A 72,089-nucleotide genomic window follows, 5' to 3' on the forward strand; every position below is an offset into this window, starting at 1 on the left:
TAAAATAATATCACACAAGTCTCTAGTTATAGGTTAAGCGAAATAAGTAACGGTTCTATTTCTATTAGTGGTCCTATAATTTAGTAATAAGTAATCTTGGAATAAAACAATATATATTTATCCAAAAAGGATCAAATTGGGTGTCATCGGAAAGCCGTCGGAAAACTCTACAACTTTGCAGAAGGAACTGAAAACTAATTCGGACCATAAAGGTTCCAAAAGTCCAAAATACGAATGCAGACCCTAAACCCAACCCGCAGTCTAATCCGTCCCGGTACACTAATCCTAACCCACGAACTGGTCTGACTCGTTACGAGTCAGACAGGCCATCTAAGTCAAACGTCTGACTCGGTCATCTTCTTCCCTAAACTTTGAAAAATATTCCAAGTATTGCACGACTGAAATCAGCTTCAGGGGTAAATTTCCTAGGTCTATAAATTACTCTATTTAACTCCAAAATGATCACTATCAGATTCTTTAGAATACAGGGGTCACGATCTACAGGTTTTTTGTACTGACTATTTACGAGTTTTGACTATAACCTATCTAGAATCACTCATACTTAATGAACCTTGCGACTGTTTACACAGAATTACAACTTCGTCGACTAGTTTTCGGTCATCGATATCTCACTCGTTACTCAACGGAATTGAAAAAACTTAATATGTACAGAATACCCACCCGGCGTACTACAATTTATATTTACAGATCTATGTCAAATTATGTCTTTAAGGTATTTAAACAAGTGTAAAGATATAAGGCAGAGAATACATACACTTCACATAAAATTATGATCTTCAAGTTACGAGAACTTATTTGATTTACACCTATTTCGATATATTTCGATTACCCATTTCAAACATAACATATTTAAACTAATTACAATTATTACCTTGATCCAATAATAACTCCATGATCACCAACATCCTCTAATTATCACCTTTGTTACCATTCACCATTAATCCTCCTTCACCAAGAACTTCTTCTCTACGGTTAATACTATGACCAAACAATTTCTTAGTCTCACCCTGTCTGATTTTTACTCACTTTCTATCTAATTCTACTTCTCTTATACTCCCTATTACCATCTCTTTGTTTTCCTCTCAATGAAACAGCACCACCTTACCATGCAGAGAAGATAAATATAAAGATATTTGATTTAATTAAATTAAAAGGCTTTTACTATACCAAATCATTGAATTTACTAAGGGACACCCATTTACTAAGTTCAGGTCCAGTCAAGGAAAGTCAATTCCACGGCAAAGAACAGGTCACGTTCGTCGGTAAACGGCAAGTCAACTCCGGTTGACTTTGTCAAACTTCAATATTCAATTTGCGAATGTGATATCTTCTTCGTACACTAACCGATTTGCGCGTTCTTGTAGTCTATTTCGCGTAACTTTTCGAGACCTATTCAATGATATTAATTTCGTATCTAGATTATTGTTAGATTAATTTCTATTTAGTTCATCTCAAATTAATCAAGTCATTAGCGGCTTCGTTGCATCTTGGCTGGTCTAATAGCGTTGACGAGCTTGCGTATCCTTACATTCTACCTACCTTACAAGAATTTTCTTCCACGAAAATTAAATCGATCTATCTCTCAATGCAAGCAGAACTCATACTTACAAACACGCGAAGATTAACTCATTTTCAATGAGTTCGAAAATAAAATGAAACAAAACACAAATCTATATGTCTTTCTACCACCAATATATAAAAAATTTAATTCTAGGTTTGGTAGTCTAGATTTTTTTTAATAGACTATTGGTTCTTAGTACATTGGAAGATACTATATTATAAAGGTTCTTAGGAATCTGTAATCCATCAATCAAAATTATCAACCTCAGGTATAGCGATTTAAAGACTAATAGATAAGTAAGTCTAAATTATTCACACTAATTTTTTATCTCAATAAATTGATAGCTCTATGTATAAGTCAAGGTACTCAATAAATTGCTATTTGACTTTTGTGATATATCCAATATACTAATGTCACTAATTTTGTTTACTAGTATTGGATTGTCTATATGCTAGTACTTTTTTAACTAATTATTTTCTAATCTCTATTTGCTTTGCAAAACATAAGATAATTGGTTTACCCTACAATTTTTTTTACACTACAAAATGTACACATCACCAAACAAACAACTTAGTCAACCAAATAAATCTTTTAGTTATTTATAGCTTTTAGTGATTAAGATTTATCTCACAACCCAATTCCAATCTAACTAATCCAGTTCACTAACTCGCACTGGCTATTCCTATCGTTGCCCATGTAAGATCTAATAGTGATCTCTGATACCAAGTTGTGACGACCCAAATCATAAACCTGCTTAGATTATAGGATTACAACCTAATAGAAGAATCAATTAGATATTGACGATTTTAAGAATCATAATAATGTGAACTAAAATCAACTTGAACCCAACACTCTGATATTTATAAGTGAAGAACTCTCAAATGATATTAATAAGTTAGTATGTTGTTTGATATACAATAAATAAAGATTACACATACCCTAAGGATACATAATTGTAACACAGTTCGGTAACGCTTTAAACTACGAAAACAAATATCTTCTCGTGCACCATTTCTTCTGGTAACTCAAACTGAAGTGGGAAAGACTGAGCACATCATCCCAAAAGGCTTCTCAATGAAAAGATATAACTCTCAAGTAATCACTAACATGCTTCACAGTTCTAAAAGAATATAAAATGAAGAAACAAGTTGTTTATGCATCATGAAGTAAGTGTCACTCTAACCTCGCCAAACTCATTGGAGAAAACGACGCGAGAGCAACCCTAATCAATAATAATAACATCGTCCACACAGAGTGCCCATACAAACGATGATTCAGAATATTACCATCAAGATCAGAAAGTTAGAAAAACAAGCATAATATGCACACGAGTGATTTCCCCAAAATAAAAAATAGTATATATAATAACGAAACAGGGAAGAAGCCGCCCTACTAGATAATATTAAAACGGGGAAGAAGCCGCCCTACTATTCTTAACTATATACTATCGAAACGGAGGAGAAGCCGCCCTACTAGATAATATTAAAACGGGGAAGAAGCCGCCCTACTATTTAAATTAGTTAATACTATGGAAACGGGGAAGAAGCCGCCCTAGTTGATTATATTTGGCAAGTATAAATTGTATATTAGCTAATTTTAGTTGTCATACTAGTAGGATTTCTCATATATGAGTTGGAAATATGTTCTAAGATTCTATGACAACATTGTGTGTTTATAATATCTAAAGAATATAAGAATATTCTTTTCTTTCGAAATTAAAATTGGAAACAATACTTTTTGAGAATTTTGAAATTACGGTTTCCTGTTTCCCAAACAAACCTTGGTCAAAACCCTGTAAATAACGATTTTTGTATTCTTACCAACTCATCTCTTGGTACACTGCCTAACCGTTTGTGTGAGAAACTAACTCATTGATAGAGGATAGTAATCTGATTATAAGAAATCTCTTGCATTATCTTCTTTTAATGTCTTCTTGGCATTGCCGCTCAAGAACTTTGAAGATTTGATTATTACAGATTTAAGTGATTTTAGATCTATATGATAAATCTATTGATTTTTCGTTGTTAACAAACTCCGTTCCACGTGATAGATCAATAATTGAATCAAGTTGTTTGAAGGTTGTTATTTTGAAGATTAATTGAAGATCGAAGACTTTGTTCTTTTGTTTTGATCTTGGTATGACTTTCTGCGACTTGATTTTCTGGGATTGAAAATCAATTTATTTCCATAAACATAAGTCATGAAAATAGAAAAACGAAGAAAAGAAAATAACAAAACTCCTAACCAAGGCAATAACATACGAAGAAGCAAAAGAGAAAGACTGAAAAAACTATGGCTTATCGTCAGTGATGTTCTACATCAACGCCTCCTTCTTGAAAATAACTCTCCCTCGAGTTGCAACACAAAACAAAAGATCATTGTCTCCACGTAAAATATACATTTCATGCACATGGGAAACGTTGGATATGTTCCAGTTGGAAGGAAGCTCAATCACACAAGCATTATCACCAATTTTCTTTAAAATCGTAAAAGATTCATAGTTCTTCATCTTTCTTTTTGTAAGTGCCAACAGAAAAACATTCCTTGCGAAAATGTACTATGACTAGATTCTTTTACCGCTTTAAATTTGAGTCTCAAGAGAAATCATGCTCTATCTTCTGGTTGATTAATTCTATTTATAAAAGACAAATGATATATCTTGTGGTTGATTAATTTTATTTATAAAAGACAAATGCTATCCAGCACGACTTTGCGAAATGATTTCCCGCTCAAACGGCTTCTAAAACGCTGGATCATCGAATAAACGATTGAATTAGACTTTCTATATCTTTCTCACTGGTTATTTGCGTTCAGTCGAGAACTCACCACAGATCCAAAGGGTTCAAAGCCCGGATTTATGATGTCACCAGAAAAGTCCTCTGCCAGCCTAAAGCATAATTTGTTCAGTAAAACGTGGCAGAGTAGTTCAGAATCCGATTCTTAGCTCAAAACAACCCTACTCCTAAATCCTAACACACCCAAGTATCTATTCAAAACGTGTCATCTTTACAAGTAAATAAACCGGGAGTCGGGTTTCAATTACACTGGGCGTCATATATCCGTAAGATCTCAAATCCATCCCTTTCATTTCCTTCGACAAAACTTAGGGCTTTCATTTCCCTACTCGAAATTCCCCACATTTTCCTAAATTTAAGATTAGGGTTTCCAAATCATCATCATCGTAGAAGAATGAGAGGTCAAGATTTGGTAAATACAGTATTACCAGAAGAATTACTCTTAGAGATATTTAGTCATATCGAAGGATCAAAATCTGATTGTGATTCATGTTCCTTAGTTTGTAAAAGATGGATGAAATTAGAAAGGGTCAGTAGGCGTACACTTAGAATTGCTGGTTCTTCTGGTAATCCACCTGATGTTTTGATTAAATTATTAGTTGAGAAATTTGTTAATGTTAGAAATGTTTTTATTGATGAGAGATTACCGGCTTCAATACCGCCTAATCATTCCACGTACTCGTATGGGGCGCATTCGTATTCCCGGAGGAAACCAATTGTAAGTTGCTTAACTTTGAAATTCTTGTTTTAAAGTTTTGGATTTTTTTTTATTTTTTTTGGATTAGGGCATCATCCTATTTGGATTAGTTTAGGGTTTTACTCAGTTTGTTTGGGAATCTGTGTGCTAGTGTGGAAATGTTTTGAAATTGAGTAAATTTTTTATTACTTGGAGAATCAACAAGTGAGTGAATAGTTTTTAGGATTCCTGATATATCAGTTCACTTGTAATTGGACTGTAATAGGTTAATATATAGCTGGCCTGAGATGAATGAGAGACATTAATTTAGACTGTGGGAGTGTTCAAACAAGAGTCTGTGGGAGGCTACATGTAGACCTAGTTTACTTTCATACCCGATCTTGAAGAGCTTTAGGCTGAGAGTTTGTTGTCCAAGTAGCATACATTTGGAATAGCATTCTGGATTTAGGTTGCTTGTAGTGTGAGTATAAGAGTTGAAGTTGGGTTTTGAAGTATGCGTACTCCAGTATCGGACATGAGATGGATTAGAGGCTTATAATTTGGTTGAGACTGCCATTAAATTCGGCTTTAGAAGGTGATTGAATAAAGTGGCTGTGGGATGCTCTATTTAGACTTGCTCACTTGCATGCTTGATCTCAAAGGGATTTAGATCAACAGTTGGTTGTCCAACTAGAAAGCCTCTGAGTTGTAAGTAGCTGTTTCCATTTTTGATCACCTAATGCATCACGACATCTGCTTTTTATATCTTTAAATAAAATATTTCCATTTCTGATGCTAAAACTTCCACAAAGTATGTCTTTTGCCGGAACTGTTGATGCCCTTAGGGGACCATCTTTATCTTTGGCATACAGGAATCACTTTCCTTGTGGAGAAACATACAGGTGTTGATAAACTGTTAATTTATCTTAGATGATTTGACCACCCATTTTATACTATGATATTATCTCTTAATTGAACAATGCTATTATACTTCGACAAGACTTTCATATATTTTTTACTATGGGATGTTAATGGAGATTTAAAATCTGTTTTCAATTCATGCTTCAAATTCTGAGTAGATGCTGATGTAATTCAAATGATTGTCACGCAGAAAGGAAAAGGTCGTGGTAGAAAAGCGGCTAGCTCATCTTCAAAAGCTGGTATTAATGGGGCTGAGAATAGTGGGTCTGAAGAACTTGACGTAGAACCATTTACCTTATCAGATGCTGGTTTGACTTCTCTTGCTCAGATTGCTAGATTAGAAAAGTTGAGCTTAATCTGGTGCTCTAACGTGAGAAGTGAAGGACTAACATCTCTTGCTGAGAAATGTCGGAATCTGAAATCCTTGGATTTACAGGTAATTGTGCTTCACTTGTATAATTGCAGTTTGCTTTATTTCCCACAAGTATAAAACGAGAGCCATGACCTCCATTACATTTACAATCCTGAGAGCTATTAGCAACCAAGTGTTGATTAAGGAACGATATGGTATACGTCAGCTCCTAACCAAACTCTGCTGTAACCCCAGCATCTAATTAGGCTTTGTTGGGGAGGTACTTTGTCTTACTTTTGTCTTTCTTAGTAGGCAATACATTTTTAGTTTTGTTTCATGAAGCAATAATTTAATGCTTATGATCGAGAATGCTATCATCTGGAATATGAGTTCTTCTGAATTTGTTTTTAACTACATGTGTTATCCAAATTTACCCTACTCTTTTCCTCTATAACTTAGACGAGTATTCCCTTTCTTTCTGTTTTTTACTGCGGACACAAGAAATGCTTCTCGTCAGGTTTGAATATCTGAATCAGAAAAGAAGCAAGGTATAGGTTGTATTAAATACTCCCTCCGTTTCTAAAAAAGAGTTACTTTCGCCTTTTCAATTTGGCCTATTTTTAGGCTAAAATGAAAAAGTGAGTACCTCTTTTTTAGGAACGGGGGTAGTATATGCTAATTTAAGCTCTTCAGGATTTTTCCGTAAAAGGTTTTGGTGGAACTATCTTAGTTGATCAGTAGAATGCTTATCTTCAGCAGTTTGCAGAAATGTTTAGTAATATGAAATGTTAGTAACTTATTTTGCATGTAGGGTTGTTATGTTGGAGATCAAGGTATAGCAGCTGTGGGTCAGTGGTGTAAGCAACTTGAAGATTTAAACTTGCGTTTTTGTGAAGGCTTGACCGATGCAGGTTTAGTTGAATTAGCTCCTGGCTGTGGGAAATCGCTAAAAACTCTTGGAATAGCAACTTGTGCAAGAATAACTGATACTTCATTAGAAGCTATTGGATTGTATTGCACCTCTCTTCAGACATTGTCACTGGATTCTGATGTGATCAAGAACCAAGGGGTGCTTTCCATAGCTAAAGGATGCCCATCTTTGAAAGTTCTAAAGTTGCATTGTGTAAATGCCACAGATGATGCTTTACTAGCTGTTGGTGCCTACTGTGTGTCATTGGAGTTGCTGGCTTTAAACAGTTTTCAGAGGTTTACTGACAAGTGCGTATTTGTTCAATATATTTTGCTAGGGTATCTATCAGATAATCCATGTTCATCCATAGCCAATGAGAAACATATGATAACCTTATGTTTTGCTGTTTAAAAATGTGGTTGATCATGAAGTGCCTCGATGCCCACATCTTCCATATTTGCATTGTGTTATTTCCTCTTACCAATTGTTCTGCATGTTGTTATTTCTTTTATTGGTAGTCTTGCCACTGGCCTATTTTCTTATTTGAATCAAGTCACTTTGCTGTACATAATGTTGACTTCCTTTTGTTTCAAATGTTCATTGCGTTTACATCTGTAGGAGTCTCCTTTGCATTGGGCAGGGTTGCAAGAAGCTCAAAAATCTTATGATAAGTGATTGTTATTTCTTAACCGACATGAGCCTCCAAGCAATTGGGTCTGGTTGTTCAGGGCTGACACATCTTGAAGTTAATGGATGCCACAATATTGGAACACTCGGATTGGAGTATATTGGAAAATCTTGCCCGTGCGTTTTCTCTCTCCCTCTCTCCCCCAGTGTTTTAAATATTTATGAAAATGTTCTTTTAGAAATGAATTAGTAATTACTATCTTAATCTTGATAATAGTTGTTGCTCAGATTTTTCTGTAGAGAACTTAAGGTTTCATCTTGCTTGTGCACTCTGACGTGCTACTGTGTCTTTCATTGTCAGAAAACTCCTCCTTCAATAATAATTATCTTATTGACCTAATACGTAAATTTATGTTCGAACGATGCAGGCAGCTTTCTGAACTAGCGTTACTCTACTGCCAGAGAATAGGCAATGATGCTCTTCTTGAAATTGGCAGAGGCTGTAAATTGTTACAAGCTCTTCACTTGGTGGATTGTTCAAATATAGGAGATGATGCCATATGCCATGTAGCTCGGGGTTGTAAGAAGTTGAAGAAGCTTCATATTCGTCGATGTTATGAGGTAGTTCATGTTCCCCATTTTTTCAACAATAAAATTACAAAATTACAAAAAAGCAAATAAATGAAAAACAAAAATTTTAATCATTATAATGATGTTTCTTGATGACGCATATCGGCTAATACAGTTTAAATTACATGTTAAGAGTTTTCTGTGGTTATCCCATTAGGTACTTATTGGATTTCATTTTCCTTTAATAGATTGGAGACAAGGGAATCATAGCTGTTGGTGAGAACTGTCACTATCTAACAGATTTGAGCCTTCGATTTTGTGATAGGTGCGTATACATATTTTATTTTATTTTCCTTTTACTTGCGTGAATTTTAGTGGAACTGTGAAAGTTGCCTTTTACGGGTTTGGTTTATGCTCAATTTATGCCAGTGTTTATGGGTTTGATTTGTCTTATTGGGGTCACGGTTAGTATGGCAATTGCTGATGATATGATTGATGCTTCTATTGCAGTAAATATCTGGATTTACTAGCATTATCGGTAGCATTAGTGTTATTGTTTTTTATTACTTTTTTCCTATGTTTCTGGGTTGTGACTTCGATATGGGTTCCATTTATAGCCTACCCCCGCTTGTTTGGCACTAAAGACTTGGTTGTTGTTGTGAAAGCTGCCTTTTCTCATCTCTGAAAGAACAGAAACGTACCTGTTATGAATAAGATTTAGCATTTGTTCGGTTTTTGGTTTTTAACATTCTTGGACTTGAATCTTATAAAATTTTATGCTTGGATTGTTAGGGTTGGAGATGATGCCCTTATTGCTATTGGTCAGGGCTGTCCTCTACTAGAGCAGTTGAATGTTAGTGGGTGCCATCAAATTGGTGATGATGGACTTGTAGCCATTGCGAGGGGATGCCCTAAGCTTGTTCACTTGGACGTAAGCGTTCTTCAGGTATGATCTTTTTAACTCAAGCTTCACTATTATTAGATTATGTATTTATCTGTTAGTATTCGAAATGAAAGATTATGCTAAATCTTAGAGAACGTCCGTGACCCCTTTCTTTTTTTATGAAGTCAATAGGTATATCAGATATTACTGGCATAGTCAGGCAATAGATCCTGGTGTCGGATTTTCTGATTTTCCTTTTGCAATATTCTATTTTCTTTCTGAAGACTGGATAGGCATAATAGATTTGGGAAAGCTCTTTGGTTTAGCCAATTCTCACAACCCCTTAAAGATGAGTGATCCCTTTTTTCTTTTTTTCTGGGGCAGCATTTGGGGGATCTGTCATTGGCGGAGATAGGGGAAGGTTGCCCGTTAATAAAGGATGTAATACTATCTCACTGTCGGCAAATAACCGACTTTGGTTTAGCACATCTTGTAAAGAACTGTACCCTACTTGAGACCTGCCACATGGTTTATTGTCCATTAGTGACTTCAGTTGGAGTTGCCACCGTGGTTTCAACTTGTGTCAACTTAAAGAAGCTTCTGGTTGAAAGGTGGAAGGTCAGTCAAAGGACACGACGAAGGGCTGGTTATGTCTTATCTTATCTTTGTGTTGACCTTTAGTTCTGGGTCTCCTCCCTGTTTGTACATGAGTGTATAAATAAACTTTGCTTCTATATCCAGCCAATGTGGTATCAAAATGATATCAAATTAGTGCCGTCATAAAGGGCAAAGCATGTTAAGGTTATACTTTTCGTGTTTATTTAATCTTGTATTTCTTTTCTAAGTCCTCGGTGATGTGTTAATATACCACTGTGTACAACAACTAACAATAAAACGTTCTCAGAGACATTTGATTGTACTTTTTTTTTGTGGTAAAGTATGTGTATACTTGGTTGGTTTATATATAAATGTTCTGTTTCATAATATATACATCTTTATACAAGTACTGTAGTACGCATTTGTCAGTTAAGTCATTCTCAGAACTATCTTGTCAGAACTAGCATTTCGAAATTTAACCACTACTATACTGAAATAATTCTGTGCAGGAGATTCCCACTTGTTTCATTGAGAAATCTAGTGGCATGTTTTTCCCTGTTTTGAATGTTATGCAAGCCAGCGTAACTTAGACATAGCAACTATCTGCTGCTGAACGATATTTGGTGACCCAAGGCATTTATATTTGTATGCACATGCTAAGGGGAATATGTCCACTTGACCAAGAAAGGTGAAAGAATACCTTCAAACAATTAGTAACATGGTACCAATCTGGAAATCGTATTTCATTTGATTTTTTGGAACCTCTGTTTTACAACAAAAGTAAAGTTTTAGTCACTTTTTAGGTGTTAAAAAGATGAAAAGAATGTGATTTTTGAATTCCTTGTTATCTCCCCAAGTAAAGAACCAAAATGGGCTCCCTAAAAGAAAAGAATCTCATTCTTTCTTACAAAGCTTGAACCATGTCATCTCTTGTAGTCTTTGTTGTGAACATCTCTATCTCGGTTAGTAATAATGGAGAGAGGCCGTAACCATAGCAGAGTCTCTATGTTTTATCACAAGTTCTTGAATTATGTGATAGACAATCCTGTTGTGCGAGGTATCAAACGTATCAAAGCAGGATGTAGTCATCATATGAGTGATAGTGGATGTAATCATCATCTGGATAATAGTTTGAGCAGAAGAAATAGCAAGACCAGTACCGATGCTAGCGTGGTTGATGTCGTTTATATGCCGGGTGAAGAGTTTGATCAAAATCCAACCGATGCTGTCCCTGAAGATAAAATTGCTTCGTCTTCACCACAACTTGCATTGAAGAAAGGTAGTGCTGTTCTAGGTGGTAGGCGAACCCAAGTTCAGAAGCCTCTTGCTATGCCTCACAGTTCAAGTACAGCTCTTGCTCCATCAAAAAGTGTCAGACAAAAATGATTTGCAGCCTACAGGTTACTAGGATTAGTTCGTGATAATACTGACAACTTCTACCGGTCAAAGCACAAATAAATGAATAAACAGTTTTGTGCTCCTCAGAAGCTTGAAGATTAAATTTTGGTGATCGGCCTGCATCACTGCCGGTCGGTCTTCCGGTGAAGTTCTTATGGTAAACCTTTTTTCAAGTATAAAGTGTGTGCAACTAAAGAATGTTGTGAACTCTGTTTTCTTCAAGAAATAGTGATATGTGTGTTTGTATACTCTTTTTTTTTTCTCTCTTAAAATATTAGAGCTGCAATTAACCTTGATGAACTTTTTATGAAGGTAATCAAAAAATTTACTGCAAAATTTTCTGATTGTGTTTGCATCCTCCGTGCCAAATAACACATGCCCGGCCCGGGCACATATCTAGTATCCCTTAAAATAATATATGGGCATGCTTCATTTTCAACCTTAAACAAAGAAATGCATGTTCCATACATACATATTTTATTTACGAATTGGATAACGGTTATTATAGCCGTTCATTTTCACACTTCAGCTAAGTACTAGCAGGAAAATGGATTCCATCCTGAAACACGCATTTCCAAGTTCCACCCCATCAGAATTCTGTCGTTTCCAGATTCTCGACTCATATATATATACATAGACTAATCCCATATACCAGAGACAAGTAGCCTACAAAACCTCAGAATTTCACTTACTTGAGTCTAATCCCCTTATCCGAAAAAATTCCAAGCTTTTTTCCATAATGGCCAGAATTTCAGAGAAAGATATGAAAAATGTAGAAAGGAGGATTGGGTCTGTAGCTAATCACATTATTCCTTCCACGAACGATTCGAATTCAGCGTCGTCGTCGTCATCGATTCAGATGAATAGTACTTCAATGAATGATAGTTATCATAGAGTTCATGGAGAAGTTCCTACTCATGATGTTGTGTGGAGAACTACTTGTGATGATTTAGGAATTCAATTTACTGACATTATTTATGAGAAATCTGTTGGGGAAGGGATTGCAAAGGTAAAAAAACATTCTTAATTCTGAATTTATTTGAAAATTTGAAAATAGTTTATACTTAATTTTGCTTATGACTGATTGTTGAAGATTACGATAAATCGACCGGAGAGGAGGAATGCTTTCCGACCGCAGACGGTGAAGGAGCTAATCCGTGCATTTAACGATGCCAGAGATGATTCTACTATTGGAGTTATTATCTTTACCGGGAAGGTGCGTACCACATTGTTTAGATATCTTTTCAATTCTGAATTTATTCTGCTCAAAGTTAGCCGGAGATACTACAATGTAAATACTGTTTTACGGTACCGGCAGAAATGCATTATTAAGAACTTAGAGTAGTGGATTATTGAATGCTATGGGATCTGTTGTGCAGGGTACCCAAGCATTTTGTAGTGGTGGAGATCAGGCATTAAGAGGTAAAGACGGATATGCCGATTACGACGATTTTGGACGCCTTAATGTTTTGGATCTTCAGGTATGAATTTTCATATCATGTCAATACAGACTGTTCGTCTTCAAAAGCACCTTCTAGATTCATTTCTCTTATCTTCTGTTTTTGTCCTTGTTATACAGGTACAAATACGGCGCCTCCCCAAACCTGTAATTGCAATGGTAAACTATCCTTTTTTTTCCTTCCATGCATAAGTCTTTTTAATTTTGTAGTTTGGATTTGAAAGTACAACTGTATTCAATTATCCGCCTCGTTGCCAGGTTGCAGGTTACGCGGTTGGAGGAGGACATGTATTGCATATGGTTTGTGATTTAACAATAGCTGCTGACAACGCCGTTTTTGGCCAGACAGGTCCAAAGGTACTCATATTATGCTTGTCTTACGAGCATTCTTTGGAATGTTAATTCTTAATGCATATCCACAAATTGCACATTAAAGTTATTTTTGTGATCTTACGGTGGATTTGTGCAGGTTGGAAGTTTCGACGCAGGTTATGGAAGTTCCATCATGTCTCGTTTGGTAAGTGTTGAAACTGAATTCTCTGGTGCAGTGAGGGAATCATAGTCTTAACATGTTATTTCTCTTCTGGTGGTGGTTTACCAGGTCGGGCCGAAAAAAGCACGTGAAATGTGGTTTTTAGCTCGATTTTACAATGCTTCTGAAGCAGAGAAGATGGGACTAGTGAACGTCGTAGTACCCGTGAGTTCACAATCAACTACTCAAGGGGGCTACTGTATTGTTTTCAGTATCTTTATCTAGTTTTATTTCTTGTTTGTTAAACAGCTAGCGAAGTTGGAACAAGAAACAATCAAATGGTGCCGGGAAATAATGAGAAACAGCCCGACAGCAATTCGTGTGACCAAATCTGCTCTCAATGCAGTGGATGATGGTCATGCCGGTCTTCAGGTAATTTCTTGTGATTCTGCACTAACAATTCTGTCAGCATATTAACAAAAAATTTGCTTCATTTTTTTTTTCTTCAAATGTTGTATTGCAGGAGCTAGCTGGAGATGCCACATTACTCTTTTACGGTACTGAGGAAGGGAATGAGGGAAAGACAGCTTATATGCAGCAGCGACCCCCAAATTTCGCCAAGTTCCCTCGCCGACCTTAGATGTTTACTGCCATGCAGTTATGTGTTTGTAATTTCAATAATCTTACTACATATCAAAAGGAATAACCTCATGATATTACCCAGAGTGTTACAATAAATGTTTGCCGCCATTCGAATTTGAAATCTGAGAGATTCAGTTCTGTTTTTGTACTTTCTTTTTGATAATAAAAGTTCTGCCCTTTACTTTCAAACCATCTACTACCATTTTACAGGAATTTGTGACCTATCATTAATATAGCGAAATATATCAAAGTCCATCCGGTTCATCATTCAGAATTCCAGATCTTCTCATTCTTCTTCATTATGTGTATATCATGTGTGTGATTCCTCCCCGTCTTGACAAAATTAGAGTACCAGAGAGCTGATGATTTTGGTGTTCTCTTCAACTCTTTGTCATCGAAACCGACGTGAACAAGTCCATATCGGGACTCATACCCGGATAATACCTCAAAAACGTCTAGGAATGACCACACAAAGTATCCTTTTGCATTTGCTCCGTTTCTGTAACAAGAATTATATTTATATTAATTCTTCTGAATCAGGTACCTTAGTTGTTGATGATCACAGATGATAAGTTAATCTGTACCTGATTGCCTTTAATATGTTTTCAATGAACCCGCTTACATAGTTGATCCTTGCAGTGTCATTGAGAGACTCATTACGTGGCCCTCCGAAACCTAATCATACGAACATGCAAAAGACTTATCACTTAAATCTGCATTACATCAAGGAAAATGCACAATTTTAGGCCAATTACCATTTTCTTGAACGTAGACAGGAGGATTTCCATAAGAGTCCTTCAAGTAGTTTAGCAAACTCAGTAAACCTGAAGGATTGGATGGCAAGGAACCAGGAACGAATTGACTAGTTGGTGTATCGTCTTTGGTACCTGTACATTTAATTGACAACATTGCTGAACTGAGCCATGTTAATTTCATGCACAAATCTGACCCATTAATTTTAATGGCATGACGTGAATATACCTGCAATTTGAACCCCCATATCACCGTTGTAATCTCGAGGACTTGTTTCCCAACTGCTCGAGTCATCTTTCACATAAACCGTGAAATAATGGTTTAACCCGATGAAATCCCATGATTTCTTTATGAGGTCGGATTCTTGTTTCGTGAAAAATGGGAGTCGAGAACCGGCTTTTTCTCTCATTATCGCAGGATAATCTCCATAAACAAGAGGATTCATTACCCTATTTGAATGAAAACAATTGAGATGTTGTAATTAAATTTACCATTACTGAGATGATGAGAATTTTCTTACCATCCTATATAGAAGTCATTGGCTCTTTGAGACGCTATAATATCAGAACTAGAATTCGTGAAAGCAGTGCACCAAAAACAATACACGTTCATCCCTATGGTACCCTCTTGTTTGCCCTGCATTTCACATGGACTCAAATTCAATGTTCTGGAAATGAATATCTTCGTTAACTAAGAATCTAACTGAGGAATAAGGATTTATAGCATGTGCAGGTACTCGGTATTTTTCTTTGTAGATTGCTGCAGCTGATGCATGTGTTAGTAAGATATTATGCATTGCAATGTACGGTTCAACGGAGGAGTTCCCCGCCGTACAATTGAAGACACCACCTGGGTACGAGCAGCGCTGTGGAGGCCATATACCGCTGTCGTAAGATGCAATACTCATTATATTTGCTTCATTAATGGTAGTCCAATATGAAACCCTGTCACCAAATTCTCTAAAGCAAACATCTGCATAGGCTGTGAAATCCTCGCTGCATAAAGATAGCATCAAAAAGTTTTAATTGTTATACCTTAAAATTAAGCAAAGGAAAAGTAGATATAGTTACATAATTTTTGGGCTTAACCACCCTGCATATTCATCTTCAAGAATTTGCGGGAGATCCAAATGGTAGAGAGTAGCATGTGGCTGAATTCCTATCCGTAACGAAATCGAACAAATTAGTGCGTTGCAGTGACCATCATCTTCAACAAATTAGTGTATTACAGATACATTGTTGGATTTAGAAAGGTATCAGTAGTTACCGTACCATGACTGATAAGCTCATCAATGAGATTATTGTAATACTCAACGCCCTTCGGATTAACGGCCCCTCTTCCACCTACAAAAGGTTGAAATAGTTTAGCCACCAAAAAAAACTGAATTTAATCAATCTCTGGCTACGGAATGTAGTAGTATATATATTTACTTGGGATAAGTCTTGACCAAGAAATGGAGAACCTATAAGCTTCAAGACCCAATTCGCTCATTAGCTTCACATCTTCCTGCATCATCAGATTACATAATAATTGAACAAATTCTTATATAAGTTATTTTGATTTTGAAGATCATCATTCTGGTCATGACCACTGCAGAGAAGGACAAAACTTTTTACCTTGTACTTGTGGTACTCATCAGAGGCTACGTCTCCTGTACTGTGGTCAGCTGTCTTACCTGGTTATAGCCAGAAAACATAACAAAGCTTTTAAAATTAAAAGCATAGGGCCACATGAAAATGAAATAATATTTTTTGTTTTGTTGTTAAAAAAAAAAAAAACTGACCCTCGTGAGTGTAAGTATCCCATAAACAGGGTGATCTTCCATCTTCTGCTGCTGCCCCTTCTACCTAAAACAACAACATTCATAAAAACCTTAGAATCTCCAAGACAAAAAGAGAGAGATAGAAACAGAGGAAACGAGGGTGAACCTGATAAGCTGAAGTTCCAGCACCAAATACGAAGTCAGCTGGGAAGTCATCTCTGTTGAATTTTAGTACACTACTACTGTCTGATGATGCAATTTTAGTTTCTATGGATAAACAGACAACTAAACAGATGATAAACAACGTAAATGAGATAGTGGCCATTAATTTTTCTTTTGCTCTACAGTGTACCTTTTGTTTTTGATCTCTCTCATCTATGACTACATGTTTTTATGTTCTGGGTAGAGTGAACACTCACTTTCTAACTTTATCTACTTGGGATTTTTGCCAATGTGCCCCTTTCACAAAAGTAGATTATAATAAGGTCCTGTTTTTTTCAGAAACTTTCAAATATGACCCACATTACAAGATTTTCCATCTTGTTACAGTTGGATAGGAGCTAAAGTGACAACGGTGTTTCAAGAGGACCAAAAAGGCAGGAAAAAAATTGGTTTAACTGAGCGAACAGAAAATTACCACTTTCTAATTACTTTCTCTGACTATATGTATCATGCAGAACCTTGCCATACATCTCCAAGGTCTAAGATGAATCTGGCTTTCTTCTCATGCAGGGTCTCATTATAGCTCTTTCTTTTATTCTTTCTAGGCCCACCTTGTTTCGCAATGACTAGAGGGGAACAGTAGCATCTCTTCGTTGCATAGAACAATCTAGGCTATATTGTACTACTCTTCAGTGGTTTCATATAACATTATCGTGCATTGTACATATACAAGCTAATACTGCATTCTACATAGATATTACATACTGCAAAGAGATGCACTATGTATGACATACTTTTAAACAAGAAAAAAAACTTAAGTAACAAATATACAGACACATGTCTCGGATTAACCTAAACATTCATGTTAGAATATGGGCATCCAACTCAAAACCAATTGACAATGAGTGGAGAGGCCCTAAGAGATTATAAGCCGCGGGATCTTAGATAACCCAACAATGTGGGACTAATAATCTCAACACGCCCCCTCATGTGTATGCTCGTTGGGTCTAACACGTCGACAATAAATTGGGGGACGCGGAGTAAAGATGCGGTCAAATGACTCGACACAAATAGCCTGCTCTGATACCATGTTAGAATATGGGAACCAAGCTCAAAACCAATTGGCAATGAGTGGAGTGGCCCATAGAGTTATAAACCGCGGGATCTTAGATTGCCCAGACAATGTGGGACTAATAATCTCAACACGCCCCGTTACGTGTAGCCTCGTTAGATCTAACACGTGGACAATGAAATCGGGTGACGCGGAGTAAAAGCGAGGTCTAATGACTCGTCGCAAATAGCGTGCTCTGATACCATGTTAGATTACGGGTATCCAACTCAAAACCAATTGGCAATGAGTGGAGAGGCCCAAAGGACTACAAACCGCAGGATCTTAGAGTGCCCAGACAATGTGGGTCTAATAATCTCAACAATTCAGAACCAAGGCACGATTATACATTCAAGCAACTTATAAGCATAGGTCAGTCAAAATGTTATCATGGAAGGAACCCATTGACTGTTCTTTCAAACCAATTCAGGGATACCAGCATGGATAAAGTTGTGAGTGAATAATAAATTATAGCATGTAGCATAAAACTTTTGTAGAAATGAGATCAGACAGATTGGAAAAGAAATTGTGTATGAAAAGTTTAGAAAGAAGAAGAAATGTTGAAAAAAGAACCCCTAATATTTCTGTTGATTTAAGCATGTGTCATAGAACTTTGAGGTCTGTAGTTCATCTTTAATAACTGGAAATGCACTCCTGATAATTAAACTGCATTGCTAATTTGAAAAATTCCCTTAGCCTATCATTATATATATGCTCACTTTGATCAGTAACATTACGTATTAAATGACAAACTCATAATGGTTCTTGTTCCGATCTTTTAGATTTCTTAATTCTATGGAAAAAAGAGAGTTGCTTACAAACTCAGTAATCTTTTCAGTCACATGGGATGTTTGAAACTGAGTAACTCTACAATAAAAACAGTTATAGTGAAAAATGATTGAACACATACTTAATGGATGTTATGCTCATATACACGTCTTATTATCTAACTTATACACCTTATATTATCCTGAATATAACTTGAAAGGACACTCCAAACTCATTGAAAATTGTTTTTGAGTTGGATGCCCAGATTCTTCTACCTACTGCAATAAAAATACATTCTTTTGTTCTTTTGCTTCAGATGATTTTAGCTAACACCAGGAGAACGATACGAAAGCTTATAAGTAATAGATACGAAAATGATTATGATTGACTAACTTCGCAAAGAGGATATAATCATTATTATTATATAATGAATCAAAAGAGAAAGCTTAGGTAAGTTATGACCAACTTCTACACATCAATATTATTGTACCAGTTATATAGGTAACTATGATATGCCTGAGTACAAATGGTCGTACTTCACACGCATGTCTTTGCTGGTTCATGCCTAATAATATTAGATAACCACGGTTTATGAAGATGTTAGAATGTGGGCATCCAACTCAAAATCAATTGCCAATGAGTGGAGTGGCCCTAAGGATCATGAACCACATGATCTTAGATAACCCACACAATGTGGGAATAATAATCTCAGCACGTCCCCTCACGTGTAGCCTCGTTGGGTCTAACACGTGGACAATAAATCGGATGACGCGTAGCATAAATTTGCGGTCAAATGACTCAACACAAATAGCCTGCTCTCATATCATGTTAGAATGTTGGCATCTAAATCAAAACCAGTTGGCAATGAGTGGAGTGTCCATAAGGATTATAAACAGATGGATCTTAGATAACCCAGAAAAGGTGGGACTAATAATCTCAACAGAAGCTAATATAGCATTTTTAGAAGCACATAGGTGTAAAAACAACTATGATAAGGTCAAGTGCCAAAAAAATTAGCTAAATCATGGTGTATCACAACAAAATATGATCTCTGTCACGACAGATACTAACAATCAGCTACTAGAAGAATATCATCTTTACTAACACATTACGGCAAAAGAGATAGTTAACCTGTGATATGCTTGGTTCTTTTCCAACTATTTGTAACCGAATGTCCACAATTAGGGTCGATGCCACTTCAAGAGAATCCACATTAAGTCACTAACAATTCATAATAAGTTATAACATAAAACAGATTAGGTTTCCAACTATTTGTAACCGAATGTCCACAATTAACCGAATGTACACACGCTCGAAAATTCACAGAAAAAAAGATGCCAAAAGACTTAAATAAAACAGATATACAAGTGCCTGAACCATAGTGGAAGTTTGATTACATATGATAAGTTTTGGACTTACCAGGTTATCAAACACAATAAGGTAAACCCGGAAAAATTAAATCAGAAAAAAATTATCAAACACTAAAGTATGATGAAGATTTTATGCCGATATCCAAAAAAAATTAATCAGAAAAAATTAATTCGGTGTTAACGGTTTTGCGAATAGAGAGAAACACAAAAAAACAGATACAATAGACCTTCATATTAGAATACTATATATAGGTTGGCCTCCATATAAGAATAAAACTTTCTTGTCCCAATTCAGGCCAGTTATAAATAAGAATAAACTCTATATTTGAATAAGTAATTTTATTTTATTTTGGTCTCATCTTAATCATTTAACCCTCCATATAAGAATAATTTGATATTATACTAAAAAATATATAGTTTTTGATCGATGATTAATTTATGAACGCTGACAAATTAACCCTCGTTCTTATACACATAACAAAAGAAATAGAAATATGATGAATAGTTTGAACATTTTTAGATAAATATTTTTTCATCATCATTTCATTTACATGTTTTTATTACACATATGTGTTAAAATAAATCTTTATCTTTTACAAATGAGTTTTGGGTTTCAACTTATAAGCTATTTCTTTCCTACAACATCTTTAACTTTGGAGGCTTTCACCCTCTCTTCCTTCCAACAACAAAAAGTGATTACTTTGGGTTTCAAAGGTAGGGGATTTCTTCCTTGGAACTCGTCGTATCCCCTTTGTTGAATTGTATTACTCATTATAGGATTTAACATAAACTAGTGTGTGGTTTTTTCATTTTAATGAATATTACCATTTCATAGAGTAGATTAGATGAATATTACCATTTCATGGAGTAGATTAAGAAGTTGTAACCAAATGAGTTGGCCTTTAACACAAGGAAGTAGTCTAACAACATCTAGGTGATTCATAACAACACTAAGCTCTTCGATTTTCATTATCATAGAATCTTCTTCTATGACTGAATCCTTAGTACCAACCATAACCTTCACCATGTTATACTGTAAGTACAATTCCTGCTTATGTTCTTAATTTGTTTAGATTAATTGATTAGTATTTACATTAGTATTAAGACGGATTATATATGAGATTATGATTATTAGCTGGTTTAACATTTAAAAAAATTCCAACGGGTTTCCATATGTTATTTGTTTTGATGGGTTTAAGTTTGGTTTTGCAAGGTTTTCTTTGTTTTGATGTTCGCTAAATTTATATGTGTTTTAGTTGTCATGGCACATCTTCTGGCATGTCCATTCGATTTAGACGGAAACCTTTTTCCTCTTTCATAATCTTGATTGGCGTTACTTTTTGTTATATACTAGGTCCTACAATCGCATTTATGTTTTCAATTCCTTTGAAATACTTGTAGTATTGTTGTTTAGATTGGCTGATAACAGAGAAGTTAATGAACTAATATGCCTCCAAGAAAGTAGTTGCTTGTTATATTTACAAATATGACTACCTGACTGCTTGTACAATAAATCTTGACCTTTGAAAATATAAGAATAACCTCCACATAAGAATAACCTCCACATAAGAGTATTTTTATATATCCCATTGATATTCTAATATAAGAATAACCTCCAATTAAACCACATCGCACCAATGGCATCATCACAACTAAACCATATTTCTTTGGAAGATTAGTTAATCTACATCTATTTAATGAGTCAGAAAAAGCCAAAGATAAAACATCTACTGAATATAAACAATGAGTTTGTCACTTCATTTCCTACTCCAGTTAGCGGTCACACTAAACAAGATATCAATAAATACACAACAATATCATTCAAATTATAACTCCAATTCAAGCTCAAAAATTTCAAGTGGATGTTAACTGAAGATTGAAAGAATTCTTTGTTGTCTATGTACAAAGACTCATAATAGCAAGAAAAACAATCTCAACTAGAAAAGGTGTACAACGGAATATTGAACCCCACAGACAGAGCCAAAGTTCTTCTTATACACACTTCGTAGATTATCAGGCCATGAAGTAACCAAGCATTATGAGAGAAAATTCAATTGTGGAACCCATTAATCTAAAGACAAAATTCCATCCGCTGTAGAGATTGAGAATATAACATATCAATCAATTTTTTATTCAACGAACCTAAATGTTAAATGTACTTGGAAAAAAACCCAACCTAAACCCAAATTTTAGGATCGATAAAAATAAATAAAAAATAATAATTTAAAAATACGAAATGCTATACAGACAGAATAACAACAGAATTTGACGTGGCGGTGATGTGGTGAATAGAGTCTTTTTTTTTATTTACCATGTCATTATCTTAAGAGAAAAAGAAAACACACTAAACCTTGAGATTTTTTTTATCTGTACGTAAAGAAGATGGATTAGTTGAAAAAACAACTATGCTCATCATCCTCCTTAAATCACATCCCCCACCACCACCCCTTAAATCGCTTCTAAGTCGCATTGATTTTTTAAGTCAGAATCATTTTTTATATCCAGATTGAAATTTAAAATAAAGTTAAGAAATTCTATGATTAACAATGTCAAATTTACTTCTTAATCTTAATAACTTCTTCTCGCAGTTGTATATGACCTATTGAATTAGATATAGTTGTATCGATCCATAATAACCACCAGTAAATGAAATCTCAACAGACCTATACTGCTTGATTGTCTTAGTAAATTTAAAGAAGATGTGAAGAATGACTTATCTCCTCCTTTTTCTCTTTGATCTCCTCCTCCAGTTCTATCCTCTATAGTTACCTTTTGATTTCTCTAACAAGGATATAAATTTGACCCACCAACTCGATTAAGATCCCATGAACAAATTTCTTTTCTTATTGTTGTTCCTTGGGTGGAGATTCAGAAGTGAGTAATCTATTTTTCTTCGAATAGATTTTTTCCAACTGTAATTTTCTTCAATCCTGATGTAAATTTGATTTTGCATTAAATTTCTCAACTTCATAAGGAAAAATTAAAGCGGTGACTTTATTTTGATATTAGGCTTGTCACTGATCAAAAGAGAATAGAAGTTAAGTTTTTTTTTATTATATTTTTTTCTATTAGTGACTCGGTAAACAAAAGGCAAACTTCACTCCAACGTGTCGGCACCACGTAATTTTGGTTTTTTATTCAGCTGTTACTTAGCGTCTCATGTAGCAGAGTTGTTTAAAAAGTCAAAAAAAAAAAAGAAAAACCCTCATTCAAAATTGAGCATTAAAAAAAACAAATAAAAAAATATATAGATGAAAAGAATTAGAGTTAGAGAAATTATACCTTGCAGCAGTTTTGTTGTTCATTAAATCTTCATCAACCGTTATCTTCTTCACCAATTCTTCCAGAAAAGGAAAAAACGAAAACAACTCACTTGGAAGTTTTTCATCAGAAACTACACTCTATCAGTTGTATTAAGGAAGGATAAAAAACAAACCTAGAGTAACAAAATTCTGAGAGAAACCTTAACCAATTCCCCGAGGGAAATATCTTGATAAGGATACATCATATGAGGTGCTTTTGGATATATATCATAAATTCACGCTAGTAATCTTCTCAAACCAGATGGTTTTCTCCACTCTCCCGCCATCTTCTCTAACAACAAAATATTTCATCTAAATCCAAATCTATTGGATGGAGTTGAAACAAAAAAACAAAGGTCATATGTGCCTTTTGCAATTACAAGATATTAACACCTGCATAACTTCACTTTAAACTGACAGCTCCTAAAAATGAAATTCTCCTTTAAAATCATGGGATTGATAATTCTATGTTTCGTGGGATCAGTAGCATGCTCTTATTTCCAAAATAAAATATGTTCTTCTTGGAACATGTTAGTGGAGCCAATTGCCTACTCTTTACCACCGGACTACTCCAAAAACCTATCAAAATACTCTAATGCGCAGACTTTTACTGACCAATTCATATTAACCTATGAATGGATAACAATATCATTCAAATTATTACTTCAATTCAAGCTCCAAAATTTCACGTGTCTGTGTACAAAGCACTCATAATAGCAAGTGTTGTCCATTCATAACTTTTCATGTCAGAGCATTTGCTCGGTCGAACTCACAAGTGTTGCCATCTCAAGCTTGTTGTCAAATTTAGTTTTCAATACTATATCTTGATTTCTAGTCTACATTTAGTCAAGTCTCGAATTAGGATAGAAGTGTGACGTTAAGAATCGGATATCACTAGCGAAGATCAACATGAGCTCTAGAGAACTTCTTCAACAAAGGTAAGTGAAGACTGAACCACCCATTTCTCAAGTTTTCACCTTTCTATCAATGAAACATTGTTACATGACTAAATTATACAGTACACGCATAACAGAAATTATGAGTCAAGTTTATCTTGAATATCATTCTCGAAATATGCTAAGCTTAAGAGCATTTATTCATACTTGATGAATTTGGTTAAGAATATTTATTGTTTATGACCTAATTTTGATTCAACATTTAATCATTTAAGAATATCCTGGAACAGTGATATTGTGTCATTGATGTTATTCGGGAATGTTTCATATTGATTATTAGAGAGATATAAAACTACTGTAAATCTGGATACATGACAGTATGCATATCAGTTCACATGCTGGGAGAACTGTTATAAGTCCAAAGCCGCAGTACATGTACCTTGTACGCATACCAGCGTATCTATAGTTCGGCAGCGACTTTTTGGTAAGCATACCCGGTATCCATACCATAAAAAGTATGTGGACTCGTGAACTAGGAAGGTACGCGTACCTAATATAAAAAAACGGAAAAGATTTGTTGTTTCAAAACCGTAAAGGTAGGTATACCCATTACGCATACCATAAAAGATTTATGAGTTCCTGAAATTGTTCTTAAGGGTACACATACCTGGTAAAAGTACTGTGACAAGAATATTCACAAACAAATACAATACACATACTCGGTACACGTACTTACCCTGTCGAATATTTTCAGATGCATCATAATTATTTCTATGAGATGATCGGCATTTGGATAACTCTCTAAGAACACATATAGACATGATTGATCACATTTGTGATTCAAGAAAATTCTTAAAGTGTTATATGAAAATTGTTAAGCTTCTTGTTCGATTGGTTAATTTCGGCTAACTTTTACGAACCAAGCATTATACACGGTTTGGCTAACCAGGGTGTATATTCTATTATGTTAATCTCAAGTCAAGTTTTTCATCTAACAATGATTATTGATTGCTTAATTCCAAAGCTACGTTAGATTAAATCTAAAGCAAACTTGATCTTGAAAGTTTATATAAGGAGAACCTCAAACAACTGGGATCTTTGAATCCTTGACACTATTCTCGTGTGTCCTAGTTGTAAACTAGAGTTGTCCTCTGATGTATTTTCAAAGTTGTTGTAGTAATATGATTCGTTCAAGACTTGTGAAAGCGGATTTTTATATTTTTTTAATAAATAAAAATAGCGAACTAAATTAAAAAGATGTTGTGAAAATTATGGAGAGAATAGCGCTAGGGTTCCACCATTTGTTGATATTAATGATTTAATAAAACAATAATTATGAAACTCAACATTCAAATTGATTCTAATAGTATTGTCTAGACATGTAGATTTCCAAAAGAATAGATGTTAATCCAAGCATAGAATATCAAAACCCTAAAGCAAGCATATTCTATCAAGAGAAAATACACCTAACTAATCAAAATCATATAAATAATTTTCAGTTCAATGCAAAAATCATAATAGAATTGTTGTAATTAATTAATAGAAATATATCACTTTTACCGAAACAATGGCTTCCTCCACAGCCCCAAGGATTGGGTTTAGCTCATCATGATGTTGGAAACACGCTCAAAAGTTGATTTCATTGCTAAAAGTAAGTGTACAAATGATGAAATGGAGAAAATGATGAAAATTGGGTGTTTGCAACGTTTATAATTATTGCAAAACACTGTTACAAAGAACGATAGAAAAGAACTGTTGTTGTTGTAACTCTGCAACCCTCGTGCGGATGTCGTTGTCATTGTTGATAAATGAATGCCTCTGGTGGTCTTTTGTTCTTCATGTTCTTGGTGCAGCAGAAGAAACAGAGTTCTGAAAACTCTTGATTCACGCCTCCTGAGCTCTCCTCTCGACCCCAAACTCTCCGTTCTCATTCTCTATGATCCCAGCAATCTATTTATACTCCTCGGCCTCATTTAATCACGCCATAATTCTCAATATTCTTCATTGAACTCGGGCAGTAAATAAAATATTCTGGGAATATTTTCTTCCCTGATTTAGCTTCTCACGCGTTTCTACATCTGCAAAATCTCCTTATTTATCTTTGTCAAGGTCCAAAGTGTTGCTTGAGTCATCAAACATGAGAAGAACACGTTTAAATTCCTCACAACTCGTGCAAGCTCATGTTTTTCCTCCAACTCCCTGTTTGGATTAAACCAAGTTATCCAGTCAAATTTGATCGAAACAAACACCCATACCATCTCTGTTAGGACATATCACAACTACCCATGAAGTTTCAGCGATTGAATCGCACAAAAACTCCTCCAAAATCCGATCGAAAAATCTGCGAGTGAAGTGAATATTTTCCCGCCATTTTTATTTTTGAAATGTTGAAGATGAAGTGCCCCTATCTTTTTCTGGGGTACGAATATCAGATGGGTGCTGAGGATGAATTTGGGCTACGCATAACCTTGGGTGTCCCTTAGCCAAATCTGGGATCCGTATAGCAAATGTCCTCCAGGGGTCCAAATAACACTTTTTGAGCAACTTTTTCCACACAAGTGTATTTCTCCAAAAACACCTACACAAACATAAAAACACCATAATAAGTACAAAATCAAGCATTAGCAATAGAGACATTGAGGACAATTCAGACACAAAAATGTGTCTATCAAATACCCCCAAACTTATTATTTGCTAGTCCTCGAGCAAAAAAAATGAAAATGACTACACTTAGCACGTGCAGCAAGCCGTTAAACCGCTAGGTGGCCCTAGCGGCGGAGTGTTCTCTCCGGAGGGTTTACCAGAGATGTACCCACAAAACCTTTACTCCAAACCCTAGCTATCTACGCAGAACCTTGGAAGGCACTAAAGAATCTCCTTGTTTGGCATACTCTCATTGACTATAGGAGGAAGTACCCTGATGAGAAATTCCAATTGTTGTACACGAGTTTGCACTCAACATACTAAAATTCATATATAAGTGACCGAGCTCTACTCAGATAGTTTCCGTACATCATAACCAGAGTCAACCAATCACATGGAAAGATTAAGAAGATGGATAAAGAGATGGTTAAAAGTGAACGGTGTTTCCCATATATGTCTGAAGGCCTCTGCCAAGGTGAACCTATCCTAATGGACTGAGATACTGGTCTGACTAATATCAACACAACTGGCATATACAAGGGGACCAGTGGTCGATAAACCTAACTTTAGGTCAACACAACTGGCATATACAAGGGCACCAGTGGTCGACTTTATTGAATTTATTCCGGTTGGTCTAATGGTATGGTCTCTTTCTTTTTTCTTTTTTTTTGTGTATCTCAATCACTCTATTCCACCCTAGCAAAGGTAACAACTTGAATTGTGTGCCCCACCAAATCACTTAAAAATAAAAATAGAAGGATTAGGATTCAACGAGATATGACGAAACTACCATGTTTTTTTTTTTAATTCTAACACCTGAGCTTTGTGCTTTTATGAATAGACTCTTTAGATGTTTCCATATAATCAGATTGGTTCCTCAACTCCTATAACTAAGATGTTCCCATCCACTTAGATTGGTTAGTGCCAACCTTAATAATCATAAATTTCTAGGCTCTGAGTTTATTTGTTGCAGCTAAGATCTAACAAAAAGTTTCTTCCCCACCCCCAAACTTAAATCTAACATTGTACTCAATGTTCTAAAGATGAAATTAAAAGTATGAACAATAAGAAACTGTTACCACTTGATGGATGGAAAAAGAAATAAGGAAGCATATTACCGTAAGCATGAGTACCTCCCAGGAAATGCTAAATTTAAAGTCTTTAGCTAGACATCGAATACCTCAAAAAGGATTGTCACCTTCCAAAGTCATATATCATCCTCCTTCAAACCCTGAAATGTGTCTATCATCCTCCTTCAAACCCTTATTTAGTGACTAAAAAGACTTCACCTAGGGATTCATGAAGCCAGGTACAAATATCGTTATCTTGATAGTTCGTGTATCCTAATCTTGTTTTGATTTTCGAGCTTGCTCCAACAAACAAAATAGATAGAAATCACAAAGTTTCTTCGTCTTAGACTTTGTAATTCTATAAGTTTATACTTGTGAGGTGAATAATAATCTAGGCTTCTCTTCGGGAGTCATAAGACCGTATTTTTAGGTTTACTAGACTTTGTCTATTACAATCGATTTCCTACATCACCTTGATCTTTGAGATACTTGAGAATCCATCTAACGGTGGAGATTTATTGCTTTGGTTTCAAGCAAACTTAGCTTGGCTCATAGATCAGGTTTCATCTAACGGCAAATATTGATTGCTTTGTTCCAAAGCTATCTAACCCTGATTTGAAGACTATATAAGGAGAACTCTAGCAACTTGGAAACCTAATCCCCACACCTCCTGTGTGATACTAGTTGCGACTAGAGTCGATTCTCCTTTAACCTAGGTTTTTCCTAAAACCATTATAGGTTAACGACTTGAAGACTTTATTGGGATTGTGAATCCAGACCCATCTATTTTCTCTGTAGTTGCATGTTTTGATCGTACTTTATACTATCGTGATTGAAAACTATCTTCTCTAAGATTTGCTCGAGTTTATCTCCAATAGGTAAGATAAAAAGAAGTCACAAACATCTTCGTCTCATCGTTTGTGATTCCACAATATCTTGTTTCGCTTCCATACGATTAAGATTATTGTGAGGTGATTGATAATACTTGGATGTTCTTCGGGAATATAAGTCTGGTTTATCAATTGGTTCATGTGCACCTTGATTTATGAAAATACGGAACAAAACCTTATAGGTATTTCTGTGGGAGACGGATTTAACTATCGATATAGACTTTTCTGTGTGAGACGGATTTATTTATCAAGTCTTCGACTTTAGGTCGTAGCAACTGTTAGTTGTGAGTAAGATCAGCTAAGGGAATCAAGTGCGTAGAGTCCTGCAGGGATTCAGAGACGTAAGGAGCACAAATGTACCTTAATCAGTGTGTGATTGGTTAGGGATCAACTACATTCAAGTCCGAAGTTAACTTGTAGTAGGCTAGTGCCTGTATCGGCTTAATATAGTGTGGTGTTCAAATATGGATTAGGCCACAGGATTTTTCTGCATTTGCAGTTTCCTCGTTAACAAAATTTCTGGTGTATGTGTTATTTCTTTTCCGCGTTTTATTTTCTATATAATTGAAATATCACAGGTTGTGAGTAAGTTCAATCAGTTCTTGAATCCGACCCTTGGGTTGTTGATTGAATTGATTGACACTTGGATATTGGTTTGTGATAATGTCCAAGTTGTTTTTTATAATAATCAGCTCGTGGATTTTTATCTGTTTGATTTGCTGATTACATTAAGAAACGAAGATATAACTCTTTGATATACTTTTCTAAAGATTGAGTCTGACTATCTAGTTGATTCTCTTGAAAGTATATTGGAGTTATTCCATATAGATTGATAAACAAAATATTGGGTGAGGTTGTTAGACCCCCGCTTTTTCATAGAATATAATATAGAAACAAAATTTAGATCTTAAGCATCTCAACTAAAAATTAACTAATAAATGACCCGTGGTAATTTGAAGGTAATTTATATCATCTATCTAAAATATTTGATTAGAGATTTAAAAAAGAAGAAAAATATTAGTAAAGACACCTTACCTACCCGAAAATTAACTTTGTTAGAACTTATCCAAGTAAGTAGTTGTAGTGGACGCTGTAGTTGAGGTTTAGTGAATAAGTAACCGCCATTAAAAGTAATTAAGAGGTTTACTCTCTTTTTATGAAAAATACAGAAATTCTAGAAAAAGACATAATAGTTCTTCAAGTTGGACATATGGACGTTAACATGGCTGGTAAGGCATATGTTTACCCAAATACATATAGCATGGACACTGTATAATATATATATATACTAGATTTTAACCCGTTCTGTAATGGCACGGGCGTTTTATAAATTTCTGGATGATTATGTTAGATTATCTACCGAGAATTAGTGGATTTCTAGTCAAATCCACCCGAACTTTGAAATGAAATCCGAAAAATGGGGTATTATGACACCTGAATCAATAGTCCTTAAATGAAACCAACTCAAGCCATTTATGTTATGTCAGAAATGTAACTCAATTCAATTATGGACTTCCATAGGCCATAAAAATTTCCCACCATATAGCTGAAAGGCACTAGAAGTTGGCAGTGAAATTCACTTATAGGCCCCTTACGACTTGATATCTAAATAAAACGTTATAATTAGAGCCTCTAAAGTCTAAACGTGGTTCCATAAGACAGTCCATTGAAACAGGAATTCAAAATGTTAGTGAATGCAATTCAAAACTCTAACATTTTATCGTTATGCAACAATGGAGTTTGAAATTTTATACTACATATAAAGAAGTACTACCTCCGTCCCACTATTAAGTGACCTACATTATAATTAAATTTAGTTATAATGTAGGTCACTTAATAGTGGGACGGAGGGAATATCATAGATCAAATATCATGATTAATTAAAAATCGATCAGTATTACATTCATATTACTAATTAGAAAATCCATTTAAAGGTCTAAAATCTATCTAATACAATAAATATCATGGATCAATAACTGATTAGTATTCCACGCGCCTAACCCAAGTAACATCTCTTTGAAACAAATTGTTTAATGTACATAATTGCTCATGTGAGAAAAGTATTCTTTTTGGAAACTGAAATTCACAATTATATGTTCAAATAAAAAATGGAAAGTTTTACTTGTAAGTAATTTCCTTGCTCTTGATATCGGTTTTTACATTGCAATCAAATCTTTGTGATACGACCAATGAACATAAAATTAATGGAGAACATAGCCCATTCATCCTAATACTTCGTAAAGTACAAAACTAGGAAAGAAAATCAAAATATTGTACAATGATTTTACGCTAAATCAAAATATTAGTACTTGTACATATTTTTCCTTTTTTAGTTACGTTGAGACTGAATTACCCTTTCGCATTTTAGATATTGCTTCCCTTAGAAAGAATGAATACATAAAAAAAATTCTTGTATTCCTAAAATTCGATCCTAAACTGGCATATCCCTTTCGCATTTCAGATATTGTGTCTCTCATCCAGGTGCACAAAATATAACATTATTGGTTATGAAGTCATTCTATAACATGAAATCTTATTTAGAGGAGAGAAGTTTACTCTTGTTTTCAATGCTTACTTATGGTCCCTGGATTAGATCTATGCCTTTTTTTAAACCCATCTCTCTAAAAAATACTATTATCATAACAGTATAATAAGAGTGCAAAATCATTAAGATTATTTACTTCCATTTAATGTAAGAAAAATATACGTAAGATGTGCCTTGTTTCTAATTAATCATATAGCAACCTTGACTGACTGAAACATATGTCTGAAAAGACCATGTTGGATGCGTTGCTGAAGATCAAGAAAGCTTTTAATGACATTGATGGTAATTAGTTGTGTCATACATAATTTTTTTTCTTTACTTTTCGTTATTATTTTTTGTGTTTTCCCAGGTGGACATTGTTAGAGCATAGCTCGGTTGAACCCACCAAGCGTTGGTATGTCAAGTATGGTTGTCATATTTTAGTGAACCAAAACTCATTTAAAGAGTCGCTTGTTATTTACTAGAGTCAACTTCGTATAGGTTAGCTTGAAAGTATTAGGTTATGCGACATTACAAGTATTACGTGAAGAATTGAAAAATGTGAAGAAGTAAGGAGGTACAACGACGACATCTCCTTCCACTTGAGGTTAGTAATATTTGACTTGAACTGTTTCATTCCCTAACATATCTTTCAAGTCGTGCATGTTGAAAACATAACTGCATAGTTGTGAATGATTATACTTTAGTCAGACATAGTATTGAATTACAATACGAAGTATAACATCTATCTTTTGAACTCCGTATATAAGACATCGACATAATCATATGAATTCTATTGTGATTATGTATGAGTATGGGTGAAGATAGGAAACAATGTTTTACATTCGTTTAAAGGAAGTAAATTCATTAACTTGTTTTGTGAATCGAAAGTGAATTCTCTTAAAGGAGAAAACGTTTGTAAACATAAACAGTTCTAGGCTAAACCAAATTGAAACAAAGACAGAAATATTAAGTCACAGCCCTCTTGAAGATTATGATTTTTATCTAAGAGGGATATACAAAAATCATCAACACAGAATTACAGGATGCAATTATTCCAATCCACTACATGACCGAGTGACCTCTTACGAGAGGATGAAGTATTTATTATTTCTTGTTTCTGTCTTGTTTTTAAGATAGAAGAGTTGTGTAAATCATTCTTTCTTTCTTTTAGCACAGTTTTGGATACCTTGATTGCTGATTTTCGCAAACTATGCAGTCTTTTTGAAATCTCTTTTACAAAGAACGAGGGTTTTGTATGAGATATGTTTTTCTTCTTCTGCAAACAACTTTTGTCTGAGAAGAGCTTCTCCTGTTTCTTAGTGCTAAATGTTTTAATATGTTCCTGATATTCATATGAGGAAATCACAAGATTAGGTATGTTCTTGTGGTTTTCTATACTATCCTTGTCGTCAGGGTGACTTAAAAATGATATAGAAATAGGAGGAATTTGCTGACAATTTTTAAGAGGCATAATCGAAGAGGTTCGACATATCTTATAAGAATCACAATTGCAACTGATCACCTCCAATTTTAAATTAGGCAGTTGCATTCCAGATCTTCAATCTTTTTAATTAAGACTTCCTTTTCCAGTTGGAGTACTTCTGGAGAAGTAAGATTGTTTATCATGGAATAATCAGAACTGTTAGGAGGACAGACGTGATTATCAGCAAAAAGATTAATAGAACCATCAAACACATCATCCTCAGGACTGTAGTCAAGAGTAGCCATCCATGCTTTAGTTATTTCACTCAACTCCATATTGGGACTTATAGAAGTATCGTGGACACTTGTATAACACTTTAAACTAGTTTCGCTAACATAGTTTTCTGAACTCTTTTATTGATTGACTGGCCTTCTTTTGAGACTTTCTTTTACTCTGTCTAAGAGTTTTCTTAAGTTGTTATATAAACAGTGACAGAGTCGAATTAAAGCAATTCTCATTCCTTTTATCAATCAATTTAGGACGTTGAGACTTACTATCAGATGCAGCAACATGGTTGCTGAACAGATGACGCTTCTCTCTTTATTTAAAGTCAAGATCGAAAATTTTCAGCTTTTCCAGCTAGGCAATTTCTGGAAAGTGTATCAAGATGTTGATGGTGGTTTTTAGCTTAGGGTCAAAATTGTAAAATTGTACATCTGACATGACGTCACTATGACCATTAGCACATTTATTGAATCAATCAGCATGCCTACGTAAGAATTACCGGGGTACCATTTTCTTTTACATGAGTCATGTTCCACGGCAGAACCCTTAACACTGACTGACATCATCTATGCCAAACCCTAATTCTCATGCTACCGCGCCAAGGCATGCGAAACATGCCAGCTGCACCACTGTGACAATGGCAGACCATGCCAGCCACGTCACCGCGCCAAGGTATGCCAACCATGCCAGCCACACCACTGTTCCAATGGCACACCATGCCAGCCACATTTCCGCGCCAAGGCATGCCAACCATGCCAGCCGCACCTCCGCGCCAAGGCATGCCAACCATGCCAGCCGCATCACTGCGCCAATGGCATGCCATGCCAGCCGCACCACATGTGCCAATGGCATGCCAACCACCTTGCCGCACCATACCATGCCAGCCTTCCCTATGCGGCTGCCAAAACGAAGGCGTGCGGTGACGACCACCCTTCCATCTTAGATGCAAATCTTAGCCGTCCAAGGTCGTCAAACAACGCATGGTAACCTTTGGCCCAACGCCAAAACCCTAGTTTGGCCGCGCCTAAACACTATACCAAATTCCCGGATTCGTAACAGGCATTCTTAACGGCTTATGAGCCGTTACAAATTTCCCATTACAAATAGCCGTTACAAAATATTCGTAACATGCTGCAGTCGTTACTAATTTTTTAAAAATTCGTAGCAGCGCTAAGCCGTTACGAATATTTTTTTAGGCGTGCCAGTCACACGCTTGGTCACACTAGGTGGTCACACTTGGATATTTTTTCCACCCGAAGCAGAAACAGGCAGAGGATATTTCCTCCCCCTTTTTATCTTACCCATGTATCTCGAGTCTCGACTATTCCCCATTCTTCTTCATCTCTTTTTTTTCTCCGCCTTCTCTCTCTTCTTTTCTCTTTTGTCGATCAAAGCTTCTCCCATACGGATCTGCAAAGTTCTAATGAGTGTGTTGGTATCCCAACAGAGTGTCCATGATATTTGCTTGTCCAGTACAAAGAGAGACGGAGAGAATAATAAATTAGAGTTTCAGTGATAGATGGATTTCAAAAAATTAGGGTTTCAATACACAGAAAAAGTAGTGAAAACGAAGGTGAAAATTAGATGAAGTCTTGAGCACAGAGAAAAGAAAGCGAGAAAAGGATGATTTAGATCTTAATCTTTCGGAGATGGGTTCATTTTTAAATCAAGTTTCGAGCGAAGTTTGTGAGTATTTTACAGAGTGGGTTCGAGTTGAAATGGATGAGGGATTAGAGGATGAGCTGATGCTGTGAATCAGTGATGAATAAAATGGATTTCTGGAGTTGAAATTGATTTGGGGGGTTTCCAAGTTGTTAGTGAGTTCGATTTGGTATTGACAAGAATATTGAGATCGATGGGTTTTACTCGATTTGAGTTTTAACCCCAGTATCTGTAAGAGATTAGTTGTTGGTGGATGTTTACTGTGAGAATTCAAGAATTGAAGAAGAAACTGTTTCAATTGATTTGAGAGATGGTGGTACTGTGTTGATGGGTCCTAGTGGTGATTTAGGTCAGGTGAATTAAGAGATGATGATACTGATTTTGGTTGTGTTGTGTAATTGAAGATCAGGGATGAAGAAGGATTGTTGTTCATTGTCGTTGTGGTGATGGTGAGTTTGTTTGATGTTGTCAAGTTCAGGGATAGAGATGTTAATTGAACAAGATATGATCTGGTGGTTGCTGGTTGTAACTTGAGTGCTGAGAAGGTTCTGAAATGGTGTCGAAGGAAATGAAGATGGTGATGTTTTGAGAAGAAACTGAATGAAGTGTTTGTTGCCGTGACTGAATGGGAGTATGTTTGAATGTTCATGCTTGCTTCAGATTCAAATGCAGTTGATGTGCTATTGAAGCTGAGAAGAACGGAAAGTTACAGCCTGAATGGAATGATGTAGTTGGAAGTGGAGTTGCAGCTAAGTTATGGCGGTTGAAGCAATGATTGTGGCTTGTCTATGAGGTGCTAAGTATGGATTGCAGTTAGGATTATCCGTGTTGGTAGCTCTGTTGATGTTGCAACTGCAGTTTGGTGAAGATTGCAGGAAATAATCGAAACTCAATGAGTTTGGTGGTATCTTGGTGTGAAGGAAAGCTGGTTATGAAGCAGTTGCAGGAGATGGTTGAGTTTCAAATGGTGGTTCTGAGAGTCAGAAGAAAAATGGATTTCTGGATTGTTATAGATGGATGGGAAAATCGATGGGTTAAATCTGACTGGAAGAAGGATGAGAACATGGCTGGGGAGTGGAACTTTACTTCCAGTAAATGGGAAGGTGATGCTACTGACAAAGGTAATGATAATTTACTCATTCTTTTTGAATCACATTAATATCTGTAATTGTGATGATTTTTGATTTCTCATAGACTTGCTAGATTCTAAAATACTCATGTTAACTCTGATTTGTTTGATTAGGTATCCAAACCAGCAAGGACTACAGATATTATGCCATCTCTGCTGCATTCCTGAGTTCAGTAACAAAGGAAAGATATTGGTTTTCCAATTCAATGTTAAACACGAGCAAAATCTTGGTTTTGGTTGTGGCTACATGAAGTTGCGCAGTGATTATGTTTACCAGATCTTTTATGGTGACACTCCGTATGGGTAACTAATATTGGTTTGTAACTTTGTGTACAGGTGTTGGTTAAATAAGGTTCTAATATAGTGAATTGACCTAATATTTATTTATGTATTACCAGACACATATTAAAATCTACAAAATTCCTTATTTGTTTCATCATGTACAGTTCAATTTCTCTGTTTACGGTATACCGTATATCCCATCTTCTCCATTTAATATTTGCTTTGTTTATATTGATTATTTTTATTGCAATATAGATAATTGCTTATATAGCTTAGATTGTCAATAGGTTACTCTACTTCCATTATATATAAGTATCAATTGACTGCATTTCTTATTTATAGTGAATGAAAAGTGGGATCCCAAGCACAATGCACGCCACGTTACAGAATAAGGATGCAGAGATATGCCTTTGGTAAGTGCATCTATCTATCTCTCTGTAAGAATTTTGTTCATCTTCTATATAAAAAGCCCGACATTGATTTCTTCGCACAGGTGAGTTTGAGGTATCATTGCAGACTATGGACTGCCTTTGATGGTTCTTGTTTGGACAGCTATTCAATACATCCCAGCCAATAATGTTCCACATGGTATCGGCTCCTCCGCCCAAATCCGTGGTCGCCTGGTGCCTATGCGAACTGGACAGTCATCGAGGTATGTGCCAATGGCATGTCACGCCATCCACATGTGCCAATGGCATGCCGCGCCATCCACCTTGCCGCGCCTAAGCCATACCATGCCGACCTTCCCTTCACGATTGCCAAAACAAAGGTGTGCGACAATCAACGGCCACCCTTCCATCTTAGATGCAAATCTCAGTCGTCCATGGTCACCAACCAACGCATGGTAACCTTTGGCCCAACGCCAAAACCCTAGTTTGGCCGCGCCTAAACCACGCCAAGGCATGCCGACCATGTCACATGTGTCAATGGCATGCCGCACCATCCACCTTGTCGCGCCTAAGCCATTTCATGCCGGCCTTCCCTTCACGGATGCCAAAACGAAGGCGTGCGACAATCAACGGCCACCCTTCCATCTTGGATGCAAATCTCAGCCATCCAAGGCCACCAACCAACGCATGGTAACTTTTGCCTTAACGCAAAAACCCTAGTTTGGACGCGACTAAACCACACCAAGGCATGCCGACCATGGCACATGTGCCAATGGCATGCCGCGCCATCCACATTGCCGCGCGTTCCTTTCACGGCCTTCAAAACGAAGGCGTGCGACGATCAACGACCACCCTTCCATATTAGATGCAAATCTCAGCCGTCCAAGATCACCAACCAACACATGGTAACCTTTGGCCCACATGTGCCAATGGCATGCCAACCATCTTGCCGTGCCATACCATGCCGACCTTCCCTATGCGGTTACCAAAATAAAGACTTGCGACGATCAATGGCCATCCTTCCATCTAAGATGCAAATCTTATCCGTCCAAGGTCGCCAACCAACGCATGGTAACCTTTGGTCCAAAACCCTAATTTTGGTCACGCCCAAACCGCGCCAAGGCATGCATGCCACATGTGCCAATGGCATGCCAGCCACCTTGCCGCGCCATACCATGCGGCCTTCCCTATGCGGTTACCAAAACAAAGGATGGCGATGATCAACGGCCATCCTTCCATCTAAGATGGAAATCTTAGCCGTCCAAGGTCGCCAACCAACGCACAGGGTAACCTTTGCCAAACGCTAAAACCTTTGTTTTGGCCACGCCCAAACCGCGCCAAGGCATGCCATCCATGCCACATGTGCTAATGGCATGCCAACCACCTTCCCGCGCCATACCATGCCGGCCTTCCCTATGCGACTACCAAAACAAAGGCTTGCGAAGATCAACGACCACTTTTCCATCTAAGATGCAGATCTTAGCCGTCCAAGGTTACCAGCTAACGCATGGCAACCTTCGGCCTGACGCCAAGCTCTAGTTTGGTCGCGCCCAAACAAAGCCAAAACCCTAACTTTTGGCCGCGCCTAAACTAGTCCATATTAAAGCCGTACAGGCCATGCTTTCATGCCACTGGCTACCAAACGAAGGGCTGCAATAATCAACGATCACCCTTCCTCTCAAGATGCAAAATCTCGACCGTCGAAGGTCACCACCGAGCCGGCAAGTCTCCCAAGATTAACTTGCCGAACAACAACATGCTACATGTTTTCCACGAAAAAACTCGAGACATCAACACATGTCACAAAATGGGGGATGCTCATAGGGTATTGGTTTGGCGGTTTACATCGTGCGGAGTACACTACGCCCGTTATAAGACAGTGTCATAAGGATGAGGCGGTCAGTAAATATAGGGAGTAATGGTGAAACGCTTTCTTTTATGGAACATAAATTCCAGGCGTTACCGGTCACCACCTCCTCCCATTTACTCATCTGTTTTCCATTTCTTTCGAGACCAGAGTACGTTTCACTTCGACTTGTATAAATAGGTCTTACCTATTTTCACCGAGCAACAAGTTCAGGTCAGGAGGATACAACACTCAGAAAATATTTGCTAGATTTCCATTTGTTAGCTTCCCACTTTCTGATACAAGTCGTGAAACAACTACTCTTCCAGAATCAACTATTCTGGTCTCAACACTCTTTTCGCTTCCCTCCCCAAAACCAACCCTTCTCCTTCCCTTTGTGACCGAAGCAAGTCTGGAACGGCCATTTCTTGGTTTAGGTCGGATTTGTACAGATTGATCTCTCGAATCTAAAGTACTCCCTTGCAGTACATTGTTTAGGGTTTAAACTCGTTTCTCATCCACACACCCGAAATTACCAAAATCAACAGATATTATTTTCACCCTCAAACAATTGGCGACCACAGTGGGAGATTGATCTTTCGGTTCCAATGTCAACTTTCAATCCCCGATCTCATATTTCGACCTAGACGTCAGGACGGTAGAATCCAAACGAGCCGCCCAGGGATCGACGGCTCAGTTGCCAGATGGCCGGGTTACCAGTCATGACACGACAAGGGATGACTGGGGACTTTCCACAGACACGGCGGTGCTTCCCACAAAACTCGGTCTTACACCCGAGAGATACCTTTTCATCAGGAGATCTGAAAAACCGAGTAAGTCTTGCTAGACAAAATACATGGTCTACTACTTCAAATCTTCACCGGGGAGATAAAAAACTGATAGCCATATTTTTCCCGTGTTTCATGCTTTCTACTATCGCACAACATTCAAAATTCCATGACTTCTCTGGGGTACTTATGCCACTTATATTCATAACCAAAAAGATCAATATTCTAAAACAGTTCATTCCAAATAATAATCCAAAACCCTCAGGGGTAATACTTGTCTATCAACCAAAAGACCCAGAAAATCAAAACCATAAACCAAGCGATTTGTTTGCCTTTTAAAAAAAAAGTCACCTACCCGTACGTGCCAACTTTGCATAATAATGATTACCCATCACTATTCATGAGGTAGCCGACGTTACTACGGTGATATTCGAAGAGGAATTGTTTATGAGGAAGTGTTTCTACAAGTTTATGAAAGGCATACCCAAGGCTAGGGTTTACACCAGTTCAGAAGAACAATATTTCTACAGATTTATGGAAGGCATACCTATGGACAAGGTTTGCACCAACACAAGAAAAAAAGAAAACAAATTGAAAGAGAAACGCTGGAGTACATAGCTAGAATATGCTTGCCCACTTTATTGCTACCGCTAACACCAGGACGTGAGAACAAAGATACGAGATAAAAAGGAGAGCCAACCCCTTTCATAAGCATAACACTTTTGGAATTTGAATAAGGAAATGATTTCCTATTTGAGCTACGTATGGAAAGAGGCAACTAGGCCTGCAAGAACAAGTCCGCGCCATGCCAAGCCAGCGCCGTGCCAAGCCAACAGTCCGCGCCATGCCCAGCCGACAGTCCGCGCCATACCAAATCCAAGTCAGCGTCCATGCCAAGCTAGTGCCCATTCCAAGCCGATCCAGCGCTAACAACTTGCATCTTTACAGCAGCTTGCATCCTTTCCAGTGCTAACAACTTGCATCTTTCCAGCGCCAGCATCTTACATCCTTCCAGCGCTAACAGCTTGCATCTTTACAGCAGCTTGCATCTTTCTAGCGCCAGCAGCTTGCATCTTTTCCAGCGCTAATAGCTTGCATCTTTACATCAGCTTGCATCTTCCCTGCGCCAGCAGCTTGCATCCTTCCAGCGTTGCTCTTGAACGACCAGTATAAAGGAATCAACAATCTAATTTCATTACACGAAAAGATCAGGAACGACTTCTCCAAAATCGAAGCAAAGAAAAATCAGCAACCCCCCTGAGTTCACAAAGACTCTTTTCCCTGTCAGGAGATGCATGATTTCTGGGGACTTCACCCGCAAAATCATGCAGTCTATGATGAAACATTTATGTGAGATTCTATATTTTCCCAAGGCGCAACGTCAAGGCATATTTGCAGCCCTCAACCGCACTGCATCAGGAAAGCAGCTGTTTCCAACCAGAGAAGTCGTTCCCAAACTCCAACCTCTCCTGGAAAGCACGATTGATAGATGGAACTTGGGAATCCTAACCATTGTTTACTTGAAGGGAGTCCAGTTTGACAACACACTGATTAACGCAGCCGCTCCGCTTCAACATCCTCCAGCAGCGACTCCGCTTCAACAATCACTCCGACAGCCGCTCCGTTTCAGCGTTCTCTCCATAAACTTCTCCAGGATCCGAAGACGAGGCTTCAGCGTTCGGCTTCTTAAGTTTCAACATCTTATCCAAGAGCCGAAGCTGCTTCAACGACGCTTCTTCCTGCAGGTCGTACCACCACGCTCCCCATGTCAAGGATCATGATCACAGCCAACCAATCTTCTTAGTCATGGATAGTTTGCTCGCTTACGCATCCTTTTATTTCCACGGATGCCCGTATAACTCCAGCCAATCCTTTTACTTCCACGGATTCCCATACAATTCCAGTCAACCTACTTTGTTACCACGACAATGTAGTCTCGTCTGATTACATCTGCTACCAAGAATTGTTGTCTCTCATTTTTTGATACCAGCCAAAGCTTCACCACAGCAGCAATCACTACAAAGATAGAAACATGTAAACCATACTTGAGGACTGAGGATATACACGGAATCCCTTCACTGTCAAATCTCAGAAGACACGGTCAACCAAAAGGCCATAGCCGGACAAGGTCATCTACTCTTCAAGGATGCAGCGCAAGAATATCATCACCTCTCTGTCTAGAAGATGCCTTCAACACTTTACGAGGCCGCGGAGGATCCCAAGCCTGCTCAGAGGAAAACAACTTCAGAAACTGAAGAAAAATGCGACTGGGGACTTCTCTTCGCAGTCCATCGACGACCATCAAAGACTCATGAGATAACTCCAGAGACGCGGCTGAAACATTTTCTTGAAGAAACAGAGGGAGCCATGATAAACAATATAACTCTCTCATTTTCTGATTTCAACATCATCACTGTCGAAGTTTCACGAGCTGCATGAATTTCTCAACACGAAGTCGTACATGTACACCGAAGACTTCAAGAGCACGCCACAAAGATATATTCACATATTCATCCATGCCATCGGATCAAACCGAAGTATAACTGGGGACTTCTTACCACATCTCATTCCATATGATAGTCCAAGATTCAGAAGATGGTTCGAAGGATGTCACTTGGAACAAAGTCCTGGAAGACTTGATAGCATCACATCGCCAACGGAACGTCTCCCTATTTCGTCCGGGGGCGCCATAACTTTTCGACCATACAAGCATTCACAACACATCATCATCACGATCAGAAGGTCCAGGCACTGAACAACCTAAAGCCGAGGATGGACCGACACCACAACCACAATCTCCAAGATTAACCTTGACATGATCGTTGACGAGCATATATTCCATCCATCCGTCCCAAGAATGCAATGGAGTTTGGTAAATTTTGGAATCCACTGGAGAGACACTGCAGACGAAAGCACGGATACAAACGAGCAACAGAAAACAGAAGAAGGTCAATACCTCTTTTCATACGGACGGATTTTCTAGAGTTTTGCACAGAATAAAGTTCCCTTCTTTCTCCATGAACGGGAACAGATGACTCGGCGACTATGCTACCCCGGGCCCGCAATATCCCTCCTGAATTCTTCCTGAATTTCATTGTCGTGCCGTTTTCACCTCCTAAACGAGCTCAAAACCTAAATATTCCCTCAAGAGGAGATAGGAAATTCTTTTCCGGTCAAATGGAGGGGAGGACCGTCAAAATCCGAGTTCGTACGAGAATTCAACAACGATTTTAGTAAGGAGCGCTGATTAGGGTTTCGTCATCCGAAACCCTGATTTCGGCAAAGTTGTCAGGCGCCATCATTACCATTTGATAACCGAAGTTCCAGCGTCATCACCATCGTTTGGTAAGCGAAGTTCTGAAACCAGTTTACACCATTTTGCGGACTGAAGACAGTTTCCACCATTCCGCTGACTGAAGCCAGTTTCCTTCATTCTAAGCCGACCAACGCCTGCGGCTCCCATTCCAAGCCGACCAACGCTTGCGGATCCCATTCCAAGCCGACCAACGCCTGCGGCTCTCATTCCAAGCCGACCAACGTCTGCGGCTCCCATTCCAAGCCGACAATCTACATCTCACCACTTCACGGTCTAGCCAGCAACACCACAAGTAGAATCTATGCAAGGCCGCCAACACGAGAATCACGAACTCTCCTTACCTCTCGAAAAAAGTTAGTCGGGTCTTCTTGACCATCTGTTCACGACTTGTCATTTCAATTTTGTCCTCGCCTGTCACCATCTTATGCTTACCTCGCAACAACGCTCCTGTTCCGAGCTAAGCAGGGGACTTAATGTTGATGGTGGTTTTTAGCTTAGGGTCAAAATTGTAAAAATGTACATCTGACATGACGTCACTATGACCACTAGCACATTTATTGAATCAATCAGCATGCCTACGTAAGAATTACCGGGGTACCTTTTTTTTACATGGGTCATGTTCCACGGCAGAACCCTTAACATTGACTGACATCATCTATGTTGAACCCTAATTCTCATGCTACCATGCCAGCCACGTCACGGCGTCAAGGCATGGCAACCATGCCAGCCACATCTCCGCGCCAAGGTATGCCAACCATGCCAGCCGCACCACTACGTCAATGGCATGCCATGCCAGCCGCACCTTCGTGCCAAGGCATGCCAACCATGCCAGCCGCACCACTGCGCCAATGGCATGCCAGCCGCACCTCCCCGCCAAGGCATGCCAACCATGCCAGCCGCACCACTGCGCCAATGGCATGCCAGCCGCACCTCCGTGCCAAGGCATGCCAACCATGCCAGATGCACCACTGCGCCAATGGCATGCCATGCCAGCCGCACCTCCGCTCCAAGGCATGTCAACCATGCCAGCCGCACCACATGTGCCAATGGCATGCCAACCACCTTGCCGCGCCGTACCATGCCGCCCTTACCTATGCGGCTACCAAAACGAAGGCGTGCGATGATCAACGGCCACCCTTCCATCTTAGATGCAAATCTTGGCCGTCCAAAGTCTCCAAACAACGCATAGTAACCTTTGGCCCAACACCAAAACCCTAGTTTGGCCGCGCCTAAACCACGCCAAGGCATGCCGACAGTGCCACATGTGCCAATGGCATGCCACGCCATCCACCTTGCCACGCGTAAGCCATGCCATGCCATGTCGGCCTTCCCTTCACGGCTGCCAAAACGAAGGCTTGCGATAATCAACGGCCACCCTTCCATCTTAGATGAAAATCTCAGCCGTCCAAGGTCACCAACCAACACATGGTAACCTTTGGACCAACGCCAAAACCCTAGTTTTGGTCACGCCCAAACCGAGCCAAGGCATGCCGGCCATGCCACATGTGCCAATGGCATGCCAGCCATCTTGTCGCGCCATACCATGCCGGCCTTCCCTATGCGGTTACCAAAACAAAGGCTTGCGACGATCAACAGCCATCCTTCCATATAAGATGTAAATCTTAGCCGTCCAAGGTCGCTAACTAATGCATGGCAACCTTTGGCCCAAAACCCTAGTTTTGGTCACGCCCAAACCGCGCCCAGGCATGCCGGCCATGTCACATGTGCCAATGGCATGCCAGCCACCTTGTCGCGCTATACCATGCCGGCCTTCCCTATGCGGTTACCAAAACAAAAGGCTGGCGACGATCAACGACCATCCTTCCATCTAAGATGCAAATCTTAGCCGTCCAAGGTCGCCAACCAACGCATGGTAACCTTTGGCCCAACGCGAAAACCTTTGTTTTGGCCACGCCCAAACTGCGCCAAGGCATGCCAGCCATGCCACATGTGCCAATGGCATGCCAACCACCTTGTCGCGCCATTCCATGTCGGCCTTCCCTATGCGGCTACCAAAATAAAGACTTGCGAAGATCAACGGTCACTTTTCCATCTAAGATGCAGATCTTAGCCGTCCAAGGTTCCCAGCTAATGCATGGCAACCTTTGGCCCGACCCAAGCCCTAGTTTGGTCGCGCCCAAACAAAGCCAAAACCCTAACTTTTGGTCGCGCCTAAACTAGGCCAGCCGTACCGACCATGCTTTCATGCCACTGGATACCAAACGAAGGGTTGCAATAATGAACGGTTACTCTTCCTCTCAAGATGCAAAATATCGACCGTCGAAGGTCACCACCGAGCCGGCAAGTCTCCCAAGCTCAACTTGCCAGACAACAACATGCTACATGTTTTCCACGAAAACGCTCGAGACATCAACACATGTCACAAACTGGGGGATGCTCATTGGGTATTGGTTTGGCGGTTTACAGCGTGCGGCGTACACTACGCCTGTTATAAGACAGTGTCATAGGGATGAGGCGGTTAGTAAATACATGGAGTAACGGTGAAACGCTTTCTTTTATGGAACATCAATTCCAGGCGTTACCGGTTACCACCTCCTCCCATTTACTCACCCGTTTTCCATTTCTTAATGAGACCAGAGTATGTTTCACTTTGACTGGTATAAATAGGCATTACATGTTTCCACCGAACAACAAGTTCAGGTCAGGAGGATACAACATTCAGAAAATATTTGCTAGCTTTCCATCTGTTAGCTTCCCACTTTCTGATACAAGTCGTGAAACAACTACTCTTCCAGAATCAACTACTCTGGTCACAACACTCTCTTCGCTTCCCTCCCCAAAACCAACCCTTCTCCTTCACTTTGTGACTGAAGCAAGTCTGGAACGACCATTTCTTGGTTTAGGTCGGATTTATACAGATTGATCTCTCGAATCTAAAGTACTCCCTTGCAGTACATTGTTTAGCGTTTAAACTCGTTTCTCACCCACACACTCGAGATTACCAAAATCAGCAGAAATCGTTTTCACCCTTAAACACAAGGTTATTTCCCTCAATGATGGCATGCTTCTTTGAGTCGAATTTAGATGGCAGCGATCTGAGAATTTTCATCACAATGTTCTTTTTAGGAAAAGTCTTACCCAATGCAAAAGATGCATTAACAATTTCAGATACTTTGTGAATTAAACTCATCAAATGTTTCTTCATCTGCCATACGAAGGTTTTCTCACTCAGAATTTAGGTTTTGAAGCCTAGCTTCTTTCTCACTGGTATTCTCTTCAAATGTTATTTCTAAGATACCTCAGGCTTCTTTAGACTTTGTGCACGTAGACACATGGTGCTGAAGATATGGGGTAATGACATGTATGATAGCATTTAAGCCGTCAGAATTTTTGCTTTGCAGCAAGGATTTCTTCCGGACTATATCTACCAATATCCTTAGGTATAGATATACCGCCTTCTGTATTAACCGGAGGATCATAGACATTAACAACACGTACCCATGTTTGAAAATCACGAGCTTGAAGAAAAGCACGCATATCGATTTTCCACCATAAGTAGTTTGAGCCATCAAAGACTGGTGGTACGTTTATGGAGATAGAATTCCTATCCATAGAGTCAGATCACTACAAACACAGACTTATAAGGTCTTTAAACGTGTTTGCCTGCTCTGATACCAAGCGGGGGTCTAACAACTACACCCAATATTTCGCTTTGCAATCTGTATGGACAAACTCCAATATACTTTAGAGAATCAACTAGACAGTCAGACTCAATTTTAATAAAGGTATATCAAAGAGTTATATCTCACTTTCTCGATTCAATACTTACTCAAGTAAATAGAAATCTGTGACTCTAATTGAATACAAGAGAAATCACTTGAACGGTACCAAAGACCAATGTTCAAGGATCAATCAATTTCAATCAACAACCAAAGGTTGGATTTCCCAATTGATCGATTCAACGCACAACCTGTGATATTTCAATTATATAACCAAATATAATGCGGAAAAGAAATAACACAGACACCAAAAGTTTTATTAACGAGGAAACCGCAAATGCAGAAAAACCCCGGGACCTAGTCCAGGTTGAACACACATTATAATAAGCCGCTACATACACTAGCCTACTACTAACTAACTTCGGTCTGGACTGTAGTTGAACCCAAATCAATCTCACACTGATCCAAGGTACAGTTGCGCTCCTTACGTCTCTGATCCCAGCATGATACTACGCACTTGATTCCTTTAGATGATCTCACCCATAACTAAGAGTTGCTACAACCCAAAGTCGAAGACTTTAATAAACAAATCTGTATCACACAGAAAAGTCTACGGTAATAGATAAATCTGTCTCCCACAGAAATACCTACAAGTTTTTGATAAATCAAGGTGAACAGGAACCAATTGATAACCTGGACTTATATTCCCGAAAAATAGCCTAGAATTATCAATCACCTCACAATAATCTTAATCGACTAGCGAAAGAAGATATTTCAGAATCACAAACGATGAGACGAAGATGTTTGTGACTTCTTTTATATCTTGCCTACTGGAGAAATCAATCTCAATCCAATCTTACGATTGTACTTAATACGATAGAAACGGCAAGATCAGATCACACAACTACAGAGAAAATAGTTGGGTCTGGCTTCACAATCCCAATGAAGTCTTCAAGTCGTTAACCTACAGGGTCTCGATAGAAACCTAAGGTTAAAGTAGAATCAACTCTAGATAATACAACTAGTATAACACAGAAGGTGTGGCGATTAGGTTTCCCAGTTGCTAGAGTTCTCTTTTTTATAGTCTTTCAAATTAGGGTTTGCAATCAAAGTTACCTTGGTAACAAAGAATTCAATATTTACCATTAGATGAAAACCTGATTAGATTCAAGCTAATATCTTTCAACTATTAGATCAAACTTAGCTTGTTACACACAAATGAAATGCACGTCTATTTAGGTATGTGTAACTGTACTCAAACATGTACACTTAGTTAGTTCAACAGTAGTTAACCAAGTGGTTAGCCATATGAGCACTTTCATATCAACCATATTCATCTTAACCATAACTAGTTCAAATGACTCAAGAGAACTAGTTAGAGAGTTGTTCAATTGCTTAGATCTTATAGAAGTATATAAGACACAATCGAAACAAAAACGATTTGATTCACTCAAACCAATTCATGAACTTTATAGCCACGGTTTGTAAGTATGCATTCCTTAGTTTATATAAGTTTAAGTTCACGAATAATCGTTTTTAGAAAATAACCCACTTAAGTACACATACGGGTACGTGGACTTAAGTACCCGGAATAAGTTTGGTTTCAGTTTACAAAATCCAGCAGAAATTCACAGGATGTGAACTTACGACAGTGCACGTACTGGTACGCGGACTTCGGTTCCGGTTTTCCTGAGCAGCAAAGTACGCATACTATGGTTCAAGGTTAATGACTTACACACGTATGAGTTATCACACAATGTTTATATCCTTTCAAGGTTATATTCTAAACTCTGATTTCAATTATTGAAATATTCTTAGAGGATGTTATATTCGTCAAAGCGATTTTCAAGCAATTGAAACTAATATGACTTTCGTCACTAGTAAAGATGGACTTGGCCAAAGCTAAAGCTTACCAACACATATTTCGAGAAATATATAGGCGAGATAAACTCGGCTCGAAATAGCAAATATGTATAATCATAGTCTATATAGCAATACCACTTTTGTCTCAAGATATGAGATAAAGTAGATAGACTTTTGAGTGATAGATAAGTTCAAGTCTCCACATACCTTTTAGTCGATGAAGTTCCACTAGTTCCTTGAGTAGTTCTTCGTCTTTGTATGATGATCGCCATGGAGTCTAGAGATCAACTACACTTGCTATCCTAGTCCGATACTTAGCTATGAGTATACTAGAAATCAAGACTTATAGTTTTGGAAACTAAATTTGACAACAAGATTGAGATAGCAACGCTTGCGAGTTCGACCGAGCAGTGCTCTAACAACCACTAACCAAATCAAATTTCTTTCTAGATTGAACCCGTTAGAAGAAATTCTTTCAAAGGTCTTATTACTAGAATCATTAACAAATCTAATTCTAATAGAATCTTGGTCCTTATGTATGATCATGCTAGAAGAATCATGAAATTTTGACATCTTCATAGAATTCTTATTATCATAATTAATTTTTCCCATGAACCCTAAAATTGAGAGAATAAGGAAGAGAAAATCTTACTTGAAATGCTCCTTGAGAATGATGATAATCTTTTGTCCCTTATTGATATCCACAAGTAAATTAATGGAGTAAACTCATGAACCCTAGAAAAACCTTTCTCACGAACTCGGACAAAGGGAAGAAGATGAGGAGCACTCGTACGCGTACAGGAACTCTTAAATACATATTGATGGGCTTGGACCTATTCAAGAACCGCGACCCACGAAAACAAGGTAGGATTTCCAAAAATGTTCACCAACCAAGGTTTGTACACTGTGAGGAAATTCAACATAGTGCAGTAAAAGGATAGTAGTAGAACTACATCACTTTATTTAACCTCTGGTGGAAAGAAAACTTCCGTCGAACTAGTTTTTATTTAAGGAAAAATAAATTTCAAAAATAAAGCTAACCCATAATACAAAGACACAGAACAAATCAGACCGTTACTTTCCCCACTTCCAAGATATATACAAATGGGGTGAAGCCAATTTTATTACCAAAAGGCAATATGAGCATAGGAATCCTCATGCATCTTCTCCGGTCGATATTTGTGAAATGTGCCAGAAGTATAATCATAGTAATGATTATACTCAAGGTTATTTGAAATTTTCGACTCCTTTTTCCTATGATTAAAGGAAGGATTCCAATGGCTGGAGCTTGCAACACCACATGTAGAAACTTATTATCGTTTTTGACTGAGTTGTTGCTAATACTCAAACGAGTGTCACGAATGACAGAATTGGAATTTTGACCAGCACAGGCTTTTTCCTTAATCAAGACAAGCCATTCCAGAGATTAAAAAACGTTTTCAAAAGCTATAAATAGATCTTTATCAATTGATTCATCTTGATAGAATTCCTCGAAAATATTAATAAGAATTCTAGTGAGGTTCCATATCCTTGAGCTTTTATTCAAACATTTCCTGCAATGAACTCTTTTAAAGGAATCTTTAATTTTTCCTTTAGATTGTTTTTCATTATCTAGGATTTCTAAAGTCTTGGATGATGTGAGATTATCCTGAGAGATCATAACTCTAGACAAGAATAAACTCTGAACAATCTTTGAAGATTTCTGGTATGTACCACATATGCTCAGAACAAGTTTCCCATAGGGACAGTCTTTGAGAACAATCAAACAAAAACTTATTAGGCTTATCGTGTTTGCCTGCTCTGATACCAATTGAAAAAGCGGGGGTCTAACAACCTCACCCAACATTTCGTTTAGGTAATCTATATGGAAAAACTCCAATATAATTCTGAGAGCACCAACTAATAAAGTGGTCTCAATCAAGAAATATATCCAAGAGTTATATTTTTTGTTTCTTAATGTAATCAGCAAATCAAAGAGATAGAAATCCGTGAACCCGATTATTATAAGAAACAACTTGGACGGTATCAAAAACCAATATCCAAGTGTCAATCAATTCAACCAATAACCAAAGGTTGGATTCACAATTGATTGAACTTACTTACCACCTGTGATATTTCAATTATATAGAAAATATAATGCAGAAAAGAAATAACACATACACTAGAAATTTTGTTAACGAGGAAACCGCAAATGCAGAAAAACCTCGGGACCTAGTCCAGATTTGAACACCACACTGTATTAAGCCGTTGCAGATACTAGCCTACTCCAAGTTAACTTCGGACTGGAATATAGTTGAGCCCAAGGTAGTCAATATCGGTTGTACAGGCCGATATTACAGGTTTTTCTCGGATATCGGAAAATACCTATACGATATCGAAAATATCGGCGATATAAATACGGAGTGATATTATCGGTTGTACAGGCCGGTACAACCGATATATCGGTTTTACTTGTACACCGATAATATCGGTTTCGTGAATAAATTTTTCATCAAATGCATCTAGTCTTTACAGAGAAGTACAATGTCAATTGGAGAAGATAAAATCCCTAATATATTTATGATATAAAATCAATAATTATATGGTAGGATATAAGATGGAAATCATATTTAGATTGCAAGGCAGAGAAATATAAAAGATAAATATGAAGGATAATAAAAAATATTTGCAGGCATAAGGGGACAACAATCACAAAGTTGGCTAATAAACCACCTTGTATTTTGGAAATTTGAGATATATGTATGATTCTTATTATTTTTTATTATGGTTTTATAATTATTTGAAATTCTATATTAAATGATGTATCACCGATAAAAACCGATATTATCTTTTGTATAGGTTTATCGGACCCGACCGATCCGAGACCGATACGTGATATTATCTACCTTGGTTGAGCCCTAACCAATCTCACATTGATCAAGGTACACTCGCGTTCCTTACGCCTCTGAATCCCAGCAGGACTCTACGCACTTGATTCCCTTAGTTGATCTCACCCACAACTAAGAGTTTCTACGACCCAAAGTCGAGGACTTGATAAACCAATCTGTCTCACACAGAAAATCCTATTCAATAGATAAATTTGTCTCCCACATAAATACCTATGAGTTTTGTTCCTTCTTTTGATAAATCAAGGTGAACAGGAACCAATTGATATACCGGTCTTATATTCCCGAAGAACAACATAGTATTATCAATCACCTCACAATAATCTTAATCGTATGGTAGCGAAACAAGATATTGTGGAATCACAAACGATGAGACAAAGATGTTTGTGACTACTTTTTATCTTTCCTATCGGAGATTAAATCTCGTGGAAATATTAGAGAAGATAGTTTTCAATACGATAGAAAACAACAAGATCAGAACATGCAACTACAGAGAAAATAGTTAGGTATGGCTTCACAATCCCAGTGAAGTCTTCAAGTCGTTAACCTACAGGGTTTTGGAAAAACCTAAGGTTAGAGGAGAACCGACTCTAGTCACAACTAGTATCACACAGGAGGTGTGGGGATTAGGTTTCCCAGTTTCTACAGTTCTCCCTTATATAGTCTTCAAATCAGGGTTTGCAATCAATGCTACCTTGGTAACAAAGCATTCAATATTCACCGTTAGATAAAAACTTGATTAGACTCAAGATAATATATTTAAACCGTTAGATCGAACTTAGCTTATTACACACAAATAAAAAGTGACTTCATTTAGATATGAGTAACCGTACCTAAATGTATGCACCTTGTTGGCTCAAAAATAGTTAACCGGAGTTAGTCATATGAACACTTTCATATCAACCTTATTCATCTTAACCATAACTAGTTCAAATGACTCAAATGAAAGTAGTTCTAGAGTTGTTCAATTTTTTATATTCTCATAGAAGTGTACAAGACACAATTAAAGCAAATCGAATTTGATTTACTCGAACCAATTCATGAACATTATAGCCACGGTTTGCAAACGATTGCATTCCTTAATATATAAATGTATTAGTTCATGAACAAAACGATTTTAGAATATAACCTACTCAAGTATGCAAACGGGTATGCATACCTAAGTGGACGAACTAAGTTTGGGTTCGCCAGTATGCAAACGGGTATGCATACCTCCAAACTCAGTTAAATTTCTCGGAACTGGACTTATGCCAGTACGCATACGGGTATGCATACTAAGTTCCCAGAATTTCATTAACCAACTAGTACACATACGTGTATGCGTACTATGGTTCCCTGACTTGGAATAACATACAACAGTTTAGCATACAAGTATGCATACTGTGTTATATCCAATCATGGTTAATTGTTCTAAACTCCCATTTCAATCATTGAAATATTCTTAGAAGATGACAATAGCTATCTCATACAAACTATTAGCTTCAAAGCAACTTTCAAGTGATTGAATGATCAACAGGAAAAATTCTGAGTCTACATCAAATGACTGTCTCACACAAATCATGTAAGATGTTACCAGGAGATTTTCACATGATCATCTTTTGACTTTCGTCAAGAATATAAGATGAACTTGGTTAAAGCGAAAGCTTACCAACACATATTTCGAGAAATATGTAAGCAAGTTAAACTCATGTCGAAATATCAAATGTGTATAATCGAAGTCTATATAGCTATACGACTTTTGTATCAAATAGGAGATAGAGTAGACAGACTTTTGAGTGATATATGAGTTCAAGTCTCCACATACCTTTTAGCAATAGTGTAGCGCCCCCAAAAGCTAGCAGCTGACTAATCCAAGAGATTAACTAGATAAAGAGGCACTAAGAATCTAAATCATTTACTTAAACATTCAATTAAAAAAAGTGTTACAAAACTTAACCCAAAAATTAACCCTTCTCAGAAATATATACAAGAATTCCTCTCAAATGATACATATACAATAATCATTTGGTTTGCAAATAGAATAAATAACATAATAAACATAGCAGAAGTTAACTAATTAACGGAGTCAACTCCTTGAAGCTTTCGTTGCGCAACTCTGATCTGCCTCTGAAATTGAAAGTGGGAAAGGGTGAGCACATCATTTCTAAAAGGGATGCCCAGCAGGAATAACATTCAACTTTAAAGAAATCATGAGCAAGATTTGTAAAACAATACATGTTTTCCCAAACAACAAAGTGACTAAGTCACTGGTAATACTCAAACATGTATATGGACAAACTCCTTCATCAAACAATGTATAATAATGATGCCGGGTTGTTCCACACCTAATAATATATTCATGCCGGGTTGTTCCACACGTAATACACATAAAATCTGAAAGTAAATAGGTATAAATGTGAAGGAGCGTATCACATATACCGCATGTGGAAATTCTCATTTCCCATAACAATTCATAGTGACAGCAAACATTATAAGTCCTTTCCAAATCGTGGAAAGATTCAAAGAATCAACAGAAAAATCGTAATGCAAACTAAACAGTGTATGGAATGAACAAACGAACAATGCATGAGTTGTTAAATACAAAATTTTATAAAAGGAACAACAATGGTTTCAAAAGAGTTAAATGTATTCCCACCTCTTTTGATGACAAGCCACGCCTACCTCGAGATCCACGATCAACTAATTTGTCCTTTGAAGTCGACCACTGTTAAATAAACTAATTGTTAATCACACAAGCACTCTAAGAATTTATCCAAAAGACATACAAGACTCATACTAGTCTAACTAATTGTTCTAAGCCAAATTATGATTCTACACCTTTTTATTATCCATCTTTAACATATCGGAGGTCTACTAATTCAATTAGGTAGATTCCATAGTCTATATCTAAGTCTTATGAATATCTACAACTTTGTAGAAGAAACCAAAAATCAATTCAGACCATAAGGGTCCTAAATATCAAACTAATAATACATGGTACTAAGCCCAAGTCCACTAATCTAGTCCATTACACAAGGCTTGGTCCAACTGGTCACTAACGATCAAACTGACGGTCAAGGTCAACTACAGTAAACGTCAGTCAACGTATTCAAGGTCAGGTCAATAGTCAAAGTCTAATTTGGTCAAATTAGTCAGTCTAGGTCATCATGAGTCAAGAAACGGATTAACTGAGTTTAACTTATTCAACTCAGTTAGTTAGCTGAGTCAGGAACACAAAATCAACACAAGGTCTAAACTATATTACAGCTTCAATTCCTACAACACATCCTTCTCATTTATCATTTCAACTTCAATTCATTCATTCAAAACAAACTTTGAATTTCATTTACAATTAATAACTCTTATTACCTGCAATTGCAGCTTTAAGCTTTTTACAGCAATCACTTAACTATAATCCTACAACTGCATCTCAATTACACCTTCCCTGCCTGTAACTTCAGATCACTACACCCTCACAAGTACTACAACCAACTACTGAAACATCTTAACTCAATTCTCAACCATTTCCAGAGTCAAGTACTTTACTAAATCCACACCACCTGCAACTTCTCACCAAATACCCTAACTCCATACACTGCCTTCACTTCCGTTTCTACCACCATCCACATTTCCAACTCCCAGTTCCAATTCCACACACACATACACTGGCTTAATCTCTATGGCACCTACAACAGTTCATACACCCATTTCAGTGACACCACAAACTCCATGAACTGCAACACCATCACCACCAACATTACTACACCTTGATCCTCTGATTCTTCCCAATACACACACATACACACAAAAGTGTATTTGCTAAAGATTCATCCATGCCTGCAACAGTTCTTACATTCATAGTCACCACCACAATTTACAATTACAGCTCCACTAATACTTCCATCTCCAATACCAGTTTTGCAATAACAAATACAACTACATTCTACAAATCATTTCACCAATATTTTCATTATATACCTCAATATTCATTACTTCATCCCAGCTAAACTCATTTCAATTCTAATATGATTAGCAATCTCATAAACTCAAACTGAAGTAAAAGTCAAACTATATTTACTGGGAACAAACAATTACCTCAAGATAAATCTTCTCAAGCAGTTGGACTTCAATTTCTCCTTCACTAGACTCAGTTCAGCAAAACACCTAAAGACTAAGAACAAACCCCCAATTCAATTCATCCAATACTAAAACCTCTCCATCATCACCATCAATTCTCAATTAATCCCCAATTCAATTCCCAAATCTTCTCTTCTCTTCTCTAATTCGAACCAAAACCAAATCTTCATATCAACAGAACCCATCTCCAAACGATCCTCTAAATCCTCACTTACATCTTCTTTATCAATAGTTGAGAACCCTAACCTTAATTTTACCATAACATCATCATCTTCTTCTCTACGACTTAAACAACTTCAGCAGCGTCAATAACTCCTTTAATTCACCAGCACACATATTACCCATCACTAATCAAACTCCAATTCGATTCTGTGAGAAACCCTAACTTATGAATTCTAAGTAATTCTTTAACTTCAAACTCTAATTCAGTTTAAGCCCATCTCTAATCATCCCTCTATAACCTCACTTTTATCTTCGAACTCATCTCAGAATCAAATCTCAGAAACCCCAAATTCTTCAACCGATATCCAAGAATCAATACTACTCTCATCTCTTCATCAATCATCAGCAACATCTTCTAATTCATCTGCTCTAACTCAACGATTGTCTCTCTCTCTCACACACAAACTCTCAAACTCGCAGAGGAAGAAGAATAGGGGAAGAAGGAGAGGAGAGAAGAAGAGAGAAGAAGAATAAAGAAGAAATAGAAAAGAATTGAGTTTATCTTCTCGGTGGGTGAAGATAAGGCCGACCAGGAAGTTTATGGAACACCCATAGAATTGATAAGGGAAGTCCTAGACTATCTAATGGAAAAAAGAGTATTTTGACCTTCCGATGATTCTTTCTTCTTCAGGTACCGAATGACACGTTCGAGTAGTCTATTTCGCATAACTTTTTGATATATATTCAAAAATACTAGTTTTATATCCCGATCGTTGTTAGATTAATTTCTATTAATTTACGTTCGTGTTAAACTAATCGAGTCATTAATGACCAAAACGTCCTTGACTAGTCTAACAACGTTGACGAGCTTGAGGGTCTTTACAAATAGATTAGACTAACAAATATATTTAGTTGTCCACCTAAATAATCTATTAATCAATCATAAGTATTCTTAATAGTAAACACAAACTATAATCATATGAAGAAATCAAAATAGATTCATATATTAAATCAAATCAAGTTTACAACTTAGAATTCATCCTCAATCAATAGGTGTTTAGATACTCATGGATGTAGAAGCATCCATGATATACATATGAGAAAAGTAAAGAGATAACGTTACGATTGATAATTGCTTTGTGTGTTATTTCTCCTCTCCAAGACTTACAATTTCGTGACCTAATGATGTGATATCATTTTACATAACCTAACACCTTTTTTATTGGTTTACATTGCTTGGCCTTCACGTATTGGGTTCGGTTCAAGAACCCTACCCGAAATAACGAATCCAAAAGTGCCCTTAGGCTTTCCAAGGTATTAATACGCGTTTTCCACTTGATAAGTTCGTGAACCCAGTCCGCGAACTTCAAATTCCAGCAGAATTTTTCGGAATTAAAGTATCAAACCCGTACGCGAACTTTACTGGCTTCGGTATTCAATAAAAACTTGTTTTGGCCACAACTTCTTCATCCGAACTCGGAATGACCTCATTCTTTTTATCTTTCAATTATCTTCAATATGATGATGATAAATCCTTAATTTGAATGAGTTAAGATCGGTCTTTGGCCCTTCTCTTGATTTTGAGCGTTTTGCTCTTTTTCGTTGCACTTCTTCCACTTCTCTTGGACTTGGGCACTTGGATACTTGGAATACTTATCTTTATAACTCTTTTCAGCACTTTGTAGCTCATTTTTGGATGATTCACCTATTAGAGGCAAATAAGAGAAAACAATGGTAATAATACGAATATATGCAAGAATAATAGCTAAAGCAAGTATGGAATGGACACTAAAATCATATGAATTATGCACTTATCAAATTTAGGTATAGGATGTCGTAGGCTCAACAAATTAATAAATATATTTCCCACTAATTAGTTGGTAATATAGCGGTAGTAAGAGATCGTTCCCACAGAGAGCTGTGTAATTGATATGTTATTTGATCAGCAAAATAAAGTAAATAACAAAGGGGGTTTGGTTTTAAGATAAATATAAAGACAATAAGAAGAAAGGGATGATCAAGGAATCCTTCGCCGTTACCAAGCATTAATAGGATTAGAATACTTATCTATTGTTCGTATAAGATACCGAAGCGCTCGCATATCAAGTTTTATCCAACTGAACCACCAAGTAGTAGTGCACTGAAGGTGTAACCCAATCGTAAGCCTTAAGTTATGTGAACTTAGGTTAATCCTATCAGTTAGACTCTTAGCGGAAGATTCACTTACTAGTGTTGTCTTCACACATGATTGATCCACATAATCCATCTTATAGGTCTCATGTTCTCTACTTGTGTAAGGGTTATTCAACAATTACACGGATATCCTAACCCTTTACTAGCAATAGAATGATCAAAAGATTAATCCAATTGTACACTTGAACAATATAGAAATCAATTATAAACCCTAGATATAGTGAAAACAAACGATGATGATAAAATCTCTCAATAGATTTGTATTAATAATAAAGCTTCACGCTTAGAACATTGAATTCATCCTTAATCGACAAAGGATTTAGCTACTCATATTACAAAGAAGATGAATAATGGTGGTTTTCCCCTAAAGGGGTAAACCCTATGCTTTTGATGTATAACTTGTGATATGGGATTCGATGATCCTCTTTTAAATAACCTAATACCTTTTAATAGGTTTACATTGCTTGGTCTCCAAGTATTTAGTTCGGTTAAGAAACCCGACCCGAAATAACGACCCCAAACGTGCCCTTAGGCCTTTCAAGGTGTTAATACACGTTTTCCACATGCTAAGTTCGCGAACCCAGTCCGCTAACTTCAAATTCCATCAGATATTTTCGGAATTAAAGTATGAAATCCGTCCGCGAACTTTATTGTCTTCGGTATTCAATAAAAGCTTGTTTAGGCCACAACTTCCTCATCCGAACTCGGAATGACCTCATTATTTTTGAATTATTTTTATCTTTAAATTCTCTTCAAGATGATGATGAGAACTCCTTAATTTGAATGATTTAAGATCGGTCTTTGGCCCTTCTCTTGATTTTGAGCGTTTTGCTCGTTTTCTTCGCACTTCTTCCACTTATCTTGGACTTGGGCACTTGGATACTTGGAATACTTATCTTCCTATCTCTTTTCAGCACTTTGTAGCTCCTTTTTGTATGATTCACCTATTGGAGACACATAAGAAAAAACGAGAGTAATAACACGAATACATGCAAGAATAATAGCTAAAACAAGTATGGAATGGACACTAAAATCATATGAATTATGCACTTATCAAATTCCCCCACACTTAGATTTTTATAGTCCTCGAGAAAACTAAATAAAACAAATCCTAAACACAACAACTCCATGTCGTGAGGATACGGTTACTCTTAGCATGAATAATAGGCATTTAAACCTCTAGGTGTCCCTAGTGGACGAGTTATAGTCTCGTGAGGGATTACAAGAGGTATACCCACAAAACCTACTCCAATCTCTCGCCTTGGAAGAACTACTAAGGATAGACACAAAGCAAAAAGCCAAATAATTAGCTTGCGTATGTTCTTTAGCTGCAAACACACACATTCCAATCATCATACACAAGCAATTACTTGGTGTGACATTCAACCTGATTGCAAAACTCTACTAAGATAGTCATCGTACTTGTTGCAACTTTTTTCAAAACACTCGCATACTGAAATCACATGGATAGATAAGAGAATGGAAATAGAAAAGTGAAATGTGCAAATTTGACTAAAGTGAAAGATGTTACCCACAATACTCGTATGAATGTCGTCAAAGGATCCTTATTTATAGCACAATAGTTGAGAGAAGCACCCATTTAACTAGACCACATGATTAGATACTCTAAGCGCATGTTCCTTTTCAGCAAGTACATGATAGTTGCCTTGGATCCTGCGTTCCATGCTTGCTTAGGCGACGGAGACAGTGACAACGTTTCACACATACTGTTATCAAAGTGTCAAGAACCTAATCAATAGTCTTTTCACTTGCTATATAATGATGATATGGTTTTTGTTTTCATCGACTATGATTAGTCCGCAATTCCAGACTTATCATTTATTAGTGTCGATAAATGAAGAGGAGCCTTATATAAATGTTTCTTTCTTTTTTTTTTTTTACTTTTTTTTTTTTTTGACTCACTCTTTATGAGTGAAAGACAATTGTCTTATAGGGATTTTATATACTCAACCAGTGATTACCTTGCTACAACATCCACGGCAGTATCAGGATCCCAACAAATCACTTTAGAGAAACATATAACTGCAAAAATAAAAAGAAAGTGATTCAATATTGATTATTGCGAGGATGACTCTTTCAAACGACTACCATAGCTTAGTTTCACATTCAATTATGAACGTATATATTTAAGGATTGAAATAAATGGAACTTAATCTATAGCTTGAAGAACTGTTTCAACCTTAAGAGGTTTAGAGTGTCATCCTAAATAGCTCATAATTAACTCCAAAAAGTGAAGTCTCAAGAATACAAGAAATCAAAGAGTAAAATTTTTTGTGTGTATATGCATAAAGTATGATACTAAATGCTCCCCCACACTTAAACTCAACATTGTCCTCAATGTTCAAAACCGAAAATTCTAAATTCTGACATAACAGCCCTGAAAAACTCGAAAACTGTACCAATGGGTAGGGAATTAGCAAAAACATTATAAATTAAAGTTGTTTGCATACGTATTTTATATAAGGTGTCAAAAGGGAATAGTGTTTCGGTAAATGGTCTGACTTTTATGGCCTCTGGAATGACTAACATGTAATCTGAAAAAGTTCTGGAAAAATACGGAAACTTAAATGTCCAGGTCTATCGCTCCAACTTAGCAGATTCCGAATTCGGATTTTATTTTTGTAAAAGAAAGGTATGTCTGTCATATTTAAAAGTTGGGGTCAACCACTCAAATCGGACTCCGTATGAAATCTGGAGAGTTGTTTTCGTGACAATTGCGCAGTCAGAATTTTATGACGAGAATTCGTCAAAACTTTCATTATAGATATAGGACTTTATAAAATCTAAGATGGGAATGTAATATATGATATGAAAAACTAAGAAAATTAAAAACAAAAGGGATAGATATACAAAACCGGTGGGTTGCCTCCCATTAAGCGCTTGGTTTAACGTCGTCAGCCCGACGTTATTGTTATTGTCCGTACACCAACAATCTGAAAATTTGATAGTCCTTCCAAATAAAAATATGCAATTCAAATAACATATTCACAAAACCATTAGCACAAAATATAAATATTGAAGCTATCACTTTGTTGAAGTTTCCCCCACACTTAGTCCTTTCTACACTCAGAAGTGGATAGAGAACATAGAATTTGGGAACTTCAAAAGGTTTCTCAGCTTGGTGAACCTGCACAATACTCGAATCAAACACATCAAGTGGTGGATACTTAGAAAAAAAATAATCCGTTAAAACTTTGGAAGCACATAACTCCAATCCTAAGTGAGGTATTTTCTTAAAAGTTGGGTTAAAAACTCTTTCGGAAACTATTTTAATAGGATGTAAAGTATAAATAGATATAGAATTATGCAAAGTATTAGACAAACCTTGTACCGGATCCTCATTAATTATCTCTAGTGAATTATTTACCTCAAGTATATCGTGGTCCTCTGTCGAACTATTATCTATCTTAATTGGGTCTTCCACGACTTCAATTAATTTGGTTTCATTCTCAATCTTAATCTCTTCAACAACCTCGTCATCGGAATTGGAATCCTCTCCTAAAACGTTTAGTTCATTGACGCAACTCCTAATTTCTTCGTTTGAGTACGTTACACCATTTATAAGAATAGATATGTCATACCCAATCTCCTCCTTTTGAATAGGTGAATGATCGTTATTATGATCCGGAGTTGGAATAATTGTATCATTGGTATAAGAACTTTCCAATGGTTGTTCATCTTCATCAGAATCTTCGTCAATCTCATCATCTTCCACATCCCAACGGTGTTGAAGTTCGGTTCGTATGGCTCTTTCAATTTCTTGAAGAGTCTCTTCCGATGCTCCAGTTTCTTCCAGGTGATTGTATCGCGCATATAGTTTTCTAATGTTAACACACCTAATCCGTATCTTTTCTTTTGGAAAGAGTGAAGGAAAAGCAAGATAAAGAGGAGTGGGTGTTGATTCAGTATCATAACTCCATCTTGTCTGCACATTACTAGAAAACGATTGATCAGAAGCATAAATATCCTTCCATCCTTGTGATTGTTCACTTACATGCCCGTCATAAGGTTGTTGACATGTATGAGAATATCCATAAGGTTCTGTGGAATATTGATCATGGCCAAAAGATTGGTTTTGATTATACCCATAGGATGGCTGGTAGTTATCATATGAATGAGATTGAAAACCATATTGATTACCACTTTTGTATGTGTAATCTTGTGCTCCGTACATGTTATTTCCGTAAGGAAACATGATGATTCACAAGAGTAAAAGAGAAAATAGAACAAGAACAAAAACAAGCTAAATAAATAACAAATCAATTAGCAACTGCTCCCTGGCAGCGGTGCCAAAATTTGTATGTGCTGTCGTAGGCACAAAAAATTAATAAATGTATTTCCCACTAATTAACTGGTAATATAGCGGTAGTAAGAGATCGATCCCACAGAGAGCTTGGTAACGGCGAAGGATTCCTTGATCATCCCTTTCTTCTTATTGTTTTATATTTATTTTACAACCAAAACCCCCCTTTGTTATTTACTTTATCTTGCTGATCAAATAACCTAACAATTACACAGATCTCTGTGGGAACGATCTCTTACTACCGATATATTACCAGTTAATTAGTGAGAAATATATTTATTAATTTGTTGTGCATATGACATCCCATACACTCGACGAGTTCTTCTTCTTCTTCTTCTCCTTCTTATCCTTGTTCAACGTCGTTGCTTTCTTGACATTGGCAGAAGTGCTCTCTTTGATGGTTGCACTTGAAGAGTCTGGTTGAACATGATTCTTAGGCTTGACAGGCTTTTCTTCTTTACAAGCAATATGATTATTTTTGACATCGGTGGAAGCCTATGGTTGAGAAGAATTTGTAGCTTTAACAAATTTATCTCATTGTTATCGTTGGAAGCACTTGATTCCTTGTATCCCAATCCTCGTGTATCATTATGATATTTTCATGCTTATAACAATGAGGATAAATTGTTTGTGCTATCATTGGACTTTTTCAAGTACAAAATTTCTTCTTCCAGCGTCTTGATTTTATTAAGAGAACAAGTTAGATCAGCCTCAAGGCGTTTTTCTCGTGGGATATATTCATCTTCTTTCTCTTCAAAACTCTTTTGTTGAGAATTAACCCTTGTTTCAGATTCAGCAAGTTTCTTTTCCGACAAAAAAAGATCTCTTCGAAGATTTTCACATTATAATTTGTTAGAATTTATTTTGTTTGTACGATCTTTAAGAAGAGAATAATTTATGCGGTAACCAATATAATATCCTTGAAAAACCCTCTTCAGTTTCTTGTTCTCACCACAAAGAGGAGTCATAAAACCAAGAAAATCCGAAGTTTTCAGTTTTTCATTTTTCAAAGGATCCAGTAGTTTAGAGTATTCTGAGATATCCTCTTCTACATCTCGTTCAAAATCTGAGTCATCAACATCAGAAATTTCATCCAAACTTTCTTGTAGACAAATTTTCCAGTTGTCATCAGTTTCTACATCATCAACGGGATTAAATTTTCTAGTAGATTCTCTCGAGATGATTTCATGAAGGTTTTCAGATATTGACTGGTAGATGCCATCATCAAGTGTTAATTCAAAACTCTTGATACCGTGCTTTACGTCAATTGAATCATTCTCAGGTTCTATAAAAACCATTTTTAGATTCCAGTCTTATAGGTTGTATCGTACCAAACACAAATTATTAGATCTTTTCGTGTTTTCCTACTCTGATACCAATTGAAAATACGAGGGTACCAAATACACCACAATCTTTTTGTTTTCAACCTATAAGTCCTCTTACCAAGTGTGATCGTCTATGGACAAAGTCGAGAAAATACAAAAACTTCGGTATTCACACTTTGTGTGATCGTCTATGGATACGAGACCGAGAGAATACGACAACCAAAGTGTGATTACTTGATAATAGGTTCAGACTTAACCAAACTCTATAAAATCACTATCAAGTAATGCGGAGTTAACGTAAAGTGAAATTTACTTTAATTATAATAAAACTTTTATAATGCGGAAAGATAAAGTAAATGGGACAACAAGATTTTTTTAACGAGGAAACTGCAAATGCTGAAAAACCCCGGAACCTAGTCCATAATTAAATACTCTCAGAATTAAACCGCTATACAAAATCAAACCAACTTCGTATAGTTGAGACCAAGCAACTACCCCTAGTTCACTTAGTTTTCTCAGTATCCCTGCGATGGTACAATTCCTTTGGATCGTATTCCAAACATCAAAGGGACAACGAGTCTGTTTGGTAACAACTCTATTGATTCTTTTTAAGATGAAGATATCTCAAGTCATACGCAAAGGCTCTTCTGTTTAATCTAATAAACTCTCTTGCCTGGTTAGATCAATCTGTCCAATAATTACAAAAGTTGTTAAGTTTAGATTCGCAATCAATCAGTATAGGTCTCAAAGAGAAACTATAAAACGATGACGATCTCCCGCAACTAATCAATCGAATAAATCTGATTCTAGTTGGATCCCGGCAGATCAATGTTTGTGCACACAATAAGATAGGAAAACTAATAAGAAATCTTCTTTGTCTTCAAATCTTCTTTAATCTTAAAAATAACCTGCACAACACCACTTGAATATCTTGTGATCAATCATACACAGAACGGAGTTTGTTAACAATAAATTATGACAAGATGTCTTTAGATCTAACAATAGTTCTAAAGATCTTGTCGATACTTCGATCTAGTTTGAGTGAATCTTATATCAGAAGAGAAGATTCTCAAGAATAAACAAACTAGGTGCAATCAAAGTTTCAACAACCGTTAGTCAATCAAATCAATCGAAAACTAATTACACTGCAATTATCTAGTTTCCCACCAACGGTACTCGTAGAGCTTCTTGATCCACAGAAGTCTTTAAACGAGCGGTCGTAAGAGATTTCATCTAATTAGGATACTTTCCTCTCCGAATAGACGGTTGTACCAGAAACAACAAGAAATGAAGTTTTCCTGTCTCTTGGGATAGTTTGCTAGAAATGAAAACTTAGGTAATTATAGACCAAGTACATCAAGGAATTTCCAAAACCGAAAATATTCTCAAGATTTTCAATGAATGGCAAAATTCGGTTTTCATAATTCCTATAAAAGCTTGTCCAATATTTCTGAAATATCTCAATAGAAAATCTCCAATTAGTAAATGCACATTACTAATTTTTATTCTCTAGAGATATGCATTTAATTTCTGGTAAGTAAAGCACATAAAACCAAAAACCTTAGTTAAAATATTCTCAATTTATTTCGGAACAGGATCTCTTTGAGTACTAAGGAATATCTTTGAACAATAAATGATAGAGTTATTGTACGTGTTTAAAGTATATTGACATATTTTTCACTATAAATACTTATTTCATATTCACATGGATTTACATTCTTGGAATCGGTCATACCACACTTCCAAATAAGTTTAGAATTGGTTTCCCTGTATTCCAAGACAACTATGTGATTGATCAAATACCAAATCACATACATGGGTTCAATCGGTTCTACCAATTACTAGGATCGATTACACCTCAATATGGAAATACTTGTGATCAGTCACACAAGTTACCAGGACCGTTTACACCAGTTACCAGGATCAATTCCATCTACAGATGATAATTCTTGTGATCGGTCACACTAGTTACCAGGACCGGTTACACCAATTACAAGTATCGTTCATTCAACACATGGTGATTACTTAGGTCGGTTATACTAATTAATAAAAACCATTCATACCAAATCATAAGTCAGGCATTGTGATTAGTTATACTAAGATACATAACATAGTTACAATCGGTTCTAGCATCTCACACATATTGGTCATCCAAATATTTGAAATGAATAGACGGACCGATAAACCTAATGATTTTCCTTTTGATTCATAAAAACAAGTTCATGAATGTACTTCCTTTAAACGAATGTAAAACATTGTTTCCTAGGATGATCTTCACCATAACCCATTCACATAATCATAACAGTATATAAAAGATTATGTCGATGCCATATCTATGAAGTTCAAAAGATAAGCGTTATACTTCGTAGTATAATTTCCTAATACTATGATCATACTATTATGATCATGTCACATCACTAGAGTATTATACAATACGTACAGTATATACAGCTTCGCAGTTATGTTTTCAATATAGAGCGACTTGAAAGATACCTTAGGAATGAAACAGTTCAAGTCAATATTACTAACCTCAAGAGGAAGGATGATGCCGTCGTTGTAGTTCACTACTTCTTCACATTCTTTAGGTCTTCGGAGCAATACTTATATGTCTCAACATTCCTAGACTTTGTAGTCTAACCTAAATGAAGTTGACACTAGTATTTACTCAAGAGACTTTAGATGAGTTTTGACACACTAAAATATGACAACCAAACTTGACATACCAACGCTTGGTGAGTTCAACCGAGCTATGCTCTAACAATTTTGACTGGGATTTCATCAAATGAGCTTTCACCAAACTGTGCTTCCGGACAATCTTTATAGATTACATCATGTTATGCATTTCAACAGTAACCTACTCGGTCAACATCAACGGATCGACGCATGGATACATCACCCCAATGAGAGAAATAAGGCAAGGTAATCCCCTGTCTTTCTATTTTTCATTATCTGTGTGAAAATCCTCTCAACAAACTTGGAAAATCTAGGAACCCCCTCCCAAAAAAAAATGGAAGGTCTCCGCCTTTCCCAAAAAACTCCACAAATCTTGCATCTCATGTGCGTGGATGACTTAATGTATAAAGCAACCGCAGAAGGCACTAATCAACTCAAGCTTTTACTCCAAGCTTATAGCGCCTCCGCATATCAACATATCAACACCAAAAAATTAACAATAATTAATACATCACCTAAAACTCGACTACATCAGGTGGACGATCTTTAACAAATTTTCGGCATGCCAACAACATCAACCCCACCCATCTAAACACACATTTGCTCCCCTTCTCCATAGCCTAGCGGGAAAAGTGAAAGGATGGATGAAAAAAATTCTTAACCCAGACAAGAAGATGTGCGATCGTTTGTAACCCCCCCACCCCCACCTCCCCCCCCCCCTCACCCCAACTTACTTTGGACACCACCATGTCCACCAAAAGCACAGCTTTTCTTGTGGAAAACACTAAACGAGGGACTACCAACCATTCACATACTAAACTGCATCCACCTTACCAACTAAAATTATGTCCCAATACAATTTTGATCCTGAAACTTCCACTCCCATCCTTATACATTTCCAGATAACCACATATTCTTGGAACCTCCTACTTCCACGTATATCCACTCCCTAAAATGCCCACCAAAAACTACCCACCTATATAAACCCTCAAACAACAATAACCTAACTCCTTCAAACAAAAACCCATGATGAAGTCATCACAAATTCCCGCCTTCTTCTATGGTCCCTATGGCCACAAGCAACCAAATACATCATGCATAATTCAATTTGTTACCAAACTTCAACAAAAATATACATGGGATCAACACAACCTCCCACTGGTCCTACCTGGAATGCAACCGTCTACAAACCCTACATGCAGGTTCTTAAATTCAACTATAATATTACTGGAATGGATCAAACCCCACTTGGATTGGATTAAAATCAACACAGATAAGGCAGCAAGAGGACACCTAAGATTAAAATCACAATTTTAGCGATTTCCCAGCCTCTGGGTATAATTACCACACTCATAGTAGAAACCTGGGCCATGCATATTGCTTCAAATATGGCAACAGAAAGAAGGTGTCCAAAGGTGCAATTCGAAACGGACTCAGAAAATCTCCGGGGATTTCTAACCTCGAACACCGAACCACCTTGGTACTTGATCAATATGATCACCGAAATCAAGCTTAGGTTGACCGAAATCCCCAGTTGCACCATAAATCATGGATATTGGGAAGGAAATCAAGCAGCAGATGGCTTAGCAAATCTAGCAGCAGACGACATCTTACGAGGAAATCGTTCAAAAACAATTTAAGATCATAAAATACCCCCATGTATTGGTCCTATTATAATGGCAGACTCTATGGGTACTGTTAGAGCACTGCTCGGTCGAACTAGCATGCGTTGCTATCTCAAGCATGTTTGTCAATATTAGTGATCAAAACTATAAGTTTTGATTTCTAGCCTATTTAAATATGTCTCAGACTAGGACATAGATAGTGTAGTTGAGCTTAGATTTCACAGAGTTCATCATTTGAAGACGAAGAACTACTAAGGGGAGCTTGTGGAACTTCTTCGACAAAAGGTATGTGGAGAATTGAACTCGTCTATCACTTGGAAAGTCTATTTCTACTATCTCCTATATTGAGACATAAGTCGTGTTACGATATAGTTTTCTCTATACATATTTAAGATTTCGAGCTGAGTATATCTCGCTTACATATTTCTCGAAATATGTGTTGGTAAGCTTTCACTTCGGTTGAAAGATATTAGCTTGGTTGAATCAGGTTTTTCATCTAACGGTGATTATTGAATGCTTTGTTACGAAGGTAACTTGAATTGCAAACCTTGATTTGAAAACTATATAAAGGAGAACTCTAGCAACTGGGAAACCTAATCCCCACACCTCCTGTGTGTTACTAGTTGTATAAATAGATTCGATTCTCCTTTAACCTTAGGTTTCTTCTCGAGACCCTGTAGGTTAACGACTTAAAGAATTCATTGGGATTGTGAAGCCAGACCCAACTATTATCTTTTTAGTTGCGTGATATGATCTTGTTGTTTCTATCGTGTTGAGTACAATTGAAATAATTGGCTCGAGATTTTAAATCTCCGATAGGCAAGATAGAAAAGCAATCATAAACACCTTTGTCTCATCGTTTGTGATCCCACAATAACTTGTTTCGTCAGTCGATTAAGTTTATTGTGAGGTGATTGATAATACTAGGTTGTTCTTCGGGAATATAAGTCATGTTTATCAATTGATTCATGTTCACCTTGATTTATCAACAGACGGAAAAAAAACTTTGGGATATTTATGTGGTGGAAAGATTTATTCAATCCAATAGACTTTTCTGTATGAGACAGATTTATCTATCAAGTCTTCGACTTTGTGTCGTAGCAACTCTTGGTTGTGGGTGAGATCAACTAAGGGAATCAAATACGTAGTATCCTGCTAGATCAGAGACGTAAGGAGTGCAACTGTACCTTGAATCAGTGTGAGATTGATTAGGGTTCAACTACAGTCCAGTCTGAAGTTAATTGGTAGTAGGTGAAAAAGCGGGGGTCTAACAACCACACCCAATATTTCGATTAGCAATCTATATGGACTAACTCCAATATACTTTTAAGAGAATCAACTAGACAGTCATACTCAATCTTAATAAAAGTATATCAAAGAGTTATATCTCACTTTCTCGATTCAATACTTACTCAAGCAAATAGAAATCTGCGAGTCTAATTAAATACAAGAGAAATCACTTGAACGGTACCAAAGACCAATGTTCAAGGATCAATCAATTTCAATCAACAACCAAAGGTTGGTGTTTTTGGTGGTTTTTAGTTTATGGCGAAAATTGTAAAAGTCTATCTACCTGACCGACATCGGAAGTAATATACCTTGATATGTCTATATTCCGCAAGGAATTTGAAGAATATATTAAAATCTGATGACTGCCTATGCCGCTCTTCATATTGTATTGAAACTCAAGCTCCTAGATGAATTGTTCACTAGTATAGAGCCTAATGAGTATTTAAGCTCCTAGTTGCATTATTCACTAATGAAATTGAGCCTTTTAAAAGTGTTGAGTGCCTAAGCCTCTTCGCTCATATATGTATTGAGAAATTCAATATATTTATGTACATAAAATTTAATCAGAATGGTGCATGTAGCAACAATCCCAAATATTCTATAAATTTTATCTTGCACCAGCATTATTCACTAATGCATAGCCTGCCTAGTGTTTTCCTATGCTATATTCCCCAGACGAACTCTCAATATTGGCATGACATGACGATTAATATTCACTCTCAACGGAGTAGCATGAATCTCCCGAAGTGTCAGTATTTAGACCTGCATGAAAACACCCACATAGGCTACACCACTCTCTGACAAAGAGATCAGCGCGTTCGCACACCTTTTAACTAAAAGTTGGCGCGATCGAACGAAAATATGGACTGTTCACATCAGTCTCAAAAAATAATCACGGCCACACGATTTGGCCGCGCGATTTAACAAACTTAGACTACTCCTAGAAGAACTAGGCAATCACCATAGTGGCCACCGGCGGGCCCGTGCCCTAGTCCATCGAGTCCCACTCTCCCCAGCCACACGTGCTCCGAACATCAACCTAAATTGGGTGTTCGAGCTATTCGAAAGAAAGCTCCAACGATCTAAGACCGTTAAAAAGGGTCTTAAATACATCATTATCGTACAACTTTGCCAGCCTTGTTGGACGACCGAGATCTTCCCTGGAATGATCAAAGAGGCGCCGGCATACACATTGGCGGCCCAACTTTCCCTTTCCCGATCGATTTGCCCGCGGCAAGCCTATAGGGCGCTAAATCGATTGCCCAAACTCGAGCAAACGCGTTGTGAGAAAAACCTTAATTTGGGTCGCGACGATACACAGCTGTCGCGGATCGATCATGACCGTCCAACTTAGCCGGACTAGTTAGACGGCTTGGATCGCATCTCGAGCAACCAAAGAAGTTCCAACATGTTCACCTTTGGCCCAACTTCTCCCTTGGTCGATCGACCTCACCATGGCAAAACCAGAGCATACCAAATCGTTTTCCCAAAGTAGCTTAACGCGCTGCTTTGAAAACCCTAAAATTGCATTTGCGGCAACGCCCTACTGTCGCAAATCAATCGCAACCATCCATCTTCGTCGGCCTAGTTGAGCGGCTTAGATTCAATCTCAGGCTCCCCGAAGATGTCAGTGTGATCACCGTTGACCCACCTCTATACATGCCCAACTGGCCTGTTCGAACAAGGGATCGATGTCCCAGAATGCACGCTCAAATAGGAGTTGGTTGTGCAGCTTCAAACCCTAAAAAAATAATCAGCGACAGCGTTCAACTGCCGGAAATCATCTTGTCCGACCAACTTTGCTAGCTTGGTCGGACGGTTTAGATCAAATTCTAGAAGGCCAGGAGGATGACGCCATGATCACCGATCACCCCTCTTCCACGAGCAGTGATCGACCAAGTGATGGCGTGTCCCTAGAGCCACCAAACGATCACCCAAAAGTGGTTGATCATGATGCCTCCTTTAAGACGCTTATCCGCTACTTATTCAATCAAGCTTTAAAACAACGATGCAACATACACATCGATTATTTTGAGCTGCTTGCTTAAAAGCGATGCTTCACATGCATCGAATACATGCGATATTTTATAAATATCGGCTTCATAAATAACTTAGTTATTTAACCTAACAACGCCATGTGTTATTCTTTGCGACAAGTCCCACGGCTTGGCCCACCTTCTCGAGACATCAAACATGTATACTTACTGGGGTATTGGTATGGCGGTTTACAGCGTGCGGCGTGCAACGCGCCGGTTACGAGAACGTGTCAAGAAAGGGCGGACGGTTAAAAATGATGGAGTAGTGGGTGAAGGTGTGACCATGCAATAGTCACCGTCGAGAGTCTGGGGAGCTAGGGAGGTCCATAGAAGAAGAAATTCGAGTTTTCCCAAACTCGGTTTCTGCTGCTGATGATGATGAACACGAAGAACACGAAGAACGGACTCGCAGCAACAGTCATTTATCAACAGAAATAACGACTCACACCTGTGGGTCGTACATCGGGCAGTCTTATTTCCCCAGCGTTTGTGACAGAGAGACAGCAGTCTTATTTTGTCACTGAGGGTCGTAGTTCTCTGGTTTTATTGTATTTATCATATTCTCATCATTTGTAAACCATTTTTGAGCCATAATAAATTATTCTGAGAGCATTTTTACTATGATGAGTTAAACCCCAACACTGGGGCGACGGAGGAGGCCGAGCTTCATAAATGGGTAATTTTATTAATTCTTTTTAAGACTTTTGCATTAAAAATTAATTGAAATATGATTTGATTAAATTGGGTGTTATTTGATTAGATGGGTCATGCTTAGCTTAGGTGATTTGATGTTCCATGCTTAACATTTACAACCAATGTTTTGAGAATCGACTTTGGCAAAATAAGAGTCCATATATGTTTTGAGATATTATTGTTGAGAATAAATCATTAAGCCTTATGTTATGAAGATTGTCCGAATCATTAGTCCCAGTACCTCTCTACCAATTTGTCAAAATATTTGTATATATATTTATTTTCTAAAAAAAAAAATTATCCTTCACAAGTCCGAGAGTTTGAACCTCATTACTACAACCCCACGGAAAATCTTTAATCAATAACCAGAAACCATTTTCTGATACAAGTCATAAAACATCCACACCTTCATAATTCAACATTCTGATCTCAAACACTTTCTCCGCTTCCCTCCCTAATATCAACCTTTCTCCTTCACCTTGTGACCGAATTGAATCTGGAACGGCTATTTCTTGGTTTAGGCTAGAGTTTTACAGACTGGTCTCTCGAAAGTATTCATGATTTTATGAAAATCTTGAATGATATTGTCAGGAATCAATCTACTATTGTCAAGACGCGGGACGGAGTATTTGCGCTCTTGAAAGTATTCACGGATCAACTATCAAAGGAACCAACACGCACTCATTCTGAAGGAAACGCCACAAACAATCCATTTTAGATCAATACTGATGGTAGTAGTCCTTCTTCCAAGATTCATATTCCTATCCTGGTAAGGAAGATGAAGCCTATAATCGTGTTGAATGGAAAAGTAGCCACCAACCTAACTTGTCTGCTCATGAAGATCGAGAGATGCTTCCTCAAACTCAGAAAGAAGACTCGTAGGATTTAGCACGTTCTCATCAGAGTCCTCGCAATGAAAAGGTGATTTCACTATGTGTGTCCTTCCTAGAAAGTATCAATTCCCATATT

At 37.3% G+C, this 72,089-nt stretch overlaps 4 protein-coding genes and 1 long non-coding RNA gene across 6 annotated transcripts; 3 read left to right on the plus strand and 2 right to left on the minus strand.

The window, feature by feature from the left end:
* The first annotated feature begins 4,636 nt into the window (after window positions 1–4,636).
* LOC113336878 (F-box/LRR-repeat protein 4-like) lies at window positions 4,637–10,249 on the plus strand. The gene is made up of 8 exons (XM_026582571.1): window positions 4,637–5,095; window positions 6,165–6,410; window positions 7,138–7,544; window positions 7,855–8,040; window positions 8,292–8,484; window positions 8,682–8,758; window positions 9,226–9,379; window positions 9,701–10,249. The coding sequence occupies exons 1-8, from the start codon at window positions 4,772–4,774 to the stop codon at window positions 9,995–9,997; spliced, it is 1,884 nt and encodes a 627-aa protein (XP_026438356.1). The 5' UTR covers window positions 4,637–4,771; the 3' UTR covers window positions 9,998–10,249.
* Window positions 10,250–11,818: 1,569 nt separating this feature from the next.
* LOC113336749 (1,4-dihydroxy-2-naphthoyl-CoA synthase, peroxisomal-like) lies at window positions 11,819–14,065 on the plus strand. Its single transcript, XM_026582419.1, has 9 exons — window positions 11,819–12,320; window positions 12,405–12,527; window positions 12,691–12,792; window positions 12,891–12,929; window positions 13,029–13,127; window positions 13,240–13,287; window positions 13,372–13,467; window positions 13,552–13,674; window positions 13,766–14,065. Exons 1-9 carry the CDS (start codon window positions 12,051–12,053, stop codon window positions 13,880–13,882), a joined length of 1,017 nt encoding a protein of 338 aa, XP_026438204.1. The 5' UTR covers window positions 11,819–12,050; the 3' UTR covers window positions 13,883–14,065.
* Window positions 13,942–16,786, minus strand: LOC113336748 (cyanidin 3-O-glucoside 7-O-glucosyltransferase (acyl-glucose)-like). 2 transcript variants are annotated; one of them, XM_026582417.1, is made up of 12 exons: window positions 16,566–16,786; window positions 16,421–16,484; window positions 16,254–16,312; window positions 16,068–16,143; window positions 15,909–15,980; window positions 15,729–15,795; window positions 15,374–15,632; window positions 15,158–15,273; window positions 14,866–15,086; window positions 14,640–14,771; window positions 14,469–14,559; window positions 13,942–14,383 (listed from the first exon to the last, which is right to left on the minus strand). In XM_026582417.1, the coding sequence occupies exons 1-12, from the start codon at window positions 16,722–16,724 to the stop codon at window positions 14,149–14,151; spliced, it is 1,551 nt and encodes a 516-aa protein (XP_026438202.1). In that variant the 5' UTR covers window positions 16,725–16,786; the 3' UTR covers window positions 13,942–14,148. The 2 variants fall into 2 exon arrangements, with proteins under 2 accessions (XP_026438202.1, XP_026438201.1); XM_026582416.1 differs by having other exon boundaries at window positions 15,708–15,795.
* A 17,374-nt stretch (window positions 16,787–34,160) lies between these two features.
* LOC113336675 (calreticulin-like) lies at window positions 34,161–36,073 on the plus strand. Its single transcript, XM_026582318.1, has 2 exons — window positions 34,161–35,626; window positions 35,749–36,073. Exons 1-2 carry the CDS (start codon window positions 35,398–35,400, stop codon window positions 35,883–35,885), a joined length of 366 nt encoding a protein of 121 aa, XP_026438103.1. The 5' UTR covers window positions 34,161–35,397; the 3' UTR covers window positions 35,886–36,073.
* A 16,488-nt stretch (window positions 36,074–52,561) lies between these two features.
* LOC113336872 lies at window positions 52,562–55,506 on the minus strand. Its single transcript, XR_003354039.1, has 3 exons — window positions 54,032–55,506; window positions 53,319–53,387; window positions 52,562–52,789 (listed from the first exon to the last, which is right to left on the minus strand). It is a non-coding gene; the product is annotated as an uncharacterized LOC113336872 (long non-coding RNA).
* Between the last annotated feature and the right edge of the window lie 16,583 nt (window positions 55,507–72,089).

Source organism: Papaver somniferum, unplaced genomic scaffold (assembly GCF_003573695.1).
Source record: "Papaver somniferum cultivar HN1 unplaced genomic scaffold, ASM357369v1 unplaced-scaffold_154, whole genome shotgun sequence".
In the NCBI taxonomy this organism is placed as follows: domain Eukaryota; kingdom Viridiplantae; phylum Streptophyta; class Magnoliopsida; order Ranunculales; family Papaveraceae; genus Papaver; species Papaver somniferum.

Excerpts from the sequence above, each read along its gene's own strand:
- LOC113336749 (XM_026582419.1), top strand. The coding sequence starts at position 12,051 with ATGGCCAGAATTTCAGAGAAAGATATGAAAAATGTAGAAAGGAGGATT. Across the intron at positions 12,528-12,690 it reads TTATTATCTTTACCGGGAAG|GGTACCCAAGCATTTTGTAG; the intron begins GTGCGTACCACA and ends TCTGTTGTGCAG. Across the intron at positions 13,468-13,551 it reads TAGTGAACGTCGTAGTACCC|CTAGCGAAGTTGGAACAAGA; the intron begins GTGAGTTCACAA and ends TTTGTTAAACAG.
- LOC113336748 (XM_026582416.1), bottom strand. The coding sequence starts at position 16,724 with ATGGCCACTATCTCATTTACGTTGTTTATCATCTGTTTAGTTGTCTGT. Across the intron at positions 16,485-16,565 it reads CTGGAACTTCAGCTTATCAG|GTAGAAGGGGCAGCAGCAGA; the intron begins GTTCACCCTCGT and ends TTGTTGTTTTAG. Across the intron at positions 14,384-14,468 it reads AACATATTAAAGGCAATCAG|AAACGGAGCAAATGCAAAAG; the intron begins GTACAGATTAAC and ends TTCTTGTTACAG.
- LOC113336878 (XM_026582571.1), top strand. The coding sequence starts at position 4,772 with ATGAGAGGTCAAGATTTGGTAAATACAGTATTACCAGAAGAATTACTC. Across the intron at positions 6,411-7,137 it reads TGAAATCCTTGGATTTACAG|GGTTGTTATGTTGGAGATCA; the intron begins GTAATTGTGCTT and ends TTTTGCATGTAG. Across the intron at positions 8,041-8,291 it reads TATATTGGAAAATCTTGCCC|GCAGCTTTCTGAACTAGCGT; the intron begins GTGCGTTTTCTC and ends CGAACGATGCAG.
- LOC113336675 (XM_026582318.1), top strand. The coding sequence starts at position 35,398 with ATGAGTTTGGTGGTATCTTGGTGTGAAGGAAAGCTGGTTATGAAGCAG. Across the intron at positions 35,627-35,748 it reads AGGTGATGCTACTGACAAAG|GTATCCAAACCAGCAAGGAC; the intron begins GTAATGATAATT and ends TTGTTTGATTAG.